Genomic DNA, 72,089 nt, shown 5'->3' on the forward strand with positions numbered 1-72,089 from the left:
GCCGGATCAAATTGTGAGGAAATGTATTCCGGAGAGTGAGGTACTAACTGTCCTTGTGTTTTGTCATACCTTTGCATATGGCGGGCATTTTAGTGCAAAGAAGACCGCCTTGAAGGTTCTTTAAAGTGGGCTATTTTGGCCTACCATTCATAGAGATGCCTGTAGTTTTTGCAAGGATTGTGAAAGATGTCAAAAGATGGGATCCATGTCAAGAAGAGACATGATGCCCTTGACAAATATTCTTGTTGTGGAGGTGTTTGATATTTAGTGCATTGATTTTATGGGTTCGTTCCCTATGTCTTATGGCTTTCAATATATTTTGTTTGCCATTGATTATGTTTCTAAGTGGGTGAAAGCTTGTGCTACGAAAATAAATGACCATTCCGTGGTTGTTCAAATCATTAAATCCAACATCTTCGCTCGTTTTGGTATGCCAAGAGCAATGATAAGTGATGGAAGAAAGCATTTTTGTAATCAATTTTTGAGGCAATTATTTCTTAAGTACTCCGTTACTCATAAAGTTGCCAACCCATACCATCCTCAAACAAGTGGGCAAGTAGAAGTGTCAAATCGGGAAATAAAGTAAATTCTTGAGAAAACAGTAAACACAACCCAAAAAGATTGGTCGCGCAAATTGAATGATGCTTTGTGGGCTTAACAAACGGTATATAAGACTCTCATTGGCATGTCTCTTTATAGACTTGTATATGGAAAGCCTTGCCATCTCCCGGTTGAGCTAGAACACAGAGCTATGTGGGCGATTAAAAAGCTCAATCTTGACCTTGACAAAGCCTAAGAGAATCGTTTACTACAATTGAATGAGTTGGAAGAGTTAAGACATAATGCATATGATAATGCCAAACTTTACAAAGAAAGAACTAAAGCTTTTCATGACAAACATATTATGAAGAAATCTTTTGAACCTAGTCAAAAAGCATGGCTCTTTAACTCTAGGTTAAAACTCTTTCCCGGGAAGTTGCGAACCAAATGGGAAGGCCCATATGAGATCATTTATGTTGCATCACATGGGGCGGTTGAAATTCAAAGCTTAAAAGATGGAACTACATTCAAAGTGAATGGACAAAGGTTGAAGCCCTACATTGAAGGGCAAGTGTTCCAAAGGCATATGGAGTCCGCCCTCTTGGTGGATCCAGTTTATGTTAATATTTGAGATCGTTTAAACGTTGACTAGAGACGTTAAACCTAATTCCAATAGAGTTTCCAAACTCTATTTCTCCATTTTCTATCTCATATTTCATTATTTGTAGTATCTAAATAATGATATTTCATTGTCTCATTAAAGTTTTCCATGCATGTTATGAGTTTTTCAAAAATCTACATTTTAAAGTTTTTTAGCCTGGGAGACTTCGATCAATCGAGCTTCATTTCGATCGATCGAACAGAGGCTTCAATTGATCGAAATGAATTTCGATCGATCATTTTTGCATCGGAAATTTTTTGCTCCCAGGACTCAGTTTTTCACAGATTCTCGACCGATCATGGGATTTTTGATCGATCGAGGAATGTTTCAACCGATCCAAAAAAAAATTCCTTTGCCCTTCTTTCCTTATTCTATCCCATACTTTGTGTCACAATATGCTATATGTCTTTTACGTCTCGTTTATATGATTGATGCCTATGCTTTAACAGTTACGAGTGTGACCATTTTCAGATAGGTTTTCGGAATCTAAGTTTGGGGGTGCACCTTCTAAAGTTAAGCTTTCATTACCGGGTCCCTTTTGCTTCACCCATTTGGTATACTCTTTCCATTATCTGTAGCTTCTTTGTACATTGAGGACAATGCATAGATTAAGTTTGGGGGTGTATTTGCATACTTTACATGTCGCACTTACTTTCTATGCATGTGATATGATTTAAGAGTCTTGGGCTATGATTTTGTTGAGTACCTCGATTGTCCTCTGCCTTCAGATGCTTAGGCAAAGGGCTTTGTAACTGCTATTTGGGGTCTTCTTCCAAGCGCGCTGTCCTTGGATTCGGCTTTTGAATGTCCTTCAGGGTGATGGCGTAGCACTCCTTGGCTGCTACTTGGTCCCCACGAAGGTCTATTATGCTCTTGCCATCCAGGGCAACACATCTCATGACTCAGTGAAGGGTGGATAGAACTCCCTTCATTCTGTGTATCCATCCTCTCCCCATGATCAAATTATATAAGGGATGAATATCTACTAGTACGAAACTCTCTCTCTTAGGGTTCTCTTTGCGGCTATTACTCATAAGTCAAGCACCCCAATGAGGTCTACCTTGGTTCTGTTAAAGCTGGCTAATGGGCTTGAAGTGGACTTGATGTGCGATATATGAACCCTGATTTGCTTAAAGTTCTGCTTAGTGATGATGTTAGCACTACTTCCTGGATCTATTAGGATTCTTTTTACTAAACAGTTAACCACTAACAGGCTAATTACTAGTGGATCTTCGTGTGGTATCTGGACTCGTGCTAAGTCCTCGTCCCTAAAGTTGACTCTGGCTGCAACATGGCTGACAGTGCTGACCGTACTCAGCTTCCTCAGCTTGTGAACTCCTCGGGCTTACCGTGTATAACGTTGATTACCTATACGAGGTTCCCTTCGGTGGTATTCCTTCTCAGTGCTGCAACTATTTCCTTTACTTTTGCATGTTATTTGCCTACTACGTACTCTACTAGATCTTGTAATACCCCTAATTTTAAAAGGATAGTCTCAGTATTATTTTAAATATTTTTGTTGCATTTTATTTATTTGTTTGTTTATGTGATTATTTGATTATGCGATTATTTAATTATGTGATTATTTGGTTACGTGTTTAATTGAATTGTTTAATTACATATTTTATTTACTTAAATGTGTTATTTGACTTAACTGATTATGTGTTTGACTGTTTTGAATTAGTTGGTTTAATTAAGGTATTGTTTATTTGTAATAAATTGTACATTAAATGTTTCTTTTGTTTTATTTTATTTTTATTTTTATTTTATGGTTAGTAGTAATGGGCCAACTAATTGGGTTCTATAGACTGCTTGGATAAGGGGTTTAATGGGTATGGATAATTACCCATAGATAGTTGTATACGTATATATTTATAAATAAATAAATATATATATATATATAAGGAAAGCCCTTTAGTAATAATCTGATGTATATTTACATATTATATATAAAAAGAATATACATAAATTATACGTAACATATATTTTAGTTACCTTTTTAGTATTTTAAATTTATTATTTTCTTTATTAATATGACTTGGATTGGGAAAAGGAGTAAGGTTATTATTTAGCCTATAAATATATAACTATATGGTTGAAAAGGGGATTAGAAATATATCACGTAATATGTTTTGGAGAGAAAGAGAGAGAAAGAAGAAGAAGGAGGCTAGAGTTTTTATTAAATCCCTAAAGGCAAGTTCTTGTTCTACACTTCTCCTTTGATATGTGGAATATGCATCTCTAGTATAATCTTAGGGTTGTTTAAAGAACAATTAATATTGGAATTTATAATTTAATTGATCTAGAATATAGGTTTTATAAATTATATTTCATGGTTGTTCTTGTTGTATGAATTCATAAATTCATGGATTTGATCTGTTTCTTTATGAATTTTTGCATGTTTTAAATAATGTATTTTCATATCTGTGCATTGATGGAACCTAGAAACATGCGTTAAAATCCTTAAACAATAAAGATTGAGTTCACAGTAGAAATTCTGGGTTGAATCGCGTAAACAGTGTTCGATTCGTTGTTACAGTGCTCGAGCCTTGGAGGTAAGGCTCGAGCCATGGATGAAAAACTCAAGCCTTAAAAGAAAAGCTCGAGCCATGGGTGAAAAGTTCGAGCCTTGGATGCAAAACTCGAGCTATTGATATAAAGCTCGAGCCATGGACAGGAAGCTCGAACCATAGATAGAAAACTCAAGTTATTAGGATGAAAGCTCGAGCCTTACTTAGGAAATTTTCGTAAACAGCGTTAAATTAATCTTAATTGATTTTGAAAGGTCCTGAACATTAAATAAGGACTAGGTATGAGTTTAAATAAATTCTAAACAGACTTAATTGTAACAATGCATGCTATTTGAGTTCTTTAAGGAATGAATGGATTTAATCCTTTAAATTTGTTTAGACAATTGAGATTAAATGTTTAGCATGAATTGTATTTGGAGAATGCTTACTTGACTGTATAATAAAATATCAGTATGTTTAAGATTCAGTTTGTATAGGATATATGATGTAGGAAGCTTAAATAAATTATAAGTCGTTCTTATTCTGTAATAGCATGATATTCTGTTATTATGTTTATTCTGGATTATTTGATGTATTACTTTATTTGTTACATCAACTGTTGGATTGTATGGATGTAATGCATCAGTATGGGATGCTGGCATTCTAGGGATAGATTAACTTATCAGTTAAGTCCTACCTATTGTTGTATAAGTGAACGGATTAACTAAAATGTTAAGTCATACTTATATTCGTGTCAGGTCAACTGAACAAGTTGGATAATACATAGTGGATTAGTTTTGTAGTGGATAGGATATTTTATATATATATATATATATATATATATATATATATATATATATATATATATATATATATACCATGATATGAGCTTGAGCCTCAAGATAATTGGTTAAGGTGCGTATATTGCTAAGGATATGTAGCTAGATATAACGTAATTATATGCCCTGGTAGGTCTAGGTACTCATGCCCACTATATGTGCGTTTTGCATGTTGCCTATTATTCAGGTTAAGGCAACCCTATAATCTAGTGAGGTTCCTTTAGTTTGTATATACATTTATGGACTATGTAGTTATTGCATGGATTAACTATAGATATGTAGTTTCTCCGGTCTCTGTTTGGATTGTCGTAGAAAGAACTTGTTCGTGAGCCTGACCCACTATTATTTTTTAGGTGTTCGTCAGTTTTAGACATAGAGCTTATTCGTGCTGAGCAGAGACAGTCCACATTACTCTTCTGATTCTACGTAGGATTCTCTTTATGTTTTAGTTTCGGGTTATATTTCTTTTCAGTTTTTCAGTTAGAATTATTATTAGGGGTCCACTAGATGGATTCCTGAGTTGTAATAATATCGGAGGTTTTGGATATTTTATTTGGAGGATTAATTATTCATTAATTTAAGGATTTATTATTTAGCTTTCTTTCCACTTATTTATTTATTCTTAATTCATTTTGAATTCTGTGTTCGATTAAATACTTTAATTGTTTGATATCCCTTGGATCTGTGTTCAGACTTGATCACCCGTGGCTCTAAAATCGAGGAGTATCATAGATCTCCTCTTGTGATCAGTGATTCCACCTGCCATCTGAGAGTCCTGCAGTCGTTGGTAGAGAGACCGTAATCCCTGTGATAGGCACAATGCATGCAATTATCCTTGTGTTCCTACGATTGCTTGCTAGGAGGAGGGACGGGGAACTTTGCTTTGTTTTCTTGGAAATTCCTAGCTATTGTTGTTATTATTGGAGTGATCCTTTCCTCAGTCCTCTGTTTTTTATCTAAAGATGGGAAGACCGAGGCCAAAGGTGGAGTTTTGCTCTTGGCACTTCTTGCCTTAGACTTTTCCTCTAGACAAATTTAGGTTGACTGCATCTTTCGTTGTGCTTCGCTTTCTTCTATTCTTATATAGCTTTGCTCTCGGGCATTAAAAGATGGCATATCTGGAGGGGTGTACTTGAGCAATGAGTTATGAAATTTTGATCCTTAGATGACTACAATCTTGAAGGCTTATACGGCGGAAGGTTGATGGCAATCGGGTATGCCAGTTGCCTCCAAGTTAAACCTTGTGTCAAATGCTTATAGGCTCTCACCCTCCATTTGATTTAGGGTGAAGAGGGTGGAAATAGTCTTCTTGTACCTCTTGTTGCTGCAATACTGGGTGAGGAATACTACATAGAGCTCTTCAAAACTAAAGATGGATCAATGAGGCCTGTTTTTTAACCATTCGACTGCTTCCCCAGATAAGCTTGTAGGAAAATCTTTGCACATGAGACGGTCATTATAGGTATGTATCGCCATCTTCTGAGCATAATGGACAAGACGATGGGTTGGATCTCCAGTTCCGTCGAAGGGGGTGAAAGTTGGTACTCTGAACTTCTCCGGGACGTCCATCAACTCGATATCATCAGTGAATAAAGTCTTAGTGATTGAATTAGTGAATTCTTTCACTATTTCCTTGGGGTCTGAATTCTGAAACCTTTAAATAGTTTTTCGACTGCACCCAGAATCAAGGTTGGGTTGGGCTCGTATATGTTCGTTCAGCTTGACTTGGCCTAATCCTCCGTGAGCTTTCCAGTATCGAGGTCTCTATCCGAGGATGATCCTGAGGCTCCTTTGGGGGTCCTCGGGATGCTGCTGATCAGCTTGAAGCCCTGACTCTCGTGCGGGATTAGGAGGAACTCCTTAGGCTCCATTTGGTATATTAGCAACAGCGGGTGGAGGCTGTGGTGCCATCTGTTCCATGGCTATCTGAAGGGCAACATTCCGTTGCTGAATCAACATAATCTAAGCCGTACAAGCTTCGTTCGCCTGCCGAAGTGTCTCGAATTGTTGTAGGAATTCTTCACGCATCTTTTGTATCAGTTCCATTTGTTGATCTACTGCAGCTACTCTTGTTAACATCCCAGAACGTAGTCACATAAAAGATATTAATCACTAGTGGGGGTATATTTCGATACGTTTCCTACAGACAACGGCAAAGTGTATGTGCAAAAACTGGTTTAACTTTGAAAAGTCAACTAGTTATCACACAACACTCAAAAACATACATTGACAAAGAAAAAGAACTATTGAATCAAAGCTAAAATTGATATAGCAAAGATTGTATATTTTTATTCGAGGTATTAGCTTCTATTTATAAGAAATTTACAGGTAATTGAGTCCCTTTAGGACTCACATTGCTTGTCCTTTAGGAATTTCAATCATATTATATCTTACTTATTATAAGGATTTACATGATTTAGTTGCCCTAGATAATAATCCTTTTTCTAATAAAACTGTTACTAAAAATGGGTTTTGTAATGCATTTGTAATTGGGCTTAGAGTCCTATTATCTCGGGCCTTCTTAATGAGTCCAGCCCACCATGTTTGGTTAACCTAGCCCAAGATTCTTGTAGTGGCCCAATTTGAGAATTTGAATAGTCTTTATATTTGTGGTGGTCCTTTATAAGCTGATGTGTCAATTTTTTATTGGTGGGGAAGTACTTTCTTTCTATAGTAGGCAATATTATCGTGTTTTTCTAGGTTTTAGGACCTTCTAAGCACAATAGTAAGGTTTGTGAGTGAGTTTTACCATCAGTGTGAAAAGTCAAACTTGGGGTTGACCGCTCAAGCCCTACTGAGGGTTTTGGTCAAAGTGTGTGATGGAGAAGGGTAGAGACCTCGAGGAAAGGTGTATCCTATGGTTTTTTGGTGATTTAGACTCAATAGTGAAGTCCGTTTTCCATTTTGACAATCGAATCATAGGGTTGTAATGTAAATTGCCAATTTTGGAGAATTGGTGATCGAGCGTTGGGAAGTTTGTGATATGGTCAATCGATGTGTTTTTTTTATTGTTATGTGATGTCATAAGTGTAATGGTGAATTTCAATGTCCAATCGGATGGGTTGATTGTTTGTTTTTAGTTTTCTATCGTAGAGGCGCCCTACCGAGGAAATGGTCTCGAGAGATGGAAACGTCATTCTTTCTCGAGGTTTGGAAGATTGGTAAGTTGAAAGGGGAGGACAAAATGGGGTGTCTACACTAGGACCATGTTATTTAAAGTTCTGGATGTCTACCATGTGTCACTTTCTAAATTTTTATTGTAGTCAATTTTTCTTTCAATTTTGTGTGTACTGGAAGTGGGATTTTTCTTTAAAAAAGAACCACTCTAGCTTATGGCAGTTTTGAATTTTTTAAGGGTATGCCCTTTGTGCTCCTATAACTATTTTTCTTCTTTTAATACAACACCAATTAGGAAAAAAAAAAAAAAAAAAAAGATTTTCGCTTGGATTGATATGAAGAATGAAGGTTTTATTTATTTATTTTTTATTATTATTATTATTTTGGAGCTATTGGTGGTATCGACACATTTTTCTTTTAGGTGAAGATTTTAGTCTTACCACTGTGCAAACTGATTCGAGTTGGAAAAAATGGTGGGTGGGTGGGTGGGTGGTGGTTCATGAGTTTTTAGAAAGAATGAATTAAATCTATTGATGAGAGATAATTTGGACCAAAATGTATAGGTATTTGTCAAATACAAAATTAGTGTAAAGTTATCATATTTTGTAATACATTTTGTTAAAATGCACTTTTCATCCATTCTACTTGCACACGATCGAATTTGTAATACCACACAACTAAATTGTCATTTAGTTAAAATATAAGAAAACCCCTGAACTATTGGAATTTTGCAAGAAACCCCCCTAAACTACGATTTTGTTGCAATTTACCCCATCATGTAACTGAAAAAAGCAAAAGACCATTTGACCCTTACTATAAAAGGAGGTAGATTTTTAAACTTTACCCTCTTAAGTTGCTAACGTGGCTAGTAATATCTGAGTAACCAATAAGAGAGTAACAACACACCAAATAAAGTGAGATGAAATTACGAAAGAGCTCTTAATAAAATAAAAATTGTCAAAATAAATAAATAAATATATATATATATATATATAGTTCCTTAAAACAATCAGTGTACATACATAAATATATGTATATAGAAATATATATACCTTAAAATAGAGACATAAAGAGACTGAGTGTTTTAGAGAGCATAATTTTTGGTCATCATACCACCAACGTACTGCAATGAGGTGTGGTTGAGGCTCCAAAATTTTGTTTTCAACCATCACTACTAGTATACATAGATACATATATATATGTATGTGTATATATACCTTACAATAGAGAGAGAAAAAGATTGAGTAGGAGTTATAAAGAGAGAAAGATGTACAACAATTAGTCATCGAGTATGTACCACGACAAAGCATGGCTGAAGCGGAGAACAATTACAGCCGTCGGAGCAAAAACATCACTAACAAAGATCTCGATGAGCTGAAAATATGTATTTAGGTTGGGTTTGAGTTTGATTTGCCAAAGATGGATTGAAGATTGTCAGATACTTTATACCCATACCGAATGTAACCACACAACCACCCAAACTATGACGCCCCAAATTCATGGAATCCGGTGCATCAACTGAAGTGATGTGAAACCTAACCCGATAACGGATCCTAAATGCGGAAGCTAAGGTTATAAAGGTCAAGTGGTACCTTTCGACACCAATGACACTCAAAAAACAAGTACTAGGTCCAAACTAGGTTACTCATGCAATGAAACAATCCATACTAGGTCAAAAGCATGAAATGAAAGTGATACAAGGATCCTAACATGCAAAGGCAAGTGACCAAACAAGGATAGCCAACCTGCAGATAAACCGGTCTACCGAAGACCTATACTAGTTGACTGAAATGAGACTCCGACTACCGGTCGACCGAAAGTCTATACTGGTTTGTCGAATGTGGTCTGAACAGTAAAATGGCTATTACCTGAACTCTGTAAATGGCACAAAAAGATACCAGTCGACCGAAATGACTCGAAAATCTGCAGAACACTCTGCTGAAAACCAAAAAAGCCAATAGTTCATGCATATACCTTAAATCCCAACATGAAGTGGTCTAACATGAATTTTAAAGGTGCAGAAGTGTGTGAATACATACATGAGTGTTTAATACATAAGAGAATGACATAAACAAGTAGCTCTGAGGCCTCATTACATATAATGATTCAAAATATACACCATACATCCATAGTTACAAAACTACACAAAAAGACATGCTAAACACTTTGCATGTATACAAAACAAGGTTGTCCATGAAACCATATCCATAATAAGCTAAGGAAAGTGACCATCAATAAAAAGAACTTCTTTACCTGAAAAATATATAATCAACGGATGTGAGTAATTTGAATCACTCTATAGAAAAATGCATTACGAGGATAACCTAAGGTTTCATTAGCTTTGCAAGTAGAACATAAATCATCACATGTGGAACATACCTCTTAACGTCTAGTTCAAAGGTGAAGCTAAAGGATCATCCTAGAACTAACATTGGAAGCATTGTAACCCATATCCATATTCAAAATGCACTTTAACAAGATTGGAACATCCAATAACAAAACCACAAGCTACAATTACATAAGATTGTCAACTTAGAATTGAATTATGATATCTTGGACAACAACATCAAGTTATGTATCACAATCAAAACAAAATTAGCTCTTCCAGAATACTAACTCGCTGGGAAATACCCAAGTGGCCACTATAATTGGGGAGACCTTATACCTCCCTCACTAGAGCCAAACTCCACTTATCAAAGTGACAATGTCCCAAGTGTTTCCCAAAATCAACAACCATAACCACCACATAATTATATGTATAACACACAAGTTTCACATTCCATATCCTAAGTCTTCAAAACTAGTATTGCATGATATCAATCAAGTCATCTATATACCTTTGCTAACATTGGGATATCAATATAAAAAATTAAATCATGCTAGCACTTCAAAGTCTCAAATGCTTAACTACACAACCATACAAGTACTATACAATCCTTTAGCAATTTATAATGACAAGAAGAATATAAGAATATAATAATTATATTTCAAGGAAATTAGTAATAATATAACCTTCTACCAATTTACTAATAAACGTAGAAGACAACATATATATATATATGGGTTAATTACAATGACACTCCCTGAGGTTTTCTATATTGACAGCCATATACGACTTAGCCGTTTTTTGGACAAAGACACCCCTCTAGTTTGCAAACTTGAACAATGACACCCCAAACATGATGAAAGTACATGTTTACCCTTTGACCACGTAAAATGACCAAATTACCCTCATTCAAAAAATCCCTTCTTCTAAATTTTCCATCTTCCCATTCATTCCCTGTGAGCCCTTCTTTCCCGCCGTCTATCAAGCCGCCACAGCCCACAGCCGAGCTCATCACCGTCCCGCTGTCACCCTCATCCGAGCCATCCACAACCGCAATCTATTACCCTCCTTAAGTCACATATGGTCTATTTGATTATTAGAAACAAAGCCTCAATATTTCATTTAGTGTAATATAGATTATTAAGTCAATTTGAAGATAGATGGAGCTAGGGTTTGGGTGAAAAAAAATTACAGAAAAGATAGCAGGGGTGGTGTGTAGTATGTGAAGATAATGGTGGATGGGTAGAGAGAACTCTATCTTTTCTAGCGTATTCCATTCTTGCCGTTGTTCGCTTGGAGCATAGAGAGGATAGAGAGACTACAGGGTTTGAGAGAGCTCGCTACCATCATCCACAAGCTCACAGCTGAAGCCGCAAGTAGCCCGCCGTCGCCAAAGCCAGATCCGTGTCGCCAGGTATTGCTGTATTTCATCTACAGCCACAGCCGCCACGAGTCATCCATAACAATTCAGTTCTACCGCCGTTCCAAGCCGAACCAACCCATTACCCACGGCCCAGTTATCTGCCATCCCCATCTCCCCACCATCTGAGCCGGCTGCCATAAAAACCAAGCTCGTAGCAACCTCCATCAAAATGGATCTTCTTCTTCACGGCCGACTCCTCCACGGTCGTTGCCTTCTCCACAGCCGCAAGCCGCCTTCGCCATCATCCACGGCCGAGTCCACCGCCACTGCTATCTCATCGAACAAAGGATTTAGAAGACTCTTCCAATGGTTTGTAGTAATTAAAATAGTTAAGAGGCAATACTCAATTTTAAAAGAACAATTTACTTAACTGTAATTTGATTTCCTAAAAATAAAATCATCTACGCTCTCAAACAATTTACCAAGTAAGCCTAAAATTCTTTGCTTTAATCATGGACATATGAGGGTTATATTTCTTTTGCTGAGGATGGAATGAAAAGTACAAACATAAACAAATAAATGATTTTGAAGATAAAACAAGAAACTCCCTTGTTATTCGTCTTATCTTAGATTAAGTGATCGAAAATGATTGCAGATAGATCTAAACTTTGACACTGTTTAGCATAGAATGAGTGATTTATCACTATCAATTTTGATAAGTCCAATTTCTGACACTAGTTACACAAGAAAAAAATGTAGTTTCTGAAGAGTTTGAGGGCAAAAATTGTATCGAGCTCTTCACCGTTCGTGCTCTCTGCAGACTGTTCCTCTTCGTTATGACTAAGAGAGACTGAAAAAGAAATGACAGAGAGAGAAAGATGAGATGAGAGGGTAGTTTGGTCATTTTAGGTGAGGATTAAAATATATCTTAGGGTGTATTAGACATTTTATGTCACTTAAGGCTGTGTTTAGCTCTGTTTTTTTAAAATGTGGTGTCATTGTTCAAGTTTGCAAACTTAAGGGGTGTCTTTGTTCAAAAAAAGGCTAAGTTATATATGACTATCAATATGACAAACCTTAGGGGGTGTCGTTGTAATTAACCCTATACATATATATATATACATGCTTTGAAATAACATAAAAGCCTAAGTCATGAAACAATTCACAATAAACCCCCCTACAACATGCATATAACATTTGGTAAACTCCAAAACACAAGGAAGTTCTAAGGTTACAACCATACTACACCCCCTACCTCACTAGAGAAAACCTTTCTAGAATGCAAGGGAAAAAATGAGCAAAGAGAAAATCCAAAGGAAGTGTCTTGTAGCTCAAGGTGCAAGCAAACTTTCCTCCTTGAATGGTGAAGCCAAAAGGTGAGAGGAAGGTAGGTAAAACTAAGCTCTAAGGTTTGTATCAATGGAGGTTGGAGAGAGAAAATGGGAGGAAGAAGATGAAGTTTAGTAAGAAATAAGAAAGACTAAAGGTGTATATAACACTTATACATGTCTAGCACTGCCTCTCACACACACACAACCATCCTAACCCTTTATTTGTCCTCATCACTCTCCACCACATGTCCCACTTAAAGACTAACACTTGGTCCAATCAAAAGATGACATTTTGCACAAATTTTTCAATTTGCACAAAAGTCCCACTACAAAATATCTCCCAAAAATATTTGCACCAAGGTCCCTAAACAAAAATATCTCCAAAAGATAATCACACAAAGAACCCTAGAAATGAAAATGTCCCCAGAGAAATAGGGCACATATACCCCCACGAAAACATAATATAATAAGCATGCATTGCTACACAATTAAATTATACATTAATGATGAAATAAACTAAATTAAATGCATGAAGTGTCAGAAATCAATCTCGAACACCAAACCCTACCTCTGGTCCTCCAAAACCCTAAGGTAACAAGAAAGAAAATAAAAATAAATAATAAAATAAAATAAATAGTTATGATAATATATAGATGACCCTTTTACCCTTCTTCTCTCAATTTTCACGATTTAGGGCTTTTGGGTTTTAAGGTTTCTTTCATGGTTAATCGGTCAACGGTGGTAGGTGCTGGTGGCTTCAGTCGACATGGGGGAGGGGCCTTCTTCCTCTGTTCCACCAGTAGGGGCTGGTATACCCTATGCACCAACTACCCAATAATTGAATCAACACCAAAAGAAACCTTCTTGGAGGAGCTTCTTTGATGATGATTCTCAGAAAAAGATGGAGATGCTTCCTTACGTACCTGAATGTCGAGGCGCAAATGTGATTAAAATTCTGGAAGAAGATGTTACAGAGGAGGTGGAGTATTGGAAACATTCAATTGTAGGGTATCTGATGGGCAAACGTCCTTATTTCCCATACTTCAATGATTTTCTCAAAAGGATTTGGAAGAATGTAGGGAATTTCAAGCTAATTTCTCTACCTAAAGGTTTTTTCATGGTGCGATTTGACAATGACAAAGCCGCTAATAGTATCCTTCAGCGTATTCACACATATCAGGGTAGACCAATGATACTTAAGCGATGGGATAAGAATGTGAATCTTGAGAAGGAGTTTCTAGGTTCTGTCCCCATTTGGGTTCGCCTGTTTAACCTACCTATGCATTGCCGTGGTCCATTGCTAGGGTTTACTCTCAATTCTCGATTCCATTATACCCTGATGAAGCTACTTTAGCTCTGGAAAGAGGATGATTTGTTAAGGTTATGGTTGAAGTGGATGTACATGATGAACTTCCTAAAGTTGTTAATATTGACATTCATGGAACTAATTGTGAGGTTTATATTGAATATGACTGGAAACCTCAATTATGTAGGAAATGTAATGGATTCAATCACTTAGTAGCAAAATGTCCAATGTAGGTTCAGAATAAAAAACCAAATTCAGAATGGATTGTTAAGCAAAAAGGGAAATCAGTCCCACAGGCAGAGATTACTGATTCCGGGAAATCTATTCCTGAAGTGACTTCTAAGAATATTGATGGAGCAGAGGCAAATGCAATTCCTGATAACACAGTGAGAGACTTATTGATTGTTCAAGGAGAGACTGGTTTGGAGAATGCTAAATGTGAAAGAGTGGTTTCTATTATTGAACCTCTTGATGTTTCCCCTATTAAAACTTTATCCAAGGTGAGTACTCCTCAAGAGAGCAATTCTTTAACCAAGAAGTTTGATGCTGGTAAATAAGTCATGAATACTTTATCTCAAGACAGTTCTCTTTTAACAAAAAATCAAAATAAGAAGCAGAGAAAGAAGGAAGCTAAATTGGAAGCTAGTACAAGAATTACTCAAGGTATGGCAGCTGGTGGTGTTGCACCACCCTCTGCTGTTAATTGATGATTGGCTTATGGAATGTGATGGGGCTCAATAAGAGGGGGATGCAACAAGAAATCCACTCTTGGCTGGGCTTGAACTCTCTGTCATTGGTATGTTTAGTGGAGACTAGGGTTCAAAGTTCAAAATTTATTCGAATTAGTAGTAGATTAAGGGCTAATTGGCAGTGGTGTCACAACTATGATGCTGTTTATGGTGGCCGAATTTGGTGCGGTTAGAATCCTGTAATTTTTGAGGTTCAAATCATGGAAGTTAAGGCTCAGGTGATATTGTTAAAGGTTAAAATTAGAAACTCAAGGCTTCTTTTTTGGCTGAGTGGTGTTTATGGTGAGAATACAGTTGAAGAGAGGCGAGATCTATGGGATTTTTTAACTGAAATGTCTGCTCTTATTACTGGTCCTTGGCTTCTCCTTGGGGATTGGAATGTTGCTCGGAATAATGGTGAGAAATTAGGGGGGAGAAATATACCTATGAGGGTACTAAAGGAATTTAATGAGGTTATTGACTCCCTCATTCTTTCTGATATCCCAATCTCTAATGGTACGTATACTTGGTGCAACAATAGAAGTCCTACTAGAAGAATTTATGCTCAACCAGATCGTGGATTAATGAATGAAGAGTGGAGTACTATTTTTCCCTCATCTCGAATTGATCTTACATTTTCTATGCTTTTTGACCATTGGGGTTTGTGTGTTAAGATTCCAACCAAAATAGCAGATGGCCCAAAACCATTCAGATTTTTACAGGTTTGGAATGCTCAACCTGTGACGAAACAGGTGGTTGTCGAGGTTTGGCTTTCAAGTGTGAATGGGGATCCTATTGTGAGAGTTATCATGAAACTTAAAGCTGTTAAAAAGGCTGTCAAGTTATGGAATAAAATAAAGTTTGGATCTATTTTTGAATAGGTCATTGCAACCAGAAAGACTTTGGAAGAGTGCCAATCTTCTTTGTCTAACCATCCTTTGTGTGCGGATTCTATTCAGAAAGAGGAAGAGGCTAGGAAGCAGTATGCAGTTGCTTTGTTTAATGAAGAAATGCTGGTTTCTCAGAAGGCTAGGATCAAGTGGACGACTGATCAAGATAGATGCACCAAATTCTTTTATCAGAAAATCAAGGCACACAGAGCTATTAACAATATTACAAGCCTTAAAGACACTGATGGGAACTTGGTTTAAGACAATAGTGGTATTAGAGAGTTGTTGTTAAATCATTACACTTTCTTGTTTTCTTCAAGTGGTCAGGTTTCGCCTCCATCTGCAGTTTACATAAGGAAATCTCTCACTGGGGAAGAGGCTGCTGAACTTGAAGTCCTTGTTACAAGGGATGAAATTAAGCTGACTGTTTTTAAAATGGGTTTGGACAGGGCACCAGGACCAGACGGATTCACAACTAGATTCTTCAGGGATTATTGGGGGATTGTGGGTGATGATGTTTGTAATGCAATACTTTATTTCTTTCAAACTTCAGTTTTAGACAAGGGTCTGAATAGCACCTTCATTTCTTTGATCCCTAAGGCTAGAGAAGTAGATAAAGTGGGAGATTTTCGGCCAATCTCTTTATGTAATGTCCTATACAAGATCATTACTAAAATTTTGGCTAACAGATTGGGATTGGTTCTGGACAAGATTGTTAGGAAAGAACAAAACACTTTTATTGAAGGGAGAAGAATCCAAGATAATATTATTATTGCCTCTGAATTGTTAGGAGGTTTTGGAGCCAAGACAGCTCAACCTACCCTTGCTTGGAAGGTTGATCTTAGGAAAGCCTATGATTCAGTTCAGTGGGATTTTGTGATTAGTTTATTACAGCTTTATGGCTTTGGAACCAAATGGATTGAGTGGATTAAAGCTTCTATCTCTACAGTGTGGTTTTCTTTACTTGTGAATGGGAGTCCTTATGGTTTTTTTAGCCTTTTAGAGGGATTAGGCAAGGTTGCCCTCTCTCCCCTTTGCTTTTCACCATGGTCACTGAATACTTATCTTCCATGTTTAAATTTAAATGCAGAAGTGGTAATTTGATTGTTTCTAATGCTGCTAGAAGGGCTAAGACTATGGTTACTCACCAATTTTTTGCTAATGACTTGCTTGTGGTGGTGAGATCGAACATGGCTTCAGTCTTTACACTGAGAAGAATGATGAAGCATTTTGCAGAGGTATCTGGTTTGATGGTGAATACTGAAAAATCTGAAATTTATTTCACTAGATTAGTTAGAAAAAAGGCTTTTATTTTAAGAACTTTGGGTTGTAGACAGGGTTCTTTGCCTTTCACTTACTTGGGACTACCAATCTTTGATAGGGGCCTTAAGAGATTAGACTGTAAACCTTTATTGGATAAGATCATTGCTGCAACAACTAGATGGGTAGGTATGAACTTATCATTGCCAGGTAGAATTGAATTACTTCGAGCTGCAGTGACTTTTATGGTTCTCTACTGGTCATCTGTTTTTTCAATTCCAACTGCTGTGGTGAACATTATTGAAAGAATGATGCGAAATTTTACTTGGGGTCATGATGATAACACTGTGAAATTATATGGTTTATGTTGGAAGAAAATCACTTCCCCAAAGATTGAGGGAGGTTTTGGTTTGAGAAGATTACTGGACATCGATAGAGCTGCCAGATTGTGGGTTGCTTGGTATAAAAATTGTAATCTTAAGGATGCTTCTTACTGGAATGTGATTCCACAGGTCACTCATTCAGTAATTTAGAAGGGAATTGTTGTAGTGAGAGGTGTATTGAAAGATAACTGCTCTTATCATATTGGTAATGGACAACTTATAAAAACTTTTCTGGATCCATAGTGTGGGGGGCACTTTTTATCTGATATGTTCACTTATAGAACCTTGAGGTTGGTCTCCACTAATAAACAATTACTTCTGAGTAATTTCATTGACCTTTTTCAGTGGAAGGTTGATGGTCTTCCTATTGAATTTCAACAGTTTGTGCAATAATATCGAATTCATGGTGGTGGAGATCAGTTTTTATGGAATAACAAACCTTTTTCTTTCAAAGCTGCTTGGGAATCCTGTAGGGTTGTCAAACCTGAGGTACCTTGGTATTCTATGGTGTGGAATGGAGGGAGGCCACGTTGGTCTGTTTTTGGTGCATTAATTTTACAAAATGTTGTTCTGATTGAGGTTAATTTGCAAAGAAGGGGTATCTCTTTAGCTTCTATTTGCTGTTTCTGTGGCAGGAACTTAGATCATGTGGATCATTTGTTCCTTACTTGCGTTTACTCTTGGGAAGTTTAGTGTGGTTTAGCTGATTTGATCCATTGGAAGGCTGTCAATTCCGTAGGAACAAGGTGTTCAGAGTTATTTTTACAGCTACACTCTATTATTTATGGATTGAGAGGAATGGGAGATTACACACGAATATTATTAGATCTCCTTCCATCTTATTGAAGTGTATTGTTTGGGATGTCTTAGATATTGCAAGGGTCAATTTTCAAGATTTGCTAGGATAGATAGGGTATAAGGGTGGTTGTAGGCATGTCTACACTTCTCTTTACTCTTAGGGGTGTGTTTCAGTGAGATTTTTATCTCACTTTCTCTTTTGTACTTTATTGCTTATTTATAAAAAAAATTCTTCATTTAGGAAAAAAAAAATAATAATAAATTAATTAATAATAATAATAAAATATTTAAAATAATAATAATAATAATAAAAATAACAATAATAATAATAAAAAATAAATAAATAAAAATAAAAATATAGGGAAAAAAGAAGAAGAAAAGATGAAAGGGTCATCACACAAACCCACTGCCACCACCTCACAATTACACACCAAACCCAAATCAATAGAAACTCAAATAATTCAGATTATCACACCCAAACCCAAATCAATAGAAACTCAAATAATTCACACTAAACCACACTCAAACCCAATTGAACCATAAAATCCACTTCTGCTACCACCCTCATCGTCACCTCAACCACCTAAACCCATTGCCTCCACCTCACAAATCACACCCAAATTAATAGAAACTCAAATAGTTCAATAGAAACTCAAATAATTCATGCTAAACCACACTCAAACCCAATTGAACCACAAAACCCATTCCTGCTACCACCATCACCGTCACCTCCATCATCGCTACCTCACCTACCACGACATTGTCTCCATCGTTAACAAACCACGAGACCCAGTCGAATCCCACAAACTCACTGCTATTGCCCCTGTTACGGCTTCTTCCTTTTCCCATAGCGTTGGTTACCAATCGGAGATCCATAGGTGAGGAGGATAATGCTCTGGTGTTATTTGGGTGTAAGGTTTGGTAGTGTTTGGGTGTATGTTAGGTAGTGTTTGAGTCTAAGGTTTAAAAAGAAGCATTCTTGTTCTTTAATGTTCATGAGGGTATTATAGTCCTTTAATTTTAAAATGTTGGTCGGTAATATCCAACTAGCTGATTGCCGGATGGGGTGATCTGGGACAAAAATGTATAGTTTAGAAGGGTTTTTGTAATTTTTATAGTCCAGGGGGTTTGTTGCAAATTCACTCATAGTTGAGGGTTTCTTTTTTCTTTTTTTTTTTCTTTTTTTTTCTTTTTTTTTTTTTTTTTTTTTTTTTGCATTTTATCCTTTATTAAATGATCCTTATTTATTTAATTTTTATTTTGGTAATTAACCTCAACTCAGTTTTTCGAGAGGTGGTTGATTAGCATAGAGAGAGAGAGGGAGTTCATCAATGGCAGGCACCGGAGGGAGCTCATCTTCGAACCAGTCAGCTGCTCCCAAAATCTTATTGGCTAAGCCAGGACTCGTCACCGCCGGCAAATTCATCCGCGGCGGCCCTGCCGATGACGATTCTTCTGCTTCTTCTCTTCGCTCTCGTCTTCCCTCAATCGGATCTCTCAATCTCCTCTCCGATTCTTGGGAATTCCACACCGATCGCTTCCTCCCTGTACGCTTTCTCGCTCTTTCTCTCTCCTTATATGTATGTATATATATTTATGAAGTTTGTGCAAGTTCAATTTCAAAGCTCTCTCTCCCTACTACTCTATTTCTGAAAATGTGAGAAATATTGGTTTTTTTTTTCTTGCAGTTTCTGACTGATAATACAGAATTTACTGTGGTTGGAGTGATTGGCCCGCCTGGAGTGGGCAAGTCCACGATCATGAACGAGCTTTATGGCTTTGATGGAACCTCACCTGGTAAACTATACAATATACGCTCAGCTCAGACTTCTTCTATTTGTGTACTTTTGAGAAGTCCTGTATTACATTGCATTCTGTTTGATATCCCTGAAAAATTTGAGTGAAAAAAGAAATGGAGGAATAAAAAAAAAAAATAATAATCATAATGCTCTCTTATCTTGCAGGAATGATACCACCATTTTCTATACAGTCCGAAGAAACCAAAGCAATGGCTAGGCACTGTACTGTTGGCATTGAACCAAGGATTTCTGCTGATCGGATTATACTTCTCGATACCCAGGTTTCCTTACCTTGTTTCAATGATCTCATTTAGTATGCTCTTGTTTTGATTGCAAGAACTAGGGTTAATTCTTTAAACCATAACCTCATTCCTTCACTGAATCACTGTTTACATTTTATTCGAATGAGTTTTTAAAAATTGAAAAAGTAGAGATAATTTCCATTATATTAGTACTGCTTCATAGGCACCTAAATGCAGCTTTATAAAATTATCCGGATGTTAAGATTCTGTTAAGATTCTCACGCTGCTAGTTGATTGTGAGTATTACTATGCTGATGCCACGTCCCTAAATAAAGTTATACACACCGAGCTTTGTGGGTGGGTTCATCCATCTCACCAACTCCATGTTGGGTGTCACCGTACCTGCTCCAAACATCTTTTTTTTTTTTTTTTATAAGTAAGATTTAATTAAAATGCACTCGAGGGGAACGCTGCCGAAAGAATAGACAAGACGCCAAAGGCGACAACTTACCTGCTCCTAACATCTTACCTTCAATAAGAGCTACCTGGATAGCTTCATCCATCTCACCAACTCCAAGTCTTAAGCCACCACAATCGATGCCACCATGTCCTTTACCCCAGACTGTAGTTGCTCCAAACGTCTTTCCTTCAAAAAGAAATAATAATATCGTTAGCCTCAATAGTCAGTTTAACTAAAACCTGGAGAATTGTAAGTAAGCATTTAGATAGACATACATATCACACAATTTTTTGACTAATATTCTCTTCTAGTATCACATTCTACAGACAGGAGCTTTTCCAATAAGCAAACCTTGTACATGACTGGAGCCATACACCATAATACAAATTTATGCTCTCATGCCCCCAAATCTAGGTGCATCTAGTTCAGTACCTAAAGTCGGATTGATCAACTTGTAGTGGTCATAACAAACTCTAGAAGCAGTCTTAGGGATATCATCCTCCCTAATCCTTACCCATTGATAACTTGTCCTCAAATCAATCTTGCAAAACAATTCTCTTTGAGCTGATCAGGCAAGTCATCAAACTTAGGCAGTGTGGGTGGATGGAGAAGCTGAAGGACTTTGATGTGATTTTTTGGTATCATCATGGGAAGTGAATGTGGTAGCGGTTGCGTTGAGTCAAAAACCGATGGGATAGATTGCCTTTATGATGATATAGGAGGCATTATTAGAGTTTTCTATCATGTCAACTCTTCGAAGTACTGAATTTTCTTTGTAATTTGACAGCTAACCATTTTTTTTTTTTTGATAAGTATGATTTCATTAAAAGTGCTCAAAGGGTTTGATAAGTAAGATTTCCTCAGGTCTATTTTTTTTATCTGTCCTTTTATTTGTTAACATAGTTCTTTATGATGTGCAGCCCATATTTAGTCCTTCTGTTTTAGCTGAGATGATTAGACCTGATGGTTCATCCACAATCTCAATTTTAAATGGTGAATCTTTATCTGCTGAGTTGGCTCATGAACTGATGGGCATTCAGGTAACTGCCAAGATAAAGTGTGCTTAGTAGTTCCCATTATTGAATTCTCACAATATTTTAATCATCTGATGGTACATAATCAAAGCCCTTTTTTTTTTTTCTTCTTTTTTTTTTCATTTCTTATAATGGATAAATGTATAATGACATTATCCTTTTCCTCGATGCTGCAAGGAATCCTTCTAGCTTGGCGTTCTCCTAGCATCTATTTGTCACATAATAGTGGTGGTATCTGAGGGATTTCACGATATTAACATGTGGCATTTGATGTCGACGGTATTCCTTTCTTCTATATTGAACTATTCTTTTACTGTTTGTAGCTCATTTAAATTTAATTTATAAGTACTTAAAGCTATGTATCAATGCTTCTATTATATCAAGTTTTTTTATTTTATTTTATTATTGTCTATATAGATAAAGAGAGTGGGGAAGTGGTTATAGAGGTTCGGGATGGAGAGGCAGGGACTTTGGAGGGGGTGATTGCAAGCAGATTTGGGGAGACGAGAGGAGGATGGTGCACTGCTGAGGGGAGACTCTCAAGTGGAGTTGGGCTTTGGAAATTCATTCGGAAGGTGGGATGAATTCTTGAAACACATTTAGATTCCGAGTTAGGGATGGTAGAAAATTCGCTTTTCGGAGGGTATTTGGTGGGGCGATCACTCTCTTGCCCTCGTCTTTACCAGAGTCTTTAGGATTGCCATAGATAGACATGCCTTGGTGGTCGACTACTATTGACTTGATAGTGGGAGAATGGTTTGGGATATGTGTTTCTTGAAGCATTTTCAGGATTGAGAGATTGAGGATGGCATAGGTGTTTTGGAACTACTTTATCACCAAGAAATAGGGGGAGATGCTTCTGACTCTTGCGTGTGGGTGCCTCTCCTTAGGGGCGCTTGATTTTACACTTTATAGGTGTCTTAGGGATACCCCTGGGGACCCTTCCAATGGAGGACTATTTTGCATTTGAAGGCTTAACTCAAAGTGGCTTTCTTTGTATGGACATCTGTCTTGGGGTAGATCTTGACTCAGGATAATCTTAGGAGGAGGAGACTGGTTGTGGTCAATTGGTGTTAAATGTGTAAGAATGATGAGGAAACGGTTGATGACCTTTTGTTGCATTGCCCAATGGCTCGGGATTTATGGATTCTGATGATGGGTTTGTTTGGGGTTCAGTGGGTTATGCCTAGGTCACCCAAAGGCTTGGATGGGTTGTACAGTGGGGGTCTAAGTCCGTGATTTTTAATGGGTAGCATCTTTGTGCATTTGGTGGTGTTTACGGTTTGAAAGAAATAGGAGATCCTTCCGAGGAAAGAAGACCCCTATTGGATCATTGAAGTTTTCCATTAGTAGCACCCTTTTTTGTTGGGTCCTAGGGAAAAATTGTAAATCCTTGGAGGAAATTGTAGATTTTTTGGACTCTTCGAGAGTTTAGGGGCCTTTTTTGGCCTTGTGTAGGCGTTCCCCTTTTCTTCTTTTTTTTTTTGTGCAAATAGTACTTGACAAAAAAAGTTCTGGTAGTAAATAAAAAATTCCCTACCTTATGGCCTTTTATTTAATTGAGAATGTGGCCTGTGATTCTTTCATTGGAAATTTGTTTCCCTTGATTTTTCTAATTTTTGTAAATCAATTTTTATTTTTTTTATTTTTTCTTTCTCATTTTTTAAAATCCAAATTTGAAGTTATGGCATGATATTACAATTCCATTTACTCTCTGCAGGTTGACTTATCAAAAACAAAAATATTTACTCTCTGCAGGTTGACTTGTTAAAACATGGTATTCCAGACCCATCTTCCCCAACCCTTTCCCATTCACAAAATCCTAATTTGAGTTCTGAAAAGGAAAACAAAGATAAAGTTCAGGATGGCGGAGAAGAGTATATGGCCGCTCCCGTTTTTGTGCATACAAAGTGAGTAATCTTACCTAAACATTACAATTGTAAATGTTGTGTTGCAAATATTGAATTTTTTTTTTTTTTTTACCTAAACATTTTGAAGTTTGAAGCTTGAAGCCTCGGAATGAACGCTTCATACTTCGTCTTCCATCATTGTCATACTTGATTTCACCTATGCTATCCTATATTTGTCATCAATTTTACTAATCTTGTTTAGCAAAATTTCAAGTTGTCCATATGTTTTAACTGTTTACAAATTATTATCAATTTCTGAAACTTCCAAATATTCTCCTGGATTTCTAATATTGCACTTTAACTGATGGAAATTGTATTATAAAATGCGTAATTATTCCATATTTTTGTTATTAATTTATTTTGGTGAGAAATTATTTATTTGGTACATTTATCATGTAAATTTATGGATTCGCAATGTAACAGTTGAAATATAATTTGTTAACAACCATCTACTCCAAAAGCTTAAGTTGTTACAGAGTGTCACGCGTGGCCTTCTTTTGGTCCAATACGTATTTCAGTTTTAAAATTATTAGGGCGACAGTGAGGTTTGAACTCTAGACCTTTGGCTCATATACCATGTTAAGATTGAAGTGAGAAATAGAAAATGAAGAACACAATGATATATGTGGTTTAGTCACTAGGGCTTACATCCATGACACACAAAGCTCAAAGGGCTGCATATCTTTGTTATACTCTCTTTTTTAATTTTTGTATACAATGATCACCTCTATTTATAGGTGAAATGAGAGACTTGTAGCTAGAGAATAGAAAATACTTGCTCTACAAGTATTCTTGCTTTACAAGTATTTTACAATAAAGGAATTTCACAGAAAGTCAAATACAAATATAGTAACAAGTCAATATTCTGTCAAGGAGTAATTTAAGTAAGTTGGTACATGGAGATTTTAACTCAAGTGTCCAACTTGAAACTAAATATGAAGTTGTCGAGAGTTTGAGATGAGTTGATCCGGAGATCCAAGATGAGTTGATCCAAAGATCCAAGATGAGTAGAGTATAGAGTAGGGTATGATAAACCTGCTCTGATACCATGTTAACAACCATCTTTTCCAAAAGCTTAAGCTGTTAAGAGAGTCTGTAACTTAAATATTTGAATACTTTAATATAATTGTTCAATGATTAAGGAAGAAAAGCAGAGTAATAGATATTGCAGTTTGGCTTAAATTTTATTTATTTATTTATTATTATTATTTTTAAAGTAAACGGTTTTTATTGAATGAAAAAACAACTATTCTGAGGCATACCTCCTGAATACAAGAAAAGGATACGAGCCAAAGCCAAATATGCTACAAAGAGAAACAGAGAAAAAGGATAGATGAATTTAAAACAAGACAGCACATCTATCCAACAAAGCAATCTTGAACTTGCTGAAGATGCTGATGCATACCAAGGCTACAAAAATAAAACTGAATCATAGTCCAACCATACCAACGCCATAATAGTAGCCAGCTAACACTACTAAATAAGTAGTGAGCAGGACTGTAATTCCACCAGAAGGGCATATACAGAAGTATCATAGATACATTGAAGCAGAAATCAATAGCCCAGTAAATAGGCATTCCCATCCTCAAAATACATACACTATCTATGTGCCAACAGTCAACACCCTGCAGACAAGATTTACAACTGCTCAAAAAGGAGAACATTCACACAACAAGGACCATAGTTATTAAAGGCCTAAGGCGCACCAAGGCGTTAGAGGTCCTTTGGAGCCTAGGCGCGAGGCGCGCGCCTGAGTGAAGTGAGGCGCACAATTGAAAATTTAAACTACCATAATAACATTCATATTTCATAAGTCATATCAATATTCTAAAAATTAATATCAAATATAAAAAAGTAAATTCATCAACTATACAAGCATCCAACAACCATAAAGAAGAGTACAAATTTGTTTTCTTGAAAGGCAAAGCAAAATGTGTTTTTTGAATGGCAAAACAAAGCACGAAAAGAAATAAATATGTTAACAAAAAAAAAAAAATTTGTTAACAAGAAAAAAAAAGAAAAACAGAGCAAAAAAAAAAAGATAGAGAGATGAGAGAACTAGACGAAGAGAGAGATGTAAACAAAGATAATAAGAGAGGAGAGATCTAGAGGAGGAGAGAAAAAAGAAAAAGAAAAGAAAGAATGACGTGGCTTCGTCGTTCATCTCTGCAATTAGGGATTCGTCTTCGTCTCACAATCTCATTCTATCGTTGTTCGGTTTACACTCTGATTCTTGGGCTTTCTTATTTTTTTATTCTTTTGAACAAAAGTTCCTTATATCGTATGGTTGAGTTTTTTTTTTTAATTTAATTTAAATTTTTTTTTATTAGGTTGCCAAAAGTACCCTTTTTGGCTTAAGAAATAGAACAATCGTATTTTTTAAAACAAATATCAGTGAGGCGCGCTTAGTTGTACCTCACAAACAGGATGAGGCGCAACCGAGGCGCGCGCCTAGTAAACATCAGTGAGCCTGGGACAACAACAGGTGCTAAACCTGAGCCTTGAGCCTAGGCGCGCCTAGGCGCCCCTTTAACAACACTGGCAAGGACATACCCTCTTTTCATGACCGGAAGAAGCATTATTTCCCGAGATAGCAGCAGAGAACCGAAGCATACTGAAAGCAGACCACATTTCAAAATAGAAAAAGGAAGATTCCATTCTCTACAAATCCATTTATTAGCCATGGAAGGAGGAAAATCTTTTAAAGAAATAATTCTGGATATAATCACTTCAATATCTGCTCCTTTGAGTGATCACATCTTGATATTCACTCATATATAACCTCCTGTTTCTTTCCTTCCAAATTGTATAGATGGTGGCTGCAAACAGCAACTTATTAATGACAGAAATAAGAGAGGAGCCTTTAAGAGATAAAATAGCCCAGGTAACCAAATTATTGGAGTCATTGGAAGGCCATTGGAAAGCCCCCAAACCAGATGCAGCAGCTTATAGTCTGTAAGTAAAACTGTAGGAGAAATAGAGATGAATTCTGTCCTGCACGTTCTCTCTACCAAAAACACTGCTAACATTAGTTATAAGCCCATTTTTCCATTTTCTTTTGAGTAAAAGTCTTATCTTGCATAGCCAGCCAAATAATGAAGGAATGCTTTGGGATAGCCTTTCCAAACCAGATCAGATCAAACCACGGCACCCTGTTCTGCTAATCCTCTCCCAGGCTGACTTGATGGAGAGAACACCATTTGTAGGAAGCCATATCAGTTGATCAGAACAAATTGCTAACCAATTCCAGTAATGCACTATTAGAAGTGTTTGTCATCTCCACTGGTTTTCACTGATAATAGCAGCCACTGAAGCCTCTTTCCCCAGCCCATAATCACTAATTGCAGTTTTCCCCATTTCAGATTAATAAGGCCTGTTGGAAGCCAACAATCATAGTGAAGTTTGTTCACCATTTTCAATTTTATGCATGAAATCCATTCTGAAACTGCTTCTAAGATTGAACAACTTTCTCCATGTCCATGTGCAATCATGAGAAATGTTCATAGCACAAAAACTCTCTTAATAAGGTGAGTTTTAATCCATTGAGTCGAAAGGGTCTTGGGCATAGGCTGCAAAATCCCCCAAAAATGCTTAGCCATAGCTGCTTTTTTCCATGAAGCCAAGTCCTTAATACTTAATCTACCCTCTTCTTTTGGTAGGCACACCTTTCCCAAGCCACCTTAGAATTACCACTCTTTAGATCAGCCCTATTCCAAAGAAAATTCCTGAGCACTGCATTAATTTGTTTGATCACTTTCTTTGGTAAGATAAACACTATTGACCAATACATTTGATGAAAAATAGGACTGCTGAAAGAAGTTGTAGCCTGTCAGCAACTGAGAGGTACCTGCTGCATCAAGACCTGGCTCTGGCAGTTACTTTGTCCACTAAAATCACATCACACAATCTTCAGCTTTCAACTAAGATGAGAGGTACCTGCTGCACCAAGACTTGGCTCTGGCAGTTACTTTGTCCACTAAAACCACACAATATTCAGTTCATCTTAGTAGAAAGCAAAGGGACCCAAAATACCTCACTGGAAGGACCCCCAACTGAAAATTAATAGCAGAAACAATTTCCTCATGATCAAACTGAGGAATTCCAGAACAAAAATTCTTGCTCTTAGCAGGGTTTGGACACAAGCCAGAAAGATTATAAAAGTGTTGATAGCTTCCATAAAAATTTGAATAGATTTCATGTTTCCAGCTGAGAATAAAAGCAAATCATCTGCAAAAATTGAGTGCGACAGCTTGTGCTTCTTACACTTTGAAAATGAAAATCTGTTGATAGAGTTTAGGCTTCAAATTTCCTGTTAGAACCTCCATAGCAAGAACAAACAAGGGGACAATGGGTCGCCTTTGTATAAGCCCTCTCTCACTAGCAAGTTATCCTTGATGTTAGAGAATTTTGGAGAAGTGAGACTGATGCATGACAGTTGAGAGAATGGGAGTAGAAGAAGAAAAGAGAAAAGTAGAGGGAGAATAAAATCACCGGTTATAATCTTTGTATTTAATCAATATTCATGAAAAAGTGTTTTCACAATGTATCAATCCCACTATAAATAGGCATCAAAGAAAACCCTAATCAAATCCTACTACCAAAAATAAATCCCTAAAATACTAAATTATTAAAATATCGTAAAATTAGAACATTACTATAATAATAATAATAGTAATAAAGAAATAAATAAACAAAAATCCCTAATTCTATCCATCTTTTCCACGTCTCCAATAGTAAAGACAAAGCACGTGCACTTCAAGCTCTGGACCGTATTTGGTTCAACATCAATCCCTCCTGGTTGAGAAGAACTCTCCTCTGGAGAGTAAATGCATATGTACAGCTCCAAAAAGTATAAGCGAACGCAACAAAGGTCGTCATCTAAACTCCATAACTTTTCCATCTAACAAGGTAATACTGAATATCTCCAAGATGAGAAGCATCAGATAGTAAAAATAATCCTCAATCCAATCCATATAATGCAGCTGAGAAGGTGGAAGAGCTAATGCTAGTGCTGAGAAAAATGTAACTGCACCTGTAGGAACACATACTAACAAAATAGGAGGCTCAGGGGTGCCTTGGTTAGGTAACAGATACTCCACATAAAAAATAGTGGTGGTGAAGCTGTTGGCTTTGGTTGGGAAGTTTCGGTGATATGGGTTAGGCTTCATGACTGGGCTGCCAATGATTGGGATTGATGGGTTGCTCAGTGTGGGTTTGGGAATGATAATTTGCAACAGTTGGGGCTTGTTTAGATGAGAGTTGGGTGTTTGTTCTGTGTTTTGGGTTGGTAAACGATGATGGGGTATGTGGGTTTGGGGTTTGCGACAATGGGGTTTAGGGCTCTGATGAGTGAAAGGGGCTTATAGGTTTTGGGGACTAGGGTTTGTTTGGTGGGGTGGCCTAGGGTTCGAGGTCTACTAGGGTTTTGGGTGAGGGTGTTCGCTGGGGTTTGACGATGGGGATTAGATTGGACTATTTGTATTGAGAACAGTGACATAATGCTTGGACTATTTGTATTGAGCTTGGATCTTTCAATCTTGTAAACTTGGATCTTTCAATCTTGTAAACTTGGATCTTCGCTCTGATACTAAAATTGGTGCAGGACAGTTGAGAGAATGAGAGGAGAAGAAGAGAAGAGAAAAAGAGAGAAGAAGAAATCACCTATAATAATCTCTGTATTTAATCCATATTAATGAAAAATTGTCTTCACAATGTATCAATCCCACGTATAAATAGGCATCAAGGAAAATCCTAATCAAATTCTGCTACCAAAAATAAATCCCTGCAATACTAAAATATCCTAAAATTAAAACATTAATATAATAATAATAATAATAATAAAAATAAAGAAAATAAATAAATAAGCAGAAAGCCCTAATTATATCTATATTTTCCATGTCTCCAATAGTAAAGACGAAGCACGTCCACTTCAAGCTCTCGGACCATATCTGGTTCTCCATCAGAGAGGGACTTCAATCCACTTAATTATGCTGTCAGGAAATTGGAAAGCCTTCAAACCACGATAATGAATCCCCAAGAGACTATATCACAGGCTATTAGATCTACCTTCAAAGAAACTCTAGTAGGCTTGTTGTTTCTATGATACTTCTTGAGAAAGCAGCACAATCTCAGTAAGTATCTTTCAGGAACAAAGGCCATTTGATTCAAGCTTATGCAAGATGGGAGGACCATTTTAATTTTGTTTGCAATGACCTTTGCATGCACTTATACACACAGATATTGGCCTAAAATCAGAGAAAACAGTAGGATCATCAACTTTAGGAACCAGAGCTAGTATAGAAGAATTCACCTCCTTGAGCAGTTTTCCAGTTTTGAAAAAGGAAAGAATTTCGGGCGTAACTTTATCCACAACGATATGCCAAGTTTTCTTGAGAAAAAGGACATTAAATTCATCTGGACTTGGAGCTTTGTCCTCTTTGAGAGAAATCAGTGTGTGCCTAATTTCCTCAGCATTGACAACTCTGTTTAATAACCCAACTTCATAATCATTCAATTTCTGCCAATAAACTGATACAAATTTGAAAATCAGGACAAATCTGGTCTGAAGTAAACAACTTCTTGTAGAAATAAATGATTTTTTCCTTCACTAACTTTCTTCCTCCCGTCTGGAAGTGATCAAAACAATTTTTGTCTTCTTCTTTATTGATTACATTGAGAGGATCAGAATCCAACACCCTTTTTACATCCAATAGCTTCCTTCTGGCCTCATCTACTTTGGCGTATAAATTGTCAAAATGCCTGCTGTGCAAAGTTGCAAGAGAAGCCTTAACTAATTTCAGCTTCTGTGTAAACACAAACAAATTTCCGGTAAATCTTCTGACCCCAAATTATCTCTTCTGACCCCAAATTCTCTCAACTTGGGAAGGAAATTTTGATGGTCAGCCAATAGATTATTAAACTTGAAAGGCTTTCTGATCTAAAGAGTACCTATCTGAACTTGTAGCAAAATATGTGAAAGCACATATGCAAGAGGGCTCAAATATGGCTTCTGATAAAGGGATACATTTAAGCCGGGCTTCATTTAGCAAAACTTTATCCAGTTCCTATAGTAAGTCCCATTATTGCATGTAAATTGAAGGCCTGAAAATCTGGATCAGACAGTTCAGAATCTTTAATGTACTAAGCTAAATCTTTCATGCCTTCGTTCCAATTGGTGGACTCTCCCATTTTTTCATGCTTGAATCTTATGGCATTAAAATCACCAGCTGAAAACCATGGTTTCACTCTAGAAGCCTAGGCCAGATTATAATATCATGCCTTAATTTCCTTCTCTGAGCAGCAAAATTTTCCCCATAAACAAAAGTCCCAAAAAACTGGAAGCTACCATCCTTGGCAGAAATGTCACAGTGAATACATTGATCAGTAACAATCATAAACTTTGCAGGATTCTGGCATGCCCAAGTGCGACCCAAGATAGAACAATCATAATTATGGATTATACTTTATCTAGAGAACAAGGATTTAAAAACCCTATTTATATTCAGCCTTCTAAACTTGGTTTCAGTGAAACAACAAATAGGACTAATCAAATTCCTAATTTAAACCCTAACATTCATACATCCAATTATCCTAGAGGAAAGAGATTAGGGAACAACAAAAACCAGTCAACATCCACTAGAAGTACCAATTTTGCCTCTAGCTTTATCTGGACCCTTTGGGACACACCTCCTTTATTAGATGAAATAGAGATTGGCAACACCTCTTTGGTGGTAACAATAGACAGTTTCATTTCAACATTATCATTATCCATAGAAGCTAAAGTTTGGAATTCAATAGGAGAGGAAATTACCTTCTTTATGCCTTCTAAAGGATCCTTTGATATCACTGGCTCGTCAGAAACTACCATCACTTTTCTATTCTCTTTTTCTGACTGTTCACTGATGTAACACCCTTTTTTGGTCACCATTAGCCCCAGAAGAGACATCTACAGACCCTTGTAAATCAGGGATACCAGCTGCTTTCAACTCCGTAGCTGATGAAGAGTCCTTTGCCTGCTCATTAAGATTCTCTACACCACTCCCATCACTGTTCAAAGCAGGTAACCATTGCTTTTTGGGGGATTTTCTACCTTTAGCTTTCTTTGAGACCACTTTCCATTGATCTTCAGGGGCATTAGTAGCAGAGAGACAAGTAGCCTCATTTCCAACTGAATCAGCTTGCTTCGAAACATTACAATTCTTATCAGAATGACCAGATTCCGAGCAATGAGAACAACAAAATGTTTTCTATTGAAATTCTGCAGAAATGGATATTTTATCACCATTTGGCGGGGCTAAAGAAAAACTCTCAACTAAGGGTTTATCAACCCCAATTCCAGCACATATACGAGTGGAACCTTTTTCTTTTCTCAGTCAATGAATCAGCATAGTGGCTTACCCACTGCGCTCGCTATTTAGCTGAATCCCTTTTACTCCAAAATTCAAGTGGGACATTATAGAATTTACCAAAACTGGAATCTTTTCCAGCTTTCTCTGTGCAAACACATATCCTTTCTGCCATTTTTTAAGAACAAGGTGCCTATCTATGGAATTCTATAGACCCTTTTCAGTGAGAGTATCCCTATGCTTTTCATTGGAAAATTTGAAAAAGTAGCATCCTCATTACCAAGAACTTCAATTAAACCCTCTGGATCCCGAATTTTGGAGGTATGGTGTTTCGTTGCTCTTGCCAGTGTCGTTTTAGCGTTAACAACTTGGTGTGCAACATCAATAAACATGGTAGTGCACTACAATAGTAAGCAAGAGAGTGAGATTGTGAATATGAAAAATAAGTTATGTAAGACACATATAAGTACTCACTTGACCCATTTCATGCATTCCATATTGCAAGACAATTGGAATGGGGAAAGCATCCAGAGCATGCAAGTCTTCAGGCAATACGAAGTGGTCCATCCTGTTTGCGGCGAAACCAGCATCTCTAAGGATTGACATTGGGGTTGTTGGGCAAGCCTGTGATACTACTGGACTGAATTGTACCATTGGAAAGGTTGGTGTGTGCATCTACAAAAGTTTCCTGGCTCCCGGACGGGCCTCCTTGGGCAATAAGAGACTGAAAGGGGTTACAAAAGGGATTTCCCTGTCATTGGCTGAAACAATGCTTGTGTGGGAACCCCAGAAGGAACAGCGGGAATAGTCGGTGGAGGCTCCACCTGCAAAGTAGTAGTTTCGCCGGTGACCCTTTGTCCTGTGTTATTCCTTTTCCTTCTACTACTAGGTGATGACAAAGGGCTAGCACCTTGGCCAAGTGATGTGGCATGCCTACGAGACCAAGGAGTATTGAGAGAATAAGTTTTGTAGAACATATATGCCAATTGTAAAATAATTTTTTTTATAAAAAAGAAATTACCTCTCTCCATTAAGCGTGGTGGTGGAACGCCATGATCTATGGATGTGAGAAGCGCAAGGGTCTTAGGATTTACCACTTGGCTCCAACTTCTGCTATGGTAGTTGAGGGCCTTCTGCACATGGGCATTCTCAACTTCGCTAAGGGTGTCCTTATCTTTCAACATTGCTAGTAAAATATAAATAAGCCAATAAAGGGTTAACAAGAACAAGAAGTTGTTGTAAGAGCAAACAGAGTTAACTTACTAGTGAAGTCGATTTTGCCCCATTTGCGCTGCACCCTTGACTGTTTGTCTTCTTTGCAAGCGTCTGGGTAAACTTCCCACCCGTTGCCTGATGCAAAGAAAAATTTCAACCAACAGTCTTTGTCGTACTACGAAAAATCAATAAGCAGAGCCCCTCTCTTTTCGTCATGTGCAAAGTTAATCCAATCTCCGCGTCGTTGCGTCCCAGGGTAATAACAAGATAAGAACTCTTTCAGTGTCAAAGGTGGATTCCCACATAGGTACCAGAGAATTGTGCACTCAGTCACTGTCCTCTAGGCATTGGGGGTAAGTTGGCAAGGAGGAAAAATTGGAGTATCTCTTTGGCAAATTTGAACAAAGGGAAGTGCATGCCACATTCAAAGGTAGTCTCGAAGAAACAAGTCTCCGTGCCTTGAGGGACGTCGCAAGACCTCTCGTAAGGCTCTACACAGCGGAGGACGATGTCTTTCGGAAAAGAGTGTTTGAGTTTCAAACGGGCAATGCTTTCATTGGTCATTGTATAAATTGCCATATCCGGTCTGATCGGAAGAGCTTTGCCGTTATTATCACGCTTAATGACATTTTTTTGAATAGGGGGTTGCACACCATCTTATCGAACAAGGGTGCCCATATTACCAGAAGATCAATAAATGAAAAGACGAGGGAAAAGCAAGACAAAAAAAAAAAAAAAAGGAGACTTGTTAAGTCTTTGAAGATAATCAACTACCTTATTTATAGAGAAAATTGAATGTTGCAATGGATGGAAATATGAACGTTGGAGAAGAATATTCTTATCTCTTGCTCACCTTGTGTTGTGTGATCAAACCGACAAACAAGACAAGAAGACAAGTTCTTTAAGACAAGAAGACAAGTTCTTTGTGTTGTGCAACCAAATAGATCAACAAGACGACACAACAAACTCTTGTTTTACAAGGCGTGTAATCAATGTAATGCAAGAAGCAAGGCTGTGGCTGTTACAAATAACAGTGCAGCTACCTACAAATAATAGGTTGTGGATCATCCTCATGCTTCATACCCCAAATATTTTTCGGAGAAAGCTCATCATGGTTGAGATGGTATCGGAGTCTACTACTCCGACCAGTCACCGGAGTCATAAACTCCGGTGAAATCCTCTACCACTCTTCTTTTCGCTTTTCTCTTTCTCTGTTGGGTTTGTAGTCTGTGTTTTCAGTTGGGGGTTTTGTTTGATTTCGTCTCTGTCTTCTGTTTCTGGTTTATTATGCGCACGTTCTTAGAGGTGGCTCATTTACCTCGTCTCTTTCAAGGTGGGTTTGCCAGGTCTGCAAACACGTACAGAGGTCCTTCGATTTTCTTGGACGATGATTCGGTTGGTAGGAGGAAAGAGGACCTGCGATCGTGTTTAGTGGGTCAGTTTGACAAAAAAGTGGGTGATTTGGCTCAGATCGCCACTTGGGCAACGCGGGCTTGGAAGATTTCAGCTGATGTGGTGGTTTCGCCTTTGCCGGACTCGTTGATCCTTTTTCGTCTCCCCTCTCCGGTAGAGGCAGCTCGTGTTCTCAAGGAGGACCGTCGGGACTGGGGTAAGGCTTCTCTCCCAGTGGAAGCTTGGAATTTTAGAGGGTTGTTCCGAGGTTTTGAAGGGGCAAGGGTTGAAGATGGTTACGCTCTATGGTCTCCCTCTTCACCTCTGAAGCTATGCTTTGTTTGTGACGGTCGGCGATCTTTGTGGTGGCTTTATTTGGGTTGATGCAGATGAGTCCAAGGATGCTGAAAGAGTCCGGATCACGGTCTCAGTGGGACGTGCGTGTCCTCCTTTTGTCTTCGTCCATGATGACCGATTCTGCTATAAGTTGGCGGTTTGGGAGGAGAAGCACCCTGTTCTTGTTCCAACGACGGACAGCTTGGAAGGAGGAGATGGCTCGCATCTGCTAAAGGAAGTTGATTGGATGAGATGGGAGTCCATGGGACATAAAGGGAAAGCTGAATTTCAGAAATGGAAGGCGTGGAGGGAAAAGGTTTGGGTTCGCAACACGGAATGCTTCAAAAGAATCTTCACTCAGAAAAGGAATGAAGGTTCTTCATCATCGTTTAATCGTGACAAGTTTGTGTTTCGACGGGATTCTCACAGGGGAGGTTTTAGAGGTCATGATTGTTCGCCAGTTTCCCATGTTGGTGATCAGAGAAGAAACCGAGGTGGTTTTCATGCGCCTTCAGCGCGTAGGTGGGGGAGAGGCGGCGGTCAGACACGTGGTTGGCGCTCTGGAGTTGGACGTTCGGGGTGGGATGCAGTTGTATCCACATTGTCTAATAAGTTTAAATTTGAACCGCGTGTGACTTTGCAAGCCTCACGTTCAGATGGGCTTTTGGTTGGGCTGATGGTTGGGGCCATTGTGCCTAGTTTGAATGGTGCGGCTCCTCATGGGCTTAAGGTGGGACGAGGCCCAGAATCTTGTCACAGTGATCCGAATTGCGCTAAGGAGGCCCAGGTTGACAAGGTTTCTTGTGCTCCTTCTGTTTTGGGCTGTAATCTGAAGGGTGGGCCGCGTTTTAATTCTGTTGACTCTGGGCTGAAGGTGGCCAATAGGTTTGAGCCTTTTTCTTCAACTGAAGGACCCGTTTTATCTGATGGACCTGCTCCTTTAATGGATGGACCTGGTCTTTTGAATTCCGATTTTTTAAAGGATGGACGGCGTGAGGTGCAGCCTTTGCAAGGTCGGCGGTTGAGAAATAAGAAGAAGCTTTTTCTCCCTGCAATCCGAAGGAGATGGTCACGCAAGGAGAAACAGAAATGGGTGGTGAATAACACGTCTAGTTCATCTCCGGGTAAGTCCACCTCTTAGTCGAGATGCTCTCTTCTTCATCCTTCCTCCTCCTTTTCTTCTCCTCCTTGTGGGGTGTCAAAGCGTTGTGCCGGATTGGAGAAGGAAGGGTTGCCATCTTTTTCCAAAAGGTTGTCTCCGGTTTTCGAGGCAGTTTCGGAGCAGCGTTTGGCTGAGCAGAATAGCATTTAACAGGGTTGTTTGGTGGGATCGGTGGGGTCTCTGGACAGGAAGCGGGAGGGCATCACTGTTAGTGTGGGACGGGATGTGCAGATTTGTTTGGATGATGTTTCTGCTGCTGCTTTGTTAAAAGACCTTCGGGTTCACTTGGCGTTGAAAGACTTTCAGGTTGAGCCAAGGGGCCTTCTTTCTGATGAGGAATTTGGGACTCCGATGGATGGTTGGGCTCCTTCCACCTCTGTTCCTAAGGATTGGGAGGGAGTTTCGGGTTCTTCTCTTGATGGGGAGTTGGGGTTGATTCAGTGGGAAGGAGCTAAGTAGGTGGTGGAGACGTGTGTTCCTTTGGCTGTTATTCGACCGGAAGAGGAGTGTTCGAGAGGTGTTGCTGCTGTTGTTGGAAGGGGGTATTTGGAGGAGGAGTGGTTTAGAGAAAATGGGGGGGAGGTGGGCTCTCTTTTAGGAGTGTCTTTTGAAGGGAGAATGGAGGAGGCGTTGAGTATGTTCCATGGTATCCTTAATTCGCAGCTTCTGGAAAGAATGGGAGGTAGGGGTGGTGTTCAGGAAGGGGCGGCTGAGAGGGAGGTGTGGAGATCTGCGGGTATTGTTACTTATGAAAGGCGGAATAGGGTCCAGGGAGAGGGACATTAGGAGGAGGAGAGGGACGGATTCTGCTACTGTTTCCCTATGAAGCTACAAATTTTGTCATGGAATGTACGGGGTCTTAATGATCCGGTGAGGAGGAAAGTGGTGAAGTCGGTTATTCGTAAAGGGGGAGGTCATGTGGTGTGTTTGCAAGAAACCAAGATTGCTTCGATGACGGATTTGATTGTGCGAAACATTTGGGGTGGGAGATTTGTGAAGTGGTGTGCCTTGGATGCCAATGGCTCTGCGGGTGGTGTTCTTGTTTTCTGGGATAGTAGATGGGTGTCTTTGGTGGATTCTCGGATTGGGAATTTCTCTGTTTCTTGTATGTTCGCTATGGTGGAGGATGGTTTTCATTGGGTCTTTTCAGGTGTGTATGGGCCTACGGATGATCTGACAAGGCCGATGTTATGGGAGGAACTGGGGGATTGTGGTGGGCATTGGTTGCTGTTGTGGTGTATTGGTGGAGATTTCAATGTTGTTCGTTCCCCTTTTGAGAGATCGACGGGGGGAAGGTGGACGTCTGACATGGAGTCCTTTTCGGCTTTCATTGATGATTTTGGGCTTGTTGATTTGCCTTTGGAGGGGGGGCCTTTTAATTGGTCTAGTGGACGTTCTCCTCCTACCTTCTCTCGGCTCGATAGATTCCTCGTGTCGGGGGACTGGGAGGAGAAGTTTTCTGATGTTGTTCAGGCTACTTTGGCTCGCCTTATTTCTGATTATGTTCCGTTGTTGTTGGATTGTGGGGGGTTGCGTAGAAGACGATCTCCATTCAGATTCGAGAATATGTGGCTTCGTGCTGAGGGTTTTCTGGATAGAGTTCGAATATGGTGGGATGGGTTTGGGGGGGACGGTACCCCAAGCCATTTGCTAGCGGTTCACTTGCGTCTTCTTAAGGAAGAAATCAAGATTTGGAACAAGGAGGTCTTCGGGAATCTTATCTGGAAGAAGAATTGGGTCTTTTCTGAGATTGCTGATATTGACCGGATGGAAGGTCAGAGGGTCCTGGTGGACTCACTGAAGGCTAGGAGGGTGGAATGTCAGGCGGAGTTTGCCGAGATTGCTATTATGGAGGAGATTTCGTGGAGGCAAAAGTCTTGTGCTTTGTGGCTTAAGGAAGGTGACAAGAACATGAAGTTTTTCCATCGTTTGGCCAATGCCCATTGTAGGGGCAATCATATTGGTAGGATTCGGGTGGAAGGTGAGCTTTTGTGCAAGGAGGATGAGATTTGCAAGGGTATCGTTGAGTTCTATGCAAAGCTTTCAACAAAGTCTGTTGGGTGGAGACCTTTGCTTGAGGGTCTCCAGTTTGATTCTATCTCTAGTGAGGAGGGCTCTAGTCAGGAGGCGTTTTTTTCTGAAGAGGAAGTGTTGGGTGCTTTGAAGAGTTGTAACGGGGATAAAGCCCCAGCATTTGATGGGTTTACCATGAGATTTCGTTTGGAGTGCTGGGAGGTGGTTAAAGGGGAAGTGATGGGCACTTTTCATGCATTCCACACTCAGGGATCTTTTGAAAAGAGCTTGAATGCCACCTTCATCGCCCTTATTCCCAAAAAAGGGGGGGCGCTGGATGTTAGGGATTTTCGCCCTATTAGTTTGGTGGGGTGCATTTATAATTTGATTGCCAAAGTTCTTGCTAATAGATTGAGGAAGGTGCTGGATGGAGTCATTTTTGATTCTCAGAATGCCTTTGTGGGAGGTCGTCAGATTCTGGATTCAGTTCTTATTGCTAGTGAGTGCGTGGATTCCAGATTGCACAGTGGGGTTCCAGGCGTTCTGTGTAAGTTGGACATTGAGAAGGCATACGACCATGTAAGTTGGAGCTTCCTTCTTTATCTTATGGAGAGGATGGGGTTTGGAGTGCGTTGGAGAAAGTGGATTCATTTTTGTATTTCCAGTGCTCGCTTCTCTGTTCTTGTGAATGGAGCTTCGTCGGGTTTCTTCTCTAGCTCGAGGGGGTTGAGGCAGGGCGATCCATTTTCTCCTTTTTTGTTCCTCTTTATGATGGAAGCCCTCAGCAGGCTGATGAGGAGGGTTGTGGAGTTGGGTTTCCTGAGGGGTTTCTGGGTGGGCAGGGATGTTGCTAGTCAGTTAGAGATTTCGCACCTGATGTTTGCAGATGATACATTGGTTCTGTGTGATGCAGATGTGTCCCAGCTCAGATATTTGACATGTGTTTTGATCTGGTTCCAAGTTGTGTCCGGCTTGAAGGTGAATGTTGGAAAGAGTGTTTTGGTTCCAGTCGGTGAGGTCCCTGACATCGGGATGCTTGCGAGCATTCTTGGCTGCTGTACAGGCTCTTTTCCCATTTCTTATTTAGGGTTACCCCTGGGTGCTCCTTCGAGGTATGTGGGGGTTTGGGATCCAGTCATTGATAGGTTTGAGAGGCGGTTGGTGGGCTGGAAGAAGCAGTATCTTTCCAAAGGGGGGCGGGTGACTCTGATCAAGAGTACCCTTTCTTGTCTTCCCACTTATTTTATCTTTCTGTTCCAGATTCCCTCCTCGGCGGTGGAGCGATTTTTTTTTTGGGGGGGGGGGGGGGGGGGGGGGGGGGGAAGGATTTCAAATTTCACCTGGTTCATTGGGAGCAAGTTTGTAGGCTGATTCGGAATGGGGGGTTGGGGCTTAGGAGATTGCTGCTTTTCAATAAAGCTCTCCTTGGACTAAAGGACCAAATGGCCTAGCGGTATCACCCCTTCCTTTCCAAAGGGGAGGTCGGGGGTTCGAATCTCGGTGGAGGTAGGGTGTGTGCGTATTTGCTTTAACTTCAAAAATAAAAATAAAAAAAAAATAATAAAGCTCTCCTTGGGAAATGGTTATGGAGGTTTGGGGTGGAGAGGCATTGGCTTTGGAGGAGGGTCGTGGTGAGCAGATTTGGGGAGAGTGGAGGAGGGTGGTGCTCTCTTGAGGTGCGTGGTCCTAGGGGTGTGGGGGGGTTTGGAAGTTTATTTGACAGGGCTGGGCTGATTTCTTCAAACATGTTCGGTTTCGCCTCAGGGATGGCAGGCGGATTAGTTTTTGGGAGGATGTCTAGTGTGGGGACCTCCTTCTTGCTCTTGCTTTCCCTCGACTATTCAGGATTGCTTCGGATAGGCAGGCTAGGGTGATCAACTGTTATCATCTTGATAATGGGAAATTGGTCTAGGATGTTCGATTCAGGCGTCCATTTCAGGACTGGAAAGTTGACAACGCCATTCGTCTTCTGGGGGTGTTGTATCGGCAGGGTGTGATGGTCAGAGATTCTGATGTTTGGATTTGGGCTCCTAATGCTCAGGGTCGCTTTGATGTGTGGTCTTTCTTTAGGTGTCTCACTCAAGAGCTTGAAGGTCCTTTCCCGTGGAAGGCAGTTTGGCGTTCTAAGGCTCCTCTTAAGGTGGCTTTTTTTGCTTGGACCTCTGTTTTGGGAAATTTTTTGACTCGGGATAATTTGAGAAGAAGGAATCAGGTGGTGGTTAATCGGTGTTATATGTGCCTTCCGGATGAAGAGTTAGTGAATCATTTTCTTTTGCATTATCCTTTGGCTAAGGAATGTTGGGATTTGATGCTTGGCCTGTTTGGCTTTCTGTGGGTTATGCCTAGGGATGGCAACGGGGACGAATTTGGGCGGGTGTACCTTCCCCCACCCCCCACAACCGTTTAAAAATCTTGCCCCCGTCCCTACCCAAAACTGCAAAAACGGAGAAACTTTCCACCCCATCCCCATAACCGTTTAACATTTTTATCCCCGCGGGTACCCGCCCCGCCCCGTTTAAGACCATAATTTATTTATTGTTGAAATAGATTTGCTCTTTTTTTTTTTTTTTTCTTCCCCACATCTTCAATTCTTCACCATTGCAACTTTCCTTTTAATCAAATTCATTTTTTACTTTAATATTGTTATATAGGGTACTTAATATATAGCGGTAAATATATATACTATTGAAATAAATGTAATAAAGTAATTTGCCTATCTAAACGGGGCGGGGCGACCTCCCCCTGCCCCCGCACCAAACCAGCGCGGGTTTTTATTACATGAAACCATCCCCGCTCATATAAGCAAAACGGTTCTCCAAAACCGCCAAAAACGGGACTGGGCGGGGCGGGTAACCGCGGAGGCGGGTCAAATTGCCATCCCTAGTCATGTCTGGCTCTTCTAGAGGTTTAATTGAGGCTTGGAAAGGCTGTTCTGTGGGGGCTCACATTCGAGAGGCATGGAGGGCTACGCCTCTTTGTATTTGGTGGTGCATTTGGCTTGAGAGAAACAGGAGATACTTTGAGGGAAAGAGTCTCCTATTTCTGTTCTTAAGTTCTCCATTATTTTCACTCTTTTTTGTTGGGTTTCGGGTAGAGATTATAGATCTTTAGAGGGCATTGTTGATTTTTTTGGCCTCTTTGAAGACTTAATGGTCTTTGTTTTTTGCTGTTCCTTTCGGTTGCGCTCCCCTCTTGAGCGTTTTTTATACAATTCTTACTTATAAAAAAAAAAAAATAGGTTGTGGCTGTTTTTTTTTTTTTTTTTTGATAAGTAATAATCGATTAGAGGAGTGTTCAAAAGGGGAACGCGTCTCTAATACAAAAACGGAAGCTGAACCTAAGGACCCATAGAGTCCAAAAGATCAACTAAATCAACAGTAGAGGAGCAAGTGCTTCCTTTCACATAACAAAAAATAGAGCGAAGAATATGAAGTTTCAAGGTTACCAAAGGCGATTCCTTTCCTACGAAAATTCTGCTATTCCTCTCTTTCCAAATACACTACCAAACACAGTGTGGAACTATCCTCCAATAATCGTGAGCGTGACTTCTCACGTGGCATCCTCTTCACGTGTTAATCAGACCTTTGGAAGACTTGAGGCATTACCCAATGCATGCCAAATAAGCCGAATAGCAGTGCAGCTATCTACAAACAAGGAGCAATAAGTTCAAAAGGCTGTTTATTATTAGTACAAGCCAACAACAGGCTTGTTCCTGCAAGTTACAAGGAGGGGTTACAGGCCTACAATATGCAAGCTATCCAAGTACCTACAATCTGCAAAGCTGAGTATTACAAGCGTGAAGTGACCCACGAAGAAAAAGGCATGTTTGTTGCAAGAGAAACGCACACAAGCGCGTGGCAGCCAACTACAATGCTTATTGCAGGCGCACAACGCGCGTGCATGTCATGTGCCTACAATGCTTATGACATGCACGCGCCTACAACGCTTCTTACAGGCATACAACGAGCGTGCATGTCACACACTTGTTTTCTGTCCTGTTCAGGAGGCAAAAACACAGGCGTGTGTATTATTACAGGTGTACAACACTCGTGCATGCAAAACGCTTGTTTTTTGTCCTGTTTCAGGAGACAACAACATAGGCGCGTGCATGCTATGTGCTTGTTTTTTGTCCTGTTCCAGGAGACAACAACACAGGCACGTGCATGCCACGTGTAAATGATCACTTGGTTTTTGTTGCAAAGCATAAAATGGAAGTGAAGAAATAAATAAAACAAGTAGAATACACATATATTGCGTGGTTCAGCCACTAGGGCATACATCCATGGCAAAAAAGAGCCCAAAGGGCTACATCACTTTTATAATACTCTCTCAATACATATACAATACAATGATGGAGGCTCCTTTATATAGGAGAAGAAATTATGAGAATGGGAAGAATTAGAAAATAGGAAACAAGGAGGATTTTTCTCTACTGATTCCTCTAGCAACACCAAATTTTCAATAGTTTTTAATTAAAATAAAGGAGGGCGCCACAGGTATTGAACTTGGGACCTTGATCCCAATGGCTCAGCACTTAGCCACTTTCCCACATGTGCTCCTATGTAATATTTATGCATCATTATGTATTTATACTAGTAGTTACTATATAGTGTAAATTACACTCAGACCTCTGAAGTTAGGTCATATTTATTTTTGTCTTATATAGTAGGGTAAATTACACTTAAGACCCCCTGAGGTTAGGTTATTTCTCAACTAGATGAAAATTTTGGTTTTAGATTTCACTTATATTTGAATTAGTGGTTTAGTATTTCACTTACACTCCAAATGTCAAATTTTGATAAGTCAGAATATTTTTGAGGTGTTAAATGACTATGCTACCCTTTGACCTCATGTTGACTCTTTGTGACTAAACTATCCCTCTGTTTTTCCACATGGCTTGGCCTTCTCTCTCCTCTCCTCTTCTTCCTCATCATCCCTAATCCTGCTCATCCATCACCCAAATCTCACCTCACCAATGCTACAACCCTAACTCTCTTCTCTTTTCCTGGTACTGTTTTATTGTCGGCGATGAGTAGTTCCGGCCAAATTGCTGACGATATTGATGTCGAGAATCATCCTTGACCTTCTTGGGTTGAAAAATTAGGGATTTTGATGGAGAAATGTGGAGGAGAAAACTAGGGCAAGTTGAAGACGAAGATGGAGCAACACGACAAGATGAAAAAACCAGTCCACAACAGCCACCAAAAACAGCACCACCATGCTCCATCATCTCCCCTCACTTCACCGTCGCCAATTCAATGTCCTCGCTGAACCATAGACCGCCGTCAGTCCCTACCATCCTGTGCTTGCCGTCGACTGAGCATAATCCTTCTTGCTCTTCGTGGGTGGTTTCTTCAGAGCTCTATGTTGCTTCATCCGTGGTCACCACCGAGTTCAAGCATCGACAGACAAGTTAACCCATTTCACCACCTAACAGCCCATTCATCGTCGTTCATCATCCTTTTCTCAAAGTAGAAGACCTCATAGTTTATGCAATGTATTATTTTCCTTATTGTATTCTGGACTCCTTATGAGGGTTAAGTTTTCACGAATCTGAAAATAATTTCCCTTTCCAGGTAATTAGTATTATTGCAAAACATCATTACTTCCCACTGGTGTGAGATGCACCTAACCCACTCACAAGACACCCAATATATTGGAATCAGACATTTGAGGGAGACTTTGAACTGTCAAATCCAAAATTTGATTTCCTTCTCTTTGAAATAGATATGGCTCAATTTTATTTAAGCAATAACTAGCTGTATATCACACAAATTCATTGATAGCAAGGTTAGAGGATCGCCATACTGCTGTTAAATGAACCTTTGCACCATTAAAAGAAAAAGAAAAGAAAAAAGTGTTCAAAATCTAGCCAAACTTTTTTATGTATCACGATGAAAAAAGTTTTCAAAATCCACATAGAGAGAGAATAGGGGCTTTTTTGTCATTTAAAATTATATATATTTTGTATTAAAAAATTAAGGGTAAAATGGTCAATTCGCATGTGTCAGATGCCAAAAAGTAAATTAGGGTGTAAGTGAAAATTAAAACCAAAATCTTCATTTAACTTGACCGTCGGAGACTCTTGGGCTGGTACCACATCGGTGCCTTTCTGATAAATTCTTCTCTTCCTTGCAGGTTGCGACGTTATTCCCGGTCGTGACATAATCTTGCATCATCATTATTTTACCCTCAGAATTTTTTATTTCAAATTATCTCATTTCCACCTCTTTCTTCTCTCTGTTTCTCTTTTTTGTTCATTTTACTGATTAGCTTCATCGGCAAGAGGAAGAAAGCTTCCACTGCCGGTAGAACCTTTCACCACTGGTGCCTTCTTCAATCGCCACTACCTCCACCAGCCACTACCACCTCCCCTTTCTCTATCTAAACCTCATCCACCGCCGTCACCGCCACCTCCTTCCACCGCCGTCACCGCCGCGACAACCGTTGCTCTCTTTTCTCCATTCTATTTCTAGTCTCTCATCTCAATTGTGTATTCATACACTACAACCCAACCCCTAGACCCAAACTATGACCCAAATCCTAGACCCACGACATTTTAGATCTCATCTTCTAAATTTATATCCCTCTCTCACACTCACCTTCTAGGTATTCCAACATCAACTTCTAAAGATTCCACAGGGAGGAAACTTTTAATTGTTACAAAACCCATGCTTCGGCAGTGAAATGTCAGGAACCTACGCCAAAACTTCCATGGCCGAAATACATCCTCACCCAACACCACATGTCAATTCTTGAAAAGTTTTCAAGAAATATTTTGGGGATTTTCAATGAGTATGAAGTTTGGAATGAAAACCCCATGGTTTGATGTGGATTTAGGATGAATTAAAGGGTCAATTAGTCGCCTGTAAAGGGTCAATATTGAAACCCATTCATGGCCATCACTATGCCTATTACTGATAGCACGTCCATGGTGGGTTTGGTATTATGCCAAGCCCAAAATTTGTTTTGACTTTTCATCACCTCCAGCCTTTTTCTTTCGTTTAGAAGAAGAGGTGACTGAAGGAGACAATGGCGAGTTGTTGTCCCACTCTTTAGTCGTGAGGAGGTTGATGTTCACGCCAAAGAAGGAGGAGCACTCGCAATGTCATAATGTGTTCCGTACACGTTGCACTGTCAACCATAAGGTATGTGACGTTATTATTGATAGCGGTAGTAGAGAGAATTGTTTCCTTAACAATGGTTTGAAAATTGGGGCTTAAAACAGAGAAACGTCTCCATACAAAATTGGATGGATCAAGAAAGGCTCAGAAACGCGAGTAACTAAAACTTGCACCGTTCCATTCTCAACTGGGAAAGCATATGCAGAGGTGGTGTGTTGTGATGTAGTCGACATGGATGCATGCCATATGATATTGGGCAAACCATGGCAATTTGATGTCAATGCCACTCACCGTGGTAGAGACAATGTGTATATTTTATACAAGAATGGTCAGAAGATTGTTTTGGGTCCCGCTAAAAGAAGCTGAATTTCCCAAAAGAAATTCAGTTATGTTGATCAACAGTGAGGAATTTCTGGGCGAAGTAATAACTGCCCTTGAAATCTTTGCTGTTATGTGCAAGGGGGAAGTTATTGAACAACCTCCTTTTATAGTACCATCAATAGTGCAGCCATTACTGCAGGAGTTTAGTGAGTTGGTGCCGAAAGACTTACCTGATAGTCTCCCTGGGGGACATTCAGCACCACATTGACTTGGTGCTCGGGGCGAGCCTGCCAAATCTACCACATTACCGAATGAGTCCCAACGAGAGTCAGATCTTACAAGAGCAAGTGGAAGAATTACTACAGAAAGGGTTGATTTAGGAGAGTATGAGCCCATGTGCTGTTCCGGCCTTGCTAGTACCGAAGAAAGATGGCAGTTGGAGAATGTGCATTGATAGTCGCGCAATTAACAGAATCACTGTCAAGTACTATTTTTCCCATTCCACGGTTGGATGATATGCTGGATATGTTGGCGGGATCAAAAGTCTTCACCAAAGTGGACCTCAAGAGTGGATACCATTAGATCAGAATCCGTCCAGGGGATGAGGGGAAAATGGCGTTCAAGACAAAAGAAGGACTATACGAGTGGTTAGTCATGCCATTCGGATTATCCAACGTGCCAAGGACTTTCATGCAGTTGATGAATCAAGTACTCAAACCATTTATTGGTCGATTTGTAGTTGTTTATTTCGATGATATTCTGGTTTATAGTCAAACAGAGGTAGAACTTGAGAGAGGTATTAACAACTTTGCAGAAGAATAAACTGTTCATTAATCTGAAGAAGTGTAGATTTTTGAACCCAAGCCTAGTATTCCTCGGCTATATGGTTTGTAGTGATGGCATTTGGGTAGATGAGGAGAAGGTGAGGGCCATTTAGGAGTGGCTTACACCGAAGAATGTGGGAGCAGTACGCAGTTTCCATGGCTTAACCATGTTCTACTGAAGGTTTATCAAGAACTTTAGTAGTATTGTGGTTCTCATCATAGAATGCATGAAGAAAGGAAAATTCTAATGGGGAGAGGAAGCTGAGATAAGTTTTGCCTTAATGGAAAAACTGTCAACAACCCCAATCTTAGTCCTTCTAGATTTTGAGAAGCTATTTCAGGTAGATTGTGATGCCTCAATGGTGGGAATTGGAGCATTTCTATCACAAGAGGGAAGGCCAGTAGCGTTTTACAGTGAGAAGCTGAGTGAAGCACACAAGAAGTGGACTACCTATGAGTTGGAATTCTATGCGGTGGTGCAAGCTTTGCATACATGGGAGCATTATCTTATCCAGCAAGAGTCGTGCTGTTCACAGATCATCAGGCACTGAAATCCATTAACAATCAAAACAGGGTTAATTGGATGCACGTGCGATGGGCGACTTGTATCCATCGATTCACCTTCTCGCTAAAACATAAGTCAGGCCAACGGAACAAAGTTGCAGATGCACTAAGTCGGAGAGCAGCTTTCTTAGTGACTATTGATGTGGTGTAAATGTTATCAATAATAAATACCACTCGCAATAGCACGAGTGATTGTAGGACAAGGCTATAGTAAGGGTTGTCGAACCACAAAGATTGCTAGTTTATGGCAACGAAGGTTGTAAAATTAATTTTTAGTTTGATATAGGAGATGATAGTTTGATTGGTTTGTCACTTTAAGCTATGAATTGAAATTTCATAAAAATAGAAAATAAAATGAATTTAAATAAGATAAAACTTATGAAGAGAAGGTTAGGGAATTGAATCCACCACAAACCTCATAAACTTGCTCGCTCAATTGCAATTAACTTGGGGAACGAGCCATGTATACAACCATGATATATAGAAATGCATGATTACTACATTATCTTCAAGAATTTCATATAATTAAGAATTAAGTGTAATCCATCCAAGGTTGGCATGCTTCCTCTACCTAAACTAGGGTGTAGATTAAAACATGTTTCTTAAGCTATTGACTATCACATTTCTCAATATATATGGTAGATGCACATGAAGTAAAAAACTAAGCCATAATCCATCAAAGGCGTCCCTAAGCCTTGGACTATCAAAATCTTCACACAACATGCCATTAAAACCATTTCATAGTCTCATCTTTATTCTCATTATAAAGATGCAAGGATTATAATTATGAGAAATTGAAATCTAAGACAAGATAAACAATTCCACATAGTCATTTATTTGAATGAAATCCAATTACAACACGTGTAAATCTCTAGACTATGAAACTTGTCATATACATACATTATTCCTCAAATCAAAATACAATCCAGGCATGTTTACTTGGAAGGGCTTCATCAACTCCCTAGGAAGGGAGTTAGTTCTTCATGGCAGTAGCTACACGGTGTGATGAAGAAGAGAACTCCAACCCCATGGTTGCAGTAGCCTCCATTCAAAACTCAGCACAAACCCTAATATTTTTCTCTTTTTTTCTCCAAAATCAATTTTAATAATAATCATCCTCCCTCTTCTTTTCCCCCCTATATCTCTATTTAAAACCAAAGAAAATAAGTTTTCAAAAATCCCCCAGTCGTCACCTATATTCCCTAATACAAGGGAATAACTTAACAAAAAGAGAGAGAGTGAAACATTTTTTTTACTGTTCGCAGGTTGGCGTCCGAACGCAGGAACTAGCGTCCTGACGTGAAGTGCTCTGGTGCTACCTTGCGCGCACGTGAGGAATGCCATTGTGTAGCTGCAACGCTCGGCGTCCGGATGCAAGGCAATTTCCGTGGCCCAAATGCAACTTTATTGCATTTCTTCAGGCTTGGACCATTGAGTCCTCTTTCGTCCGTACGCATTGCTGAAAGTTTCCATAGGTCCATTGGACCCTCTTTTCTTGAATAGCCCTGGATGTTGAAGCCCGAAATGCATTTGATCTTCAAAAGCCCTTAAAATCTTATTTTTATTTCTTTTTGGAGAATACACTTGAAAATAGACAAGAACACAAAAACACCTATAAAGTAAACATTATTAGCATAAAAATGGACTAAGCTATGCAATTAAGGGCGCTTGAATATGTAATATTTGGCGCTTATCAACTATAAGGGCTGAAATCATAGGGTTCGAGTGCTTGAAGGAGTTATATGAGGCCGACGAAGATTTTGGCCAAGCCTGGGCAGCATGTAAAACGAGCCGATCCTTTAAAGGGTTGCACATGCAAGAAGGATTTCTCTTTAATGGCAATCAGTTGTGTATTCCACGCAGCTCTTTGCGGGAGCAAGTGGTTCGTGAATTGCATGGAGGAGGATTAGGAGGACATTTAGGGCACGATAAGACGTGAGAGTTGGTAGAAGAACGGTATTATTGGCCGCAACTCAAGTGTGATGGGGAGAACCATGTGCAACGGTGCTCAATCTGCCAAACTAATAAAGGCTAATCTCAGAATATTGGTCTTTACACACCGCTGCCTATTCCAGATGCTCTGTGGGAGGATTTGTCCATAGATTTTGTTCTAGGGTTGCTGAGGACGCAGCGAGGAGCAGACTTTGTTTTTGTGGTGGTCGATCGATTTTCCAAGATGTCCCATTTTATTGCATGCAAGAAGATGAACGATGCAGTCCAAATGGCCAATCTGTTCTTTAAGGAGGTGGTTTGTTTACATAGGGTGCCACAGTCTGTTACCTCAGAGCATGGCACCAAGTTCGTGTCTCACTTTTGGTGGACTTTATGGAAGAGATTCGATGCCTCTCTTAATTTCAGTAGCACCAGTCACCCCTAGACTGATGGCCAAACAAAGGTGGTGAATAGGACCCTTGGAAATCTAATTCGCTGTATTTTAGGAGAGAAACCAAAACAGTGGGATCTTGCTCTTGCCTGGGCAGAATTTGCTTACAATTGCATGGTTAACAGGTCCACTGGCAAATCCCCGTTTGCGATTGTGTATTGCTGTCCTACAAAAGTTGCTCTGGATTTGGTATCCTTACTGAAGTTGTCGGAGGAGTGTTGCTGCAGAGAAAATGGCTGAGCTAATTAAGACCATTCGGGAGAGTGTCAAGAAACATCTAGAGGAAACTTACGCCAAATACAAGGCCGCAGCTGACAGAGACGAAGAAAAAGAGTATTTGAAGAAGGGGATGAGGTTTCCAGTGGGAACATACAACCAGCAGCAGGCCAAGAAATATGGTCCGTACCAGATTATAAAGAAAATCAACGACAATGCCTATGTGATTGATTTGCCTGCTGACATGGCCATTTCTTCTACCTTCAATGTGGCTGACATACATGAATATTATCCGTTAGATTCGGGTAACTCGGGGACGAGTTCTTTTTACGCAGGGGAGTGATGTAGAACAGCTCGCTCATGATTATCTGAGCATACATGATCATCGCAAATCAAGGAGGCTAAAAAGGTAAGGAGAATAGAAGAAAAATAAATAAATAAATAAGGAAAAGTCAAAAGGAGATTTGGTGTAGTTGCCAGCAATAGAAGATATTATTCTTCATTGCAAGAATTAAGGAGGATTCAGAAAATAAATAAGAAGATTTGGTGTAGTTGCCAATAATAAAAGATATTATTCTCCATTGCAAGATTTAAGGAGGATTTTACTCTATCAAATCTCAGATTTCCCCTTTAATGTTATTTCACGCATGTTTTCTTTTTTTATTTTATTTTTGGCTTGCCTATATAAAGGCAGAGACGTAAGTCCACAGACATCATCATTATCGATATAATTTCAGTTTCTCTCTTGTAAGTGTGTTCTTTGTGAATTCAAAGGTTTAACCCTGTTCTTTATCGTTTCCGCTACATTAGAAATATGGATTCTATAACAGATTCCATGGACACCTGAACACATTTCTTTCCTACTGCAGCAGGTATATATGGTAGAGCGTAGTTTCCTGTGGAACTTCATGCCAAGAATTCATTGGTTATTTTGCCTCTAGTAAATTCAGTATTAGTTGTAGGATGACTATTATTTGGTAGATTAGTTGTTTTGCAAAAATTCTGTCCTCTTCTTTCATATTTTGTTCTGCGTGAAGAAGGTTAGACACTTGGAGCTTAAAAAAGTACTCATTATTTTTCTGTGCAGACTACGCGATCAACATCTTACTCCACATAATTTTGTGCAACTGAAGAAAGCTCTTGGACAATATTTCCGATCATCTTCATTCATAGGAGCTAAATACAAAGAGCATAACTTTGCTTCCGTCTCTCCCAATATCCTAAACGGTGATCCACATTCAGCAGAGCTGAAAATATTCGCAATCCCATTTAAGAATAAGGATGACTCCCCTAGGGCACAGTATGACAGTCATACTTGTCTGTTATGGAAACTACGGGATCAGGTCTCTCTCTCTCTCACACACACCCCCACACTTCTGTTTAGCTGGCATGTTTCCACTAATATTGCTGCAGTCTTTATTTATTTATTTGTTATTATTATTATTATTAATTTCTTGATAAAAAGAAGTCTGTGTCATTGAAAATATAGGAATTACTTGAATTGAAGAAGTTCCTTTATGTCTTCAGGTTTTATCCATGAATGGTCCATCCTTTGCAAGAACAGTATCTGAACGTGACTGGCTGAAGAACTCTGCTAAGATATGGGAACTAGTGAAGAACTCTCCAATTATTGCCGAGTATAGCAGAACGCTTCAAACTTCGGGAATGTTTAGGAGGTAGCTACAAGGTCATGATCTCTCTCTCCCATAGCGGACACGTTCATATTTTGCATTGTCTGGGAAGATATATTCAGTTTTCATGTCTTTTGCCTTGTTATTCACTTATTCGTACACTGCAGATTAGGGTTCTTAGGGTTTTGTTATTCACTTGTTCTATTTAGTTGGGGTAATGTTTTTCATGACTTAAAAACTTCCAGCACTTGCTAATGGATTTAAACGCTGGACAGATGCTCTTTTAAATTTCTATTTTTATCAATGTAGATTTTTAACTGGATCAATTATGCCTTTATTAATCTCAAATAAAGTAACTCAGACACCCGTTTCAGACTAACATTTTTCACTTTAAAATACTAGAGCTGAAAATGGCAAAATTGTTTCAATTCATGAAAATTTTCATGTAACACTAATGTTACAGTTTTATGATTACAACTTATTGCTCTATGTTCTGTTGATACAGTATGTTCCATTTTTTTGTATTTAAATACGACGCATTGATTTTAAGTTTCTAGATGGGAATTGGGGTTCTGGGAGCAATCCTTTTGTGGTGAAAATAATTAAATAAAACTTGGTTGTTTATTTATAGAATTTTATTTATTTATTATTATTTTTTTATGAATTAAATTATTTTAGAATGTATGCCTCTGCATATGTAACATTTTGTTTTCTATTCCAAAACATGCAAATCATAACCGCCTTGTTGTCATTAGTTCTTACCATCAAAATCAAAACCTCTGTAACAATGTGGGCGTAGATAATCTAGAAAAAGATATCACTTTGTATATGGGATTACTCTTGCTTTTCAGTGACTAGTTCCAAGAATTAAAGTGTATTTTAATTTAGTTTTTTTAGAATAATTATTTTCAGATAATAGAAAATAGGGAAAACTACCCGATTTAAAGAATAGGTTCAATTTTTTTTATTATGGTATTGGTATAATATATATATATATATGCTCAACCTGTATTGGAAAAAAAAAGAAAAAAATCACACTAGCTATCTTCTTGTCTTTTCATAATTTTTTTGGACATGAAATCATACAATGTCAACTAGTGCACACATGAGTAAAATTTTATTTCAATTTAGTACGTAAAAAATTCTTCTCTATATACAAAAACTGCTCCGTGTATTATCCTGTGATGCCCATTGTTAAACCAGTGAAGAAAAAACCCAAACTCTACAGTCTCTCTACTTATGCTTGAGAAGATTACAACTGAGGTGTCTTACGGAGGAGCACATCAACTCTCACCTCCTTATATTGACACTTGGCCTTACAATGAATGGTTAGAATCTATACAAGTGACTTTAATCTAACGTGGAGATAGTACTATAATAAGATTCTAGAATCCTCCGAAGCACAATCTCTACAACTTTACAAATATCTATGTTGTACAACTCTGTACAACTCTGGACAATCTCACACTGCCTCAGAGAATAGAAACTAAATAGATGCTTTATTGGAAGCATGGTGTGTGTGTGAGTCCAACTTTAAAAATAAAAGATAGGGTAAAATACAAAAAACTCCCTGAACTATTGAAAAATCTGTAATTAATTTTCTAAACTTTAAAAATTGCAAGAAACTCCCTAAACTATGCAAAAAAGTTACTGAACATCCATTCCGGCCAAGTTCCAGTGAAAGTTGACCGTTTAAAAAGAGTTCAATTATTTTAAAAGACCATACTGCCCTTACACGCATGAAAAGACTAAAATGCCCTTAATTTCCCTAGACCCTCATAGTGGCATACCCAAACACGCCCTTACATACATATATATATATTACAGATCACTGTTCACCATCTTCAACACCTACGTTCGTGGATCAACACCGACAAGCTCTTGCAAGGTCTTACACACCGAAAGCCGTTTAACCCAAACCACACTAAAAACCCACTGCCACCATCATCATCACCGAAGCAATCCATCGCCCTGCCACCATCATCGCTGAAGCAATCCATATTGAACCACCTAATCCACTACCATCACTACCGCCATAACGTCAACCAATCGAGCCTCAAACTTCTTTCAAACCCAATCGAATCCTACAAATTAACCCACCGTCACCATCATCATCTCCTCTCTGTGTTCTGAAATTCAAGAAATCAAAACGTTGCACGAATCACTTGAATCGGTGGAGACTCATCTGAGCCGACTCAGTCAACTCGTCACCCAGCCGCATAATTGGCCCAGCTGCTCAATCACAGTCTTCCTGCCTATGTGAACAGCGAATTGGCTCTAGTCGCCAAACTGGAACTCAACACGAATGGCCCGAGTCACCAAACTGGAACTCGCTTACTCATTCAAAACTAACTAGATCGCCGATGACCGGGCGTACCGCTACACGTTTCAGGAGGACTACGACAAAGGGCAATACCAGAATTTTACTCACGAAGTACCTGATCAGAGTCACCGGTGTGAACTTCTTGCCATCGACTGCCGCAGAATTAGGTTTTGCCGCTGCGTCACCGTCGCCTTTCTTCTTCTCTTCTAGCGGCAACCAGATCCTCACCGGCATCATCATGACAGGTACTCCACCTTCCTTCGTGGGTCAGCAACTTTCAAGTTTGGCGGATCGCCGGAGTTCAAATCATTCACGGCACACTCGTCCGCCGCCGCCGCTACCATTTTTCCGCGATAAAAGTGATAAAGATTGTTGAATTTAGGAAGGTTGGGTTAGGGGTTTGGTTGTTGTGTGGGTTAGAGGTTTGGTTATTGTGCGGGTGAGGTAAATAAAAGAGATAAGATTGTTGTGTTGTCGCAATCCTATTGACTGTTGTGTGGATGATTTATATGTTGTGCGGGTGATTTATGAGTTATTGTTTTTTTATAAGAAACTGTGTATTGGAAGGGTAGTTTTGTCCTTTTCTTTTTCCGGTGGCCTGAGTAGGCAAATTGCAACAAATTCATAGTCTAAGGGTTTTTTTTGTAATCCAAGGGGGTTAGTTGCAAGATCTCAATAGTTCAGGAAGTTTTTTTTGTAGTCTAAGGAGATTAGTTGCAAAACCCCAATAGTTCAGGGTTTTTTTGCATTTTACCCTAAAAAATAAAATAAGGCAAAATGGCAAAAGTGAAATCACTAATCAGACAAACAAACAAAAAAATTATTGTCGTTGATACACTAAAATTCGTTGTTCCATTAAACTTGGATACATCAGTCCAGAATAGGAACCAAAATCATACAAAAAGGATTGCTCTCTTTTTTACATCACAGCAATAATTTCCTCCATTAACTGCAAAACAGACTCTCCTTATAAGTAAAAGCTTGCAAACAATAAAAACCATAACTCTTCACCTCAAGTTGAAGATCTTTAATTCGTTTGTTATTACGATCATACAAGATGAAATGGTAGCAATAATTTAGAATAGAATAGTGTTACCGAAGACTTGCAATAAATTGTCTAACATAATGATTTTTTGATTAGTTATTTATGTAAAATACAAGTAAGTGGAGGATCCTACTCCCTTATTTGTTGCATAAATAATTAATTAAAAGTGACAGGTCTAACAATTTACTATAACTACTTGGTGCAAAAATCACTTTTTAAAAATAATACTGGTCACAATGTTTACTTGTCTACTTGTTTATTATGAATTCACTCCCTCCCCCTACCTTTCCTCCCACCGCCACCACCATGGCCACCGTGACCGGCACTATAACACAACCCACAAACACCCAATTTATCATGATAAAAAAAAAGATGAGGATTTGCCTACGTTCTTATCACTCTTGATTCAAATTTTGATTCATGTTTTCATGCAGGCATTGTTGCAACTATTTGTTTTTCTTGTTTTTGGAGGCTTTTCGTGAAAAATAAAATAAAATAAAATAAATAAATAAATAAAAAACTTTAATGCTAAAGGAGTATTGAGGTGTGAGAGTTTAAGACACACAAAACGTAGCGAATGGATTTGAGTCTTGTGTTCTAGATTTCAACAATCGACCCTATACAAAATTACTCTAAAGTAATCATAAATTAAAAAAAAAAAAAAAAAATAGTCACCACATTTAAAATTTAATTGTAGATTAAATGACCCCTTTAAAGTCATCCCACTTCAAGGTAAATTTATATATAATTTCTACACAAGTACCCATCTTCCTTTTTCTCTCACCAAATCAGTTCCTAATCTCACTTATTACTTAATTAGTAAGATTTTTTATTTGACGAGAAGTTCACTATGCGTAAGAGAGATGAGTGTGATCGTGTGGAATGTGTCAAGGGTAATTTAGAAAAGGACAATACTTAAGTCTTTTGAACCAATAATAAATGAATACGTACTATTTAATTGTAATATCATAAAAAAATCAAGGATTAATTACAACGACACCTCCTGAGGTTTGGGGTACTGACAGACATATATAAATTAGTCATTTTTTTGGACAATGAGACTCTCTGTTTAGTTTTGTAATCCAAGTAAGGCTTTATTGATTTTGAAAAGATGATATTGCCCCTGAATATTTAAATTACTTTTATTCTAAAATATCAGGCATGACAAAATGTCTAATATACCCCTCAGTTAATAACAACCTACCCCACCACCCCTTTATTTCACCTTTGCCTCTCTCACTAACTTTTCCATTTCTCTACAGGTCTGAAAGAAAAACAAAGCTTTTTTCCTTTCATTTCTCTATCTCGATCTCGATCTCTCTAACTTTTTATCTATTGCAAAAATGGAACATTTATTTCTGCAAACATGAACCATCATTCGAAGCCCTAGTATAAATCGTGCCTATTTTTCTCTTTCTCTCTTTATCAAATTTCTGGAACGCTAAAGTTGGTCGCTTGGTGTGATCAACCATTCGGATTCTTGGTGGTTTGTGTTGTTCATTTTTCTGTTCTTCACTTTCTCTGTAAGTGATCTAATCTTTCCTTTGCTGCATATATGATGACTTAGTGCTTCTTTGTTATGTAACTTTAGATATTGAGGGTTCTTTGATGGGGGTTTGTGATGGGGGTTTTTTGATGGTTTTTTTTTTTTTTTTTTTTTTTTTTTTCATGAATGCTAAGGACCTATTTGGTATCTGTTTTGTTTTGTTTTTGGCCTGCTACAGTAGTCCTTTTGAAGCCTAAAATATGTTTGGCTGGGCTTGTTGTGTTTTAAATAGTTCCAAAACAATTTCAAAAATAGGCCCAAAATATGAAACACCATTTTGGTGTTTTTTCATGTTTCGGCACTGTTTGGGCTACAAATTACTGTAGCGGAGGAAACAATTCTTTCATTAAACTGTAGCAACTATAACACGTATAAAAGGCAAAATGTCATTTTCTAGGGTTTTGTTTGGCGCAGCTGTTTTTGGCGATTTTGGGCGATCGTAAATCATTTCCAATCACCTCCATCTGTATTCTCGTTCTCTACTCTGATCTTACCCTCTCTCTGTCTCTGCAAGTGCAAGCTACAAAATCTACAAGAATCAGAAGTTCAAAACCCATTTATTTCAGTTTATCTATCTGTCTGCACCTATTATTACCTATACTTCCATCTCTATTCTCGTTCTCAAATCTGAACTTGCCCTCTCTGTCTCCTCTCTCTCTCTCTGTGCAATTGCAAACTACAAAATCTACAAGAATCAGAAGTTCAAAACCCATATATTTCAGAAGTTCAAAACCCATATCTGTTTGCAAGAATCAAAACCTATTACCTATATAATCAAAACCTATTACCTATATCAAAACCCATATAGGCATATCATTTCAGATTGTTCAAAAGATCAAAACCCATATTTTTCAGTTTCCATCACCTGTTGTTCCAGTTCGGGTTCGCCGTTCACAAGCTTCCATCGCCTGTTGTTACCTAATAGTTTATTGCAAAAATTAAAAACAAAATAATATATATATATATTTGTGAGACCAAACAAGTTTTGCATGATTTTGTTTCCCCCAATTTTATAGCAAAATATAGTCCCCAAACGTGTTTTAGAATTTTTTCCAAAACACTCCTACAATAAAAACATTGTTTCTGTTTTAGCCAAAAACAAAACGCTAAAAACAAAACGCATGCCAAATGGACCCTAAAGTTAGTTTGATGGTTGGTGTAATCAACCATTCAGATTCTTAGGGGTTTGTGTTGTGATTGATTTCTAATGGGTTTTTTATTATTATTATTATAAATTTGTTGTTATTTCATTAAATTAGTTGCATATATGGGGTTTTTTTTTTTTTTTTTTTTATAATTATTATCAATATATTGTTTTTTTTAAAAAATATTAGTTGCATTTAGGGTTTCTGATTGAGAGTTTTATGTTCAATTTGTTGTTAATTTATGTTTGAGGGTTTTATTAGGAAATCATTGCTATTTTTGGGAATTAAGTAACATTTATGTTTTTGTAAATGCCACATATGACGCATAGAACACCAGTTGGGTTGGTTTTTTTTTTTTTTTTTTGTTCATAGGGGAAAGTTGGTTTTTGTTTGCACAATTGGTTTATTGCGCATGCATTTGTTGCTAATTGCACAACATAGTTGCTAATTGCACATCATAGTTGGTTAATTTTTGGTGTCAAATGATGGCTATGTAATGACTTGTACAAATTTTGGTGTCAAATGATGGCTATGTAATGACTGTAATGCTATTTTTATTTAGGGCTACTGAAGTACTTGCAAATTTTTTTTTTTTGGGTGCAAAGCTTTTGTTGGTTACAATGATATAAAGGACAACTGAAATACTTACCAATTTTTTTTTATTGTTGCAAAGCTTCAAAATTTTTTTGGTGCAAAACTTTAGTTCTACTATAATTTTTTTTTTATTTTTTATTTTTTTGTGCAAAGCTTTTTACTTAGAATGACACAAAGCTTCCACTAGCCATTTTCTATATTATTTCTCCTCTATTTCACTAGTTGTATTTTGACATATATATATTGCAAGTTCCATTAATGTTAAATGGTGGTTATATATAGCAATCTCCATTGTAATTAACCCTGTAAATATGGTAGTTATAGCTGTCAATATGTCTAGAATTTTTGGCACCAAACTAGCGGTTTTTTGTAGTTATGCAATTTTTTCTCCATCAAATGGTAATGAGGGTAGTTTGGTCCAATTAATTCAATTGTAAAGTAATAAAGGTCCACAAACAAGTCAAAGAGCAAATTGGTCAATTTTTCATGTGTCAGGCATGCTAGATGGTGTCAGGGGGTGTTTTGTCAACTTTATCAAATTTCAGGGGGTCTCATTGTTCGAAAAAGGCTTAATTTATATATGTCTGTCAATACCCCAAACCTCAGGGGGTGTCGTTGTAATTAACCCAAAATCAAAGATGATATGGTAATTAAAGATATGTCCCGTCATCTTTGATTTGATAATTAGATACGACATGTCCATTTATTATTGATAAAATAAATTATATGCATTAGGATAAAATACATCTTCATTGGTGAGGACTTAAATATTGTTCTTTACAACATAGACAATACTTAAGTCCTCACTAATGAGGATGTACTTTATTTTCATAATGGTCACTTTCCGGTAATTAAATTTTAAATTTAGTGACTATTCATATTTTCCTTACTTTATGTTTATGGTCACTTTAGAGTAATTTTGTTTAAAATTAGTCATTAAAATATAAATTTTCTAAATCAAAATCATTTAGGAACCATATGGTTAGACAAAAATTGGAAATCAGAAGTAAAAGAAAGTGAAAGAAAATTAAGTTTTTAATGTCAATCCGGTCAGATGAAATTTTTGCAAGAAAAATATAAATAAATAAATATACATACATACATACATATATATATATATATATATATAGATATATATATATATATATCATTTTATGGTTTGATAGCACGAGACTTGCCATAAAAAATGGCATTAGTGTAATGTGTCCAACCATATTTTTTTTTTTAGTAAATTACATTGACACCCTTCGAGTAAGGTCAAATCTCACATAAATGAATATTTTGATTTTAACTTTCACTTAGACCCATGTCAACTTTTCATCTTTAAAAAAATGTGAAATGTCATTTATGAATTCAATTATTTAATATATTTTATTACAAATATCAAATTCCTTAAAAGACAAAAAGGCCTCTAATTATTTCTAACACAACATCTTTCTTACTTTTTCTCTCTAATATGTATAAAACTATATATATGTAAGTGTGTGTGTGTGTGTGTATCATTCCCAATTCAATCTCCATTGTTTCTATCTCTTAATCTCCATTTGTGTTGCCACCACCACCATACCTCCATTGTGTAAAATGCCTAAATTGGGTGCAACAACATAGGGCAACACCACCACAAAACATAAAGGATTTGAATGTTTATGTTTGTCATTTGATTCCCATACTTGAAATTTGTAACAATTTGGTTGTATAGGAAACGCGGATCAGGATCCTCTTCATTTGCACAGTTGCCCATTTCCTCCATTTCTGTTAATGAACAATAGTTACCTGATAGTGTCTAATTTTACCACTCGCAATAGGACGATTCCGTGTAGAATAGTGCTATAAAGAGAGATGTCGAACCAACAGGGAGATGAGATTTATATTAGTCTTTAATTTAGTCCTATTGATTTACAGGTAACTGGTTGAAGAGTTTGCTTGGTTGTCACGATTAAAAACAAACTAAAATTAAACTGAAATATTAAACTAAGTAATCAGAGAGAGAAATCTTAAGGTTTTGACTTCACCAAAATCATCATACTACAGTCAATTGCATCAACTCTGGGAATTCAACCAATTATGTTTTCAAATGAATTGAACTCAATAACATTCATTCAATTCGGATTTTAAAGAAAGATGTTTTACAAAATTCAGCTAACTATAACCTATCTGCGGTTAGCATGGACTATCCACCTACCTACTCTAACAACTTTAACTACTTTGCAAACAATCCACCTTTCCTAAGCATAGATTATGAAAACATTCTTTTATAAAAAAACATTGAAACACCATTATATGACTTCTATTCTCATGTCCGGCAGGGCTCCGCCAGATACCTTCAAATAAAATAGGTTGAGAATAGAAAATAAACCATAACATCTAAGACAAGGTAATAACAGTTTATAATCTACTAAAACATAAAAAACAATTGAGTTGTCTCAATTGCTCATAGTCATATAATCAAGAAAACATCATATATTAAAATAATCCCAGAGTTAAAACAATCGAACCATAATATTAGATTGGGTTACATCAGTGCCTTAAGAGAGGAATTAGCTACTCATGACGATGTCAGATATCATCTATGTTGGAGTTGTCTCCATCGTCACAGACGATACTTCTCTTCTCAGGATCTTCACTTTCAAGGTTGTAGGAACCCTAAAAGCCACCACACTACAGCCTTCTGAATAACACCGTAAAAAGAACTTGAAATTTTGGACCCCTTCTATCATGGCTTATGCCTTCTTTTATAGAAGAAAATAAGGATTTGGTGGGCTTTTAGGTCTTCTGGCCCATCTGGGATGAGATACGGTTGGTAAAGAGAGCAATCCCATACTTTAATTCTGACATGTTATGGAAGGCTCGAGCTTTAGGAACAAAGGCTCGAGCTTTAAGGTTCAAGGCTCGAGCTTACGGAACAAGGCTCGAGCTTCAAGAATTGGTGCTCGATCTTCACTTTGACACTTAACCAATTTTCTTCAACTATTTTTCGAAGCGTCTTTTTCTTTAACACTTAGAATATTTTTGGGATTCATCTCTTTTAACATTGCTCGATCCAAGCTTCATGGGCTCGAGCACTAGGTACCAGGCTCGAGCATTTGGGACTCAAAGCTCGAGCTTCAATGAATGGTGCTAGATCTTGAAGGTGAGGCACGAGACCTGGGAGCATAGCCTTTCAATTAAAATTAACTCTTCAACTTTCGATGCCTCATGCTCGAGCTTGAGGGTCAAAGCTCGAGCACCCTTTATTCAGGCTTGAGCCTAAAGGTACAAGGCTCGAGCTTCAATGCCTTGTTGACTTTTCTTCTTTTCTTTGTTGTGATGCTCGAGCCTCATCACTTGGGCTCAAGCTCTGTGGCTTGAATTTCTTCAAACTTCACCATTTAAGCTCTCGGATTGCTTTGAATGACCGGCAACGACTCTGTAAGCTTTGATATCATCATAAAGTTCTGGTTTTAAACATTTCTCTAGGAAAATACCTATAAGCACACATTAAACATAAATCAGTCTAACTATGGATAGAAGTATCACTTTAGGCCTTAACATACATATATTTAGGGGCTCGAATATACATATATTCATCACTCATCACACCCCCAAACTTACATATTGCTAGTCCCTTAGCAATACATAACTAAAAAGCCACTTTTATGGGAATCACGGTTGCATTTAGCCTATGCAACAAGCCTTTCAACCCCTAGGTTACCCCTAGTAAATAAGTTATAGTCTCGTGAGGGTTTCCAGTAAAGATACCCACAAACTTCTCAAAGTAATGCCTTAATTACACGGTAAGCTCATTCAAGTCTGTTTTCAAATCATATCATCCCTGTAGTTCATTAATCAGTCAAATGCAGCAAGTATACCAATTATGTAATCAGAAAAACTTTCAACTTCCAATTTCATTTAAGAAACCATGGTCCTTACATTTCAGTTTAATCATTAATTCAATAATCTTAATCTCTAAAACACTTTTTGAAAGTGATCCTACAATTCAACGTGTGGTTTATTGTCCATACTTGCATTTATTCCTTGCTATTCCTCAATTCACAAGTATACTTTTCAAAGTTTGATTCCTACGGCATTATTATTTTTCTGTGGGTATGCATTTTTTTTCAAAAAGGATACTGTGCAATGTTCAGGTTTATTAACCTTTCTAAATTACCCATGTAACGAACTTTCAGCGAATGACTCGCAGACCAGATGATTTTAGGGCATTAAGTGTTGAAACACCCCTAAGGACATAATTGTTCAAGTAATCTAGGCAACCTAAACCCCTTATGTAATAAGCTTTCAGCCAATGACTCCCAGACCAAATGATCTTTGGGCATTAGGTGCCAGAACACGCCCCTAAGGACTTAATCACTCAAGCAATCTAAGTACAAACCTTAACTTGAATTTTTATTTAGTCATTTTTTTTTCATTCACATTGGTGAAGAATTTGTCTTTTATTGTATTGCATACATACCAATTTTTTCTATTTTTTTTTTCTTCTTTTTTTATTTTTTTATTTTATATATATGTCTTGGTCGTCAAAATTATCAAATCCACCTGCTCATCTTAGTCTAACTCAAAACAAAACAAGACTTCCAGGTTTTACCCCACAGAATTCATGCAAGTGTGAATATGTGCAAAGTGTAGCATCTCAGATATCAGCATTGTTAAACAATAATCATCCTAACAAAGTGGACAACAGGCCACCAACTGAATTCAAAAATTGTCAAGGAATCCCTTTCACAGTATTTTCGCATACAAACCATTTTTAATCAACATCAGACTGCAAACAGATTACATGACCATCAACAGACTCAAACTCATGCTTATATCATCAACTATCAAATTATGTCCTTATGTAAGCCAAAATTTAAAAATTTCCCAACACAACCTTACCCCCAAACTTAGTGTGCACATTGTCCTCAATGTGGGAGAACAGAAGAGAGTTAGAAAGATATTACCATACAAGCAGACCAGCAAAGATATGACAAAATAATGCACAGATGGGTAAAAATGAGTTTCCAGCATCGTCTCCTTCAACATAGTGGTTCTTCTCAAAACCACCCAATGGTGCTATTAGGAAAATCACCCCCAAGCTTAATCTGTAGTATCTGGTAAAATCAATAAACTCCAACACACATCAGAGTATCAAGTATATAGAGTAAGCATAGAGAAATATCATAGTGAACTAAAATATCAACACAAGGAGAATATAATCAAAAAGCATGTATATATATCAGAAATCAGTACAATGTTTTTGAAAGAAAGACGTAGGGCAGTTATACATCATATAGAAATAAATACATCAAAAAATTTCCCTAGTCAACAAAAATATAGAAAAGCCCTAAAAAGCTAATCCGCAAAAGGTGGTGGTGGATCGGAAGAACTAGATGGAGTGGACGGAGTGCGGCGCAATAACTCATCCACTATGCTTTGCTGCGCAGTCAGCATCTGTTGCAGCACCATCTAGCCATCCTGCAGTTTGGCCACCCTGGCCTGTAAAGCTCTAATCTCAACCTGAGAAAAACTGTCAGGCTGGGTTGCAGGAGCGGGCCTCCTCTTCAGTGAGGGCTGGCTATCAGAGAGGTCCATCTCCTCATCCGTAGCTGCATCATCATCAAACTTGTCATCATCATCCCCGCTGCCAACATTACATCAACAGGGTCGGTAGAAAGAATAGTAGGCGGGGGTGGATAAGGTGGAAAGTGCATCACACACGGCACATCCCTCGCCTCGGCATACATACGCCGTCGATCCTTTCGGATTTCATCGTTAACACCCCACTCCAGCTTCTTCATCTTGGGCATATGCCTGAAGATGTTGTTCCACTGTGTGAAACGGTACTGGGTGAAGGCGATAACAGTAGCCTCATTCAGGGGTATCGGAACCCCCACTATCTCCATCAGGCGTGTGACAAGCCTGGGAAAATGAATATGGTGGTTAGGAGGGCGTCGGGCCTCTCTCATCTCCTCGTAGAGCTGGCGGAGCTGCATAAAAACCAACTGGGGAATAGATACCCAGTAGTTGGCGTGGAATGCATAGTGTGTATCCACTTTCTCAGTGCATCGCCCTATCTTATGTCCGATAGGGCGAGCGTTGGCCACAAGGACCGTATCCAAGAACTAGAAACGTCGCAGAAGCTGTGACTTCCGGATCGTCTCCCATGTGGTAGAGTGCCTCCCCTGGCCCAAAGCATGGACCATCACCTCCCAGGTCATGCCTGGGGGAATCTAAGGAAACCTCCCCTGTAGAGCGGCTGGGCACCTGTGATGGCAACCCATAGCCTGAGCAATAGTCTCACAGCTCACTGTCAGTTGTACAGTCTCGACAGTGGCCGTGAAGTGATCCTCCCCTGTATAAAACTGCAAGGAGTGGTAGAATACTTGCACCAGCCTCGGATAGGCAATCTGGGCTGGATGCCACAGGAATCCTGATAGCTGGCTAGCCTAAAGGGCCTCCACTGCCTAAAATGTATCGTGGTGGCATTGAAAATCCTCTAAAACAAAATCTGTCTCATGGCAGATTTTACTGTACCGCCAGGAATCGTCTAATGCCATCACCGGCGTCCTAATAACCCGCTGCCTCAGCCGTCTAGGCATCTCTATAACCAAAGGCTCTGAGACAACCTCGAAGTACTGCTGAAACAAACTCCCAAATCTATGCTCTGAGAGCCTAAAGACCAAAGGCTCGAGCTTGGTACTGGCCGATGCTCGAGCTTGGGATCCTAATGCTTGAGCTTATTGCAAGCAAAGGCTCGAGCCTCAATCTGAAGGCTCGAGCTTCGTGGTTTGCAACTGAAGTAAACTCGTCCTTAATCCTCCAAAATAGATCAAAAGTATCTCCAAATAATCCCAAACTCCTCCTTAATCGCATAACAATCCCCAAACTTCTCAAAATTGCACAAAACACCTCAAAACACCCCAAATCCATGTTCTTCAAACCTTAATTAGATCCAGGATTTTTGCAAATTTGGGGGATAGATGATGATTAGAAAGTGATATAGATGATTAAACTAAACTCCTTATATATTTGGATATGAGAATGGAGTGGAAAATCGAATATATATATAAAATATATATGTATATATATATATATATATATATATATATATATCTACATAAATTGACGAAAGAAGGAGTGAAATTCTTACCTCGTGCTGCGAATTAACACCTGAGATGATGTAGATGAAGACAGGGACAAGATTTGAGAGAATTTGGAAAAGATTGGAGGCGATATGGGAAAAGGCACGATGGTTTCAAAGCAGCTCGAGGGTTTCTTTTTATTTTAAAGTACAGAGGCTCGATCATCAAGTTTAAGGCTCGAGCATGGCTGCTGAAAACCCTAAAATTAACGATAATGGAAAGCTCGAGCTTAGCGTATGCAAGATCGAGCTTTTAGCAGCTGATGCTCGAGCCCCAAAGGTTAGGCTCGAGCATTGAGACAAATTTTTGGATTTTTCATTTTTCATCATTTTTTTTTTCTTTTTCTTATTTAACCTGAAACTAAACTAAACTAAACTACTAAATAAAATTAAATCTAAAAATTACTAAAACCTAGAAAAATAACTAATTAAAACGCAAACTAAAATAACTAAAAATAAAAATAAAATAAAAGTATGGTACAATATACAAATGCTAAGTTTAACGTCGACAGCTCGACAGTATGCTAAGTTTAACGTCGATAGCTCAACGTAAACTGACTCTCTAGTCTAAGTAAATAGGATCATGAAGCTCTACTGCCTTAACTGTGCTTTCCTGCACACTACCCTCTATATAAGGTTTAAGTCTCTATCCATTGACCTTGGAAAGTTGTCCAGTCTTGCAATCTTGTATCTCTATTGCACCGTAAGGTGTAACAGAAATAACCATGTATAGACCTTCCCAACGTGACTTTAACTTTCCAAGAAAAAGTTTCAGTCGTGTATTAAACAACCAAACCTTCTTCCCAGGCTCAAAAGTCTTACGCAAGATATGCTTATCATGTAATGCCTTAGTCTTTGATTTGTAAACCTTAACATTCTTATAAACATCATTACGTTATTCTTCAAGCTCAGTTAGTTGAAGTTTCCTGTTAGATCCAGCAGAGTTCATATCAAAATTGAGCTTTTTTATGGCCCAAAAAGCTCTATGTTCTAACTCTACAGGAAGATGGCACCCTTTACCATAGACTAGATGGTAAGGTGACATACCAATTGGAGTTTTAAAAACAGTATGGTAAGCCCATAAAGCATCATTCAATCTATAAGACCAATCTTTACGATCTAGCTTAACTATTTTTTCAAGAATTCTCTTAATTTCACGATTAGATATTTCTACTTGGACACTTATTTAGGGATGATAGGGAGAAGCAAATTTATGAGTGATGGAGTATCTTTGTACCAAAGTACGGAAATACCTATTACAGAAATGAGCACCCCCATCAGTAATAATAGCTCGTGGTGTACCAAATCGACTAAAAATGTTCGTTTGAATGAACTCAATCATAATTGCGTGATCGGTGGTTTTAGTAGCTACTGTTTCAACCTATTTAGACACATAATCAACAGCCACAAGAATATATTCATTTTTATTTGACTAAACAAAAGGACCTATGAAATCAATACCCCAAACATAAAAAATCTCAATAATTAAGATTGGAGTTAAGGGCATCATATTTCTTCAATAAATTGATCCTAACTGCTGACATCGAAGGCATGACCTACAGAACAAATATGCATCCTAAAAGAGTGATGGCCAAAAGAAACTGCATTGAAGAATTTTAGCTGCAGTTTTCTTTGCACTGAAATGACCTCCACAAGCTAAATTGTGACAAAAGGTTAAAATACTATGAAATTCACTCCCAGGAACGCATTTACAAATGATTTGATCAGCACAATATTTGAATAGGTAGGGATCTTCCTAATAATACATCCTAATTTTAGAGAAGAATCGATCTTTTTCCTACTTTGGCCAAGATAAAGGAATTTTGCCTATTGCGAGGTAATTCATAATATTAGCAAACTGAGGCAAATCCTAATGAGAAACCTCAAACAGTTGTTCATCTGGAAAGGAATCACAAACTGGAAGTGAAGTTGAGGTCTCCCCAATCAGAATTCTAGAAAGATGGTCAGCTTCAACATTCTTTGACCCTTTCTTATCTAGGATTTTGTAATCAAACTCTTGAAGTAAGAGGATCCATCGAATCAAACGAGGTTTGGTTTCCTTTTTGGAAAGAACATGTTTCAAAGCGGAATGATTAGAATAGACTACGACTTTGGAACCCAACAGATATGATCTGAATTTATCCAAAGCGAAGACAACTACAAGCAACTATTTTTCAGTAGTGGTGTAATTCAATTGTGCATCTGAAAGAGTTTTGCTCGCATAGTAGATAATATGAGGGAGCTTATCCACTCGTTGTCCTAAGATAGACCCATAGCATAATCAGATGTGTCACACATAATCTCAAATGGAAGAGCCTAGTCTGGAGGATTCATTATAAGAGCTGAAGAAAGAAGAGAGCGAAACTTTTGGAAAACGTCAAGGCATGATTCATTAAAGACAAAAGGAGCGTCCTTTGTAAGTAAATTACATAAAGGATGGGAAATTTTGCTAAAATCCTTAATAAAGCATTGATAGAACCTGGCGTGCCTAAGAAATGATCACACTCCCCTTACGGAGGTAGGAGGAGGCAATTTAGAGATCAAATCTACTTTCTCTATCAACTTCAATACCTCTCTCTGAAATGATATGTCTTAAAACGATTCCTTCTTGAACTATAAAATGGCTCTTTTCCCAACTCAGAATAAGATTGGTTTCCCTACAATGCTGAAGCATTAGGGATAGATTTTGGAGACAGTTCTCGAATGTGGATTTGAAAACAGAGAAGTCATTCATGAAGACTTCGAGAAACTTTTCAACCATGTCCGAAAAGATAGATATCATACACCTCTGGAATATTGCTGGTACATTACATAATCCAAAAGGCATCCGTCTATATGCAAATGTACCGAATGGATAAGTAAAAGTAGTTTTTTTCTTGATCCTTAAGATTAATGGCCACCTGATTATAACCAGAATATCCATCTAAAAAGTAATAATAGCTTTGGCCAGCCAATCACTCTAGAATCTGATCAATGAATGGAAGTGGAAAATGATATTTTCTCGTAGTAGAGTTGAGTTTCCGGTAATCAATACACACATGCCATCCAGTGGTGGTGCGCTGTGGAACTAATTCTCCCTCGGAATTCTTAACTACTGTAATACCTGTCTTTTTAGGTACTACCTGAGTAGGACTCACCCACTTGCTATCTGAGATGGGGTAGATTATTCCCGCATCTAGCAACTTCATAACTTCCTTCAAAGCCACCTCCTTCATATTAGGATTTAATCTTCATTGGAGTTCCCGAGATGTTCGGGAATCCTCCTCCAAATGAATCTGATGCATGCAAATTGTGGGACTAATTCCTTTTAAATCATCCACACTCCACCTAATAGCCTCTTTATTTTGCTCAAGAACTTTTAAGAGACTACTTTCTTGCAAACTTGTAAGATTGGAAGCAATGATCACCAGGAGGGTGTCATTTAAACCCAAGAAAGCTCAGGCTTAGGTAGAGACTCTAAGGAAGGAATAGGTGAAATACTAGAAAGTGATGGAAGAGGTTCTAATCTAGATTTTCATGGAGGAAAATCTGTGATAGGAGTGGAGTTGAGCAAAGAATTCACTTCTGCTATCGAAGATTCAATATCGAAATCTTCATAATTGAAGTGATTCAGATAAGCTTCTAAAGGATCCTTGGATAAAATAATTAGGAGTGATTCCTCGACCAACTCATCAATGATATCAAAGAAGAAGCATTCACTATCATCGTGGGGATGATGAATAGCGTTGAAGATATTTAGCTTAACTTTCATATTTCCAAAAGATAAATCCATGGCTCCGTCCTACAGTTAATGCAAGCATTTGCTATGGCTATAAAATGTCGCCCAAGAATGATTAGAATATACTTTTTGGAATCGTGGACAAGTTCTGTATCAAGAACTAGAAAATCGACCGGAAAATAGAACTTATCCACTTTTATGAGTACATCTTCAACAATACCTCGTGGTTATTTGATATAACGGTCAGCAAGCTGTAAAACAACCGACATAGGTTTTAACTCTCCCAAACCCAACTTTTCATACACCGAGTAAGGAATATGATTTACACTTGCTCCAAGATCAAGAAGTGCTCACTTTATCACATTGTTACCAATGATACAAGAAATTGTAGGAGCACAAAGATCTTTAACCTTTAGAGGAGTGTTATACTTAAGAATAACACTGACTTGCTCGGTGAGACAAATTTTCTTAGGAACTTGGCTTTTGGATTTTCTCTTAAGGGTGCATAAGTCCTTTAAAAATTTGGAGTAGGCTGGAATTTGCTTTATAGCATCAAGCAAAGGAAGATTGATTTTGACCTGTTTAAAGACCTCCATCATATCTTAAATTTTCTCCACTTATTTACCAAAGTGGGAGGGTTCCTTGAGACGTTCAGGATAAGGTATTTTTGGCTCATAAGCTATCTCAGGTTTAAGGGCAGATGAAGAAGTGACTCCACTTTCAACTCCTCTTGTAGATTGTGGAAAAGAACTTGAGGAAACATTCTTGGGATGTGGATTATGAATGATAGGGACAATGGGAATCCTAAGCCTTTCTTTTTCCTCCTGTCCTTTTTCAACTTGGTTATTAACCACTTTTCCACTCCTCAATGTAGTGATAGCTTAAACTTGCTCATAATGAATACCTGAGGAATTGGTTTCATCAATCATGTAAGTCTGCCCTTTTGGGTTGGCTATTGGCTAACTAGGCAGTTTTCCATCCTCTCTTCGAGATAGAGTACTCGCTATTTGCCCAACTTGTGCTTCTAGCTTTGCTATGGCTTGAGAATGGGAATAAGAAGTTGGGTATTGACTTTAAGATCAATAAGAGCATTGAGTACTTGATCCTCAAAAGCAGAATTTCTAGGAGGAGGTGGAAGATTAGGAGCTTGAGTGCGTTGATTCCTAAACTGAGGTGGACGGTAAATACCAGATTGGTTGAAAGAATTATTTTATGGCATAAGATTGGATAAATTTTGATATTGCCCCTGTGATTGAGGAACAACAGTTCCCTGATTTTGACTACACTATGATAGATCGGGATGATCTCTCCAGCCAGGATTATATGTAGAAGAATATGGATTATAAGCTGGTCTAGCAAATGCAGCATTCACTTGCTCCTGTAGGATCTCAGATGATTTTCCCAGCATAGGGCAAGTGTCAGCAAAGTGATTGGGATTAACATAGATTGAATAAACTTCCTTGGGTAAGGTAGTTTGTGGATTAGCAACAGGAATGAAGCCAGATGATAAGATTTGATTGAACTTACGATTCAACACTTTTATTTGAGCAGCTAACTCACTAGATTTATCTACCTTATAAAGTTTTTTAGCCTTATGCATTCCAGGTGAAGACCTAGACCTAGAGGAAGAAGCATGTTGTACTGAGTTTTCACTTAGGGCCTCAAACAGTTCCCAAGTGTCAGCCGGACTCTTACGTAGAAAAGCTCAATTACTGGAAGTATCAACCATGTTTCTATAGGAATCTGTAAGACTGTCATAGAAAATCTGTATTAAGTGCCATTGAGCAATATCATGGTGTGGACACTTTCTTAGAAGATCATTACATCATGCATCATGGAGCTGTTCCCCCGGGATTTGGGAAAATGCCATGATTTATCTTCTTATTTGTGTGGTCTTACTTACAGTGTAGTATTTCTTCAAGAGCTCCTGTTGCAACATGTCCCATGTTGATATGCAATTTGGAGGAAGGGAATGCAACCAAGTTCTTGCTTTCTCCTTAAGAGAAAATTAGAAAAGTCTCATCCTGAATGAATCATTGGTAAGAGTGGTCAACTTGGTAGTTGAACACAATTCCAAAAATACATCCAAGTGCATATAAGGATCCTTTGTTGCATACCCATGGAAGGTAGGAGGCATTTGGATTATAGTAGGCTTGATCTCAAAATGGGTTGCATCAGCATCCGGAAAAACAAAGAATGAAGGGGAAGTGTATGTGGTAGGAATAAAAGGATCCCTCAATTATGGTTATGGTGGAGGTACATGTGGAACCCGTTCTCCATTACCATTACCATTATTACTCGGTGCATCACGTTGATCAGCCATATTATCAGAGGAACTATCTATAGAATTCAAATGTCTTTTCAGTTTTCTTAATTGACTAAGAGTTCTCTCAATTTCAGGATCATGCACTAAGGGTTTTGACCGATTATGGCGAGTTAACATGCATTAATTCCAATAATCCTATAGTAACAAAAATAAAGTATTCCAAGTAACAGAAAACAGTAAAAACTCATAAAAGGTTAAATAAACCGAAGCTTTTGTTCCCTTAAGCGTCTTTATCCTCACTGCTAATTTGTACCTGAAAAGAAAAAGAATTAAGGTGAGATATCAGAAAGTTCGAAGACTGGTAAACCAAAATAAACTAATTAAAAACTAATACAAAAACTAATCTCCCTGGCAACTGCGCCAAAAATTGATCGTGTCTAATTTTACCACTCGTAATAGGACGATTCCGTGTAGAATAGTGTTATAAAGAGAGATGTCGAACCCACAGGGAGATGAGATTTATATTAGTCTTTAATTTAGTCCAATTGATTTACAGGTGACTAGTTGAAGAGTTTGCTTGGTTGTCACGATTAAAAACAAACTAAAATTAAACTGAAATATTAAACTAAGTAATCAGAGAGAAAAATCTTAGGGCTTTGACTTCACCACAATCATCATACTACAGTCAATTGCATCAACTCTGGGAATTTAACCAATTATGTTTTCAAATGAATTGAACTCAATAACATTCGTTCAATTCAGATTTTAAAGAAAGATGTTTTACAAAATTCAACTAACTATAACCTATTTGCGGTTAGCATAGACTATCCACCTACCTACTCTAATTACTTTAACTACTTTGCAAACAATCCACCTTTCATAAGCATAGATTATGAAAATATTCTTTTAAAAAAAACATTGGAACACCATTATAGGACCTATATTCTCATGTCCGGCAGGGCTCCGCCTGATACCATCGAATAAGATACGTTGAGAATAGAAAATAAACCATTACATCCATGATAAGGTAATAACAGTTTATAATATACTAAAGCTTGAAAGCCAATTGAATTGTCTCAATTGCTCATAGTCATATAATCAAGAAAACATCATATATTAAAATAATCCCAGAGTTAAAACAATCAAACCATAATATTATATTGGGTTACATCAGTGCCCTAAGAGAGGAATTAGCTACTCATGATGATGTCGGATATCATCTGTGTTAGAGTTATCTCCATCGTCATGGACGACACTTCTCTTCTCAGGATCTTCACTTTCAAGGTTGTAGGAACCCTAAAAGCCACCATAC

The 72,089-nt window shown here is 38.2% G+C and overlaps 1 protein-coding gene across 1 annotated transcript; it reads left to right on the top strand.

Annotated features, from left to right (window-relative positions):
- The first annotated feature begins 19,073 nt into the window (after window positions 1-19,073).
- LOC132268184 (uncharacterized) lies at window positions 19,074-51,402 on the top strand. The gene is made up of 8 exons (XM_059768967.1): window positions 19,074-19,599; window positions 19,741-19,849; window positions 20,017-20,132; window positions 21,474-21,593; window positions 21,777-21,866; window positions 23,346-23,497; window positions 50,480-50,735; window positions 50,920-51,402. Exons 1-8 carry the CDS (start codon window positions 19,384-19,386, stop codon window positions 51,070-51,072), a joined length of 1,212 nt encoding a protein of 403 aa, XP_059624950.1. The 5' UTR covers window positions 19,074-19,383; the 3' UTR covers window positions 51,073-51,402.
- The last annotated feature ends 20,687 nt before the right edge of the window (window positions 51,403-72,089 follow it).

Source organism: Cornus florida, unplaced genomic scaffold (genome assembly GCF_030987335.1).
Source record: "Cornus florida cultivar Cherokee Brave unplaced genomic scaffold, ASM3098733v1 CherokeeBrave_3.0.0_Hap2_Chr08, whole genome shotgun sequence".
Lineage (NCBI taxonomy): Eukaryota > Viridiplantae > Streptophyta > Magnoliopsida > Cornales > Cornaceae > Cornus > Cornus florida.

What these genes read in the sequence shown, in the direction of transcription:
- LOC132268184 (XM_059768967.1), top strand. Translation starts at nt 19,384, where the DNA reads ATGGCAGGCACCGGAGGGAGCTCATCTTCGAACCAGTCAGCTGCTCCC. An exon ending in CTTTGATGGAACCTCACCTG is followed by an intron (nt 19,850 to 20,016) that starts GTAAACTATACA and finishes CTTATCTTGCAG; the next exon opens with GAATGATACCACCATTTTCT. An exon ending in TTATACTTCTCGATACCCAG is followed by an intron (nt 20,133 to 21,473) that starts GTTTCCTTACCT and finishes TATGATGTGCAG; the next exon opens with CCCATATTTAGTCCTTCTGT.